Source organism: Cyprinus carpio, unplaced genomic scaffold (assembly GCF_018340385.1).
Source record: "Cyprinus carpio isolate SPL01 unplaced genomic scaffold, ASM1834038v1 S000006479, whole genome shotgun sequence".
In the NCBI taxonomy this organism is placed as follows: Eukaryota; Metazoa; Chordata; class Actinopteri; order Cypriniformes; family Cyprinidae; genus Cyprinus; species Cyprinus carpio.
This window is the reverse complement of record NW_024879154.1, coordinates 1-51,945: the sequence shown is the minus strand read 5'-3', so window position 1 is coordinate 51,945 and position 51,945 is coordinate 1. Positions and strand designations below refer to the sequence as shown.

General features: G+C 41.7%; 4 non-coding genes and 3 pseudogenes across 4 annotated transcripts; 2 read left to right on the top strand and 5 right to left on the bottom strand.

Moving 5' to 3' along the window:
- Positions 1–1,249: 1,249 nt before the first annotated feature.
- Positions 1,250–1,434, bottom strand: LOC122143657. The gene has a single exon (XR_006159304.1). It is a non-coding gene; the product is annotated as a U2 spliceosomal RNA (small nuclear RNA).
- Positions 1,435–9,787: 8,353 nt separating this feature from the next.
- On the bottom strand, positions 9,788–9,974 carry LOC122143661. Its single transcript, XR_006159306.1, has one exon. It is a non-coding gene; the product is annotated as a U2 spliceosomal RNA (small nuclear RNA).
- Positions 9,975–21,962: 11,988 nt separating this feature from the next.
- LOC122143659 lies at positions 21,963–22,110 on the bottom strand (annotated as a pseudogene).
- Positions 22,111–23,078: 968 nt separating this feature from the next.
- On the bottom strand, positions 23,079–23,182 carry LOC122143660 (annotated as a pseudogene).
- Positions 23,183–23,598: 416 nt separating this feature from the next.
- Positions 23,599–23,797, bottom strand: LOC122143658. Its single transcript, XR_006159305.1, has one exon. It is a non-coding gene; the product is annotated as a U2 spliceosomal RNA (small nuclear RNA).
- A 19,590-nt stretch (positions 23,798–43,387) lies between these two features.
- Positions 43,388–43,552, top strand: LOC122143656. Its single transcript, XR_006159303.1, has one exon. It is a non-coding gene; the product is annotated as a U1 spliceosomal RNA (small nuclear RNA).
- A 7,814-nt stretch (positions 43,553–51,366) lies between these two features.
- LOC122143662 lies at positions 51,367–51,570 on the top strand (annotated as a pseudogene).
- The last annotated feature ends 375 nt before the right edge of the window (positions 51,571–51,945 follow it).

Genomic DNA, 51,945 nt, shown 5'->3' with positions numbered 1-51,945 from the left:
ATTCAGCTCTATCCTGCAGTACAGGGGTCTGCTCTGATTTAGGGAAAGAAGGAAAAAGAGAAATCGTTTAGAGCTATGAGAACATAATTAGTAGAAGAAATATTGACATACTTTAGTAAACTACTTTTAGTAACTACCAATACCATATTGGGGAAAAACTACTACTCATATTTAAAACCTTTTAAACCCAGAAATATAAATTACAAACCTGGAGCAACTGAAGGGTGAGTAAATGATTACAGGATTTTGATTTTTAGTATTATCTTGCATACTCTAATATACTTAAGGTATTGAGAGTAAAAGTAAAGTGCAGTATTGTCCTGAAAAAAAGAATTTGTCAGGATGGTTTTACATTAATAATACTGCTGTACTTCTGTGTATGTTGCAGTTTACTTCTAAATATGTTCAAGGTTATTAAATTTAAAGTTGCTGGACATGTACTGGACATGCCTATTTTTTTTAAAAGACCGTTTTATTTTTTCTGGGTTAACTAACTGCCTAAAAAATCCGGGTTGCAAACCTGTCTACATAGGGTCAAGACAATAAACTACATAAAAGTGCACCCAACCCTTTGTAAGATCCATCAGCACATTTGACTGCAGTGTGTATTTTGTATTTTTTCGTATAGTAAGCTCAAGCCAGTACCTGCCCTTAAAAGTTGTAATTCGACAAAGATCGCAGCAAACCACTGTAACTTACCTTGGCCTCGGTCTTGGCTAGCCTGAGGGTTCTCACCGCAGTCGCCTCCATTATGAGTAAACATAAAAACAAAAATGAGCAGTTCTGGCTCCACCTGTCCCTGGCATGACTGTCCTCTCTGTCAGCGCTCTTCTCCCAAGCACCCGTTGCTATGCGACAGAGCGCTAATCGGGAAAAACCTGGTTGACGGATTAGGAAATCCTGCGAAGGCGGAGCAATCTCACGCACTTCGGAGGACCCTTTCATGCACTTCGGAGTCTGGTGTCATTCAGAAGTCCGTGGCCTTCGAAGTGTGCACACTCAACTTTGGGACACAGCTACAGGGTCTCCATCTGTTTTTAGATGGCTCCCTTTAACCAAACACTACCTGATTCGATGCATCAGCTCATTAGTGGAATACTCCAGACATCAGGTGGGTGCATCGAGGAGAATTCCTCAATAAAACCAGTACAACCATGGCACCTTCAAGGGCAGACTTCAGTGGATCCTGGACCAAGGCCCTCACTCCTTGCTCTGTTATTTGTCACAATAAGCCGGCAATCTCTGAAAATGGAAGCACACCATTCCTGGAGAATACACTGCAATACTAAGGCCGATGCGTGGGAGTGGACAGATCAAGCCCCGGGTCCAGCTCCATGAATCCAAAAATCAATTTAATATGTAAGTTCCCCGGATAGGGGACGTATCAGATTTTAAACTGATAACAGATTTTTTTTTCTCTTTCGGAAAAATTTTATTGTCACCATTTTAATTTTTTCCATTCTTGCCTTTATACTTTCGCACACAGACTTTTTCTTTTCATTAACAGTTACAAAAACAACCGGGAGGATCTCATGAGCCACATCCACGATCCCTGAACTGGACTCAACTCAAACCGGTTCCCGGTCCTGCACGGAGAAATTAGAAGACTTGTGAATTAGTTGTAATGGGACTCTTTGCTGTTCTAAAAAGATATTTCTTTAAAAACTTTTGATAAAACTATACTCTATAGGTTATGTTAAAAGACACCATGATCTTTTCCACATCCACGTTGTAAATCTTTAAGTCTTAAGGAAGCACCCCATCCAACATCATGTCCTAGGCTGGCGATCTTGATATCTTCCGAAGGGGTTCACGGCCTAGTTATTTTTATTTGGATGGGCGGTGAAGCGGCTGTTCCTAAAAACAGGTGGGGGTCAGGGAGGCCCCTTTTTTCCACACCCATTTTTGTGGTCACTTTTTGACCACCTCCCGCTTCAGTCGTTTCCCCCTTGGACCACCAAAGGAAATAAATTCCGCACTATCTAGGTCCCATCAGGAGCTTCTGGGTGGGGAAAAACAGAACAAACAAGGGGGGGGGGGGGGGGGGGGGGGGGTATAATCCCCCCAAACAAATGGACATTAGAGGTAAAAACAACAGCTGTAAAAAAATTAAAAACCTTGCCCTCCAACGTCCTCTTGTCTTTGTCGAACTTTCCCTAAATATTGTCATCCCCAGTTCCTCCCCGTTCATTCTCCCTCTTTGGGTCAAATTTTACTCCTAAAACGTTAAAATAATTGTCTTTCAAAGCCCAATTCAAAGTCCACCTGTGTCGTCGTCTCCCCACGGCCCAAAGTGCTGCGACCTCGGACTTGTTCCTATTGAGTTGGCGCCAGAGGCCCAACCTCCCATTCAGTCAAGCCCATTGCTCTTCAGTATAGTATAAAGACGGCAGTAGCTAAATAGAGTTACAATCCGTCCCATTTATACAGGATACAAGTAGCTGTCCAGTCCGCCGTCCGGGTAATTGTTCTAGGTCCTTTTGATCCATTTGTCCCTTCTCTCAATCTGTGCCAGTGGCGCGATGCAAGCCACGTACAGCAGCGGAGATAAAGGGACCCCCTGATTGAACACCACTGGCGATTATTGACTGCCTTGGATCACATGTCCCATTTACTAGAATTTTTGCTGACTAGGCCCTTGTACAGCCGTCCCCACCCAGGCTATAACCCTCTCTGGAAACCTCATTTTTTGCAGTACCCGAAAGAGATACTGGTGCTGAGACTCTATCACCTGCGTTTTCAAAATCTAAATTTAGGACTACTAGCCGAATATTTCTGTCGCTCGCGTTAACAGATTGCATCTCGAATCAGCCCACTAGGCTTGTCTGTTATTTTTTTTTTCTGATGCACCAGTCACAAGCTTGATACAAGGTAGGATCACGGTCTCTAAAACCAGTTCAGACATGCGTGTCGCTAAAAATCTTACAAAAAAGTTTCCCGTTGAAATTCTAACAGCGTGATTGGTCGCCAGTCTTCAAGTCAGTCTTGTCCTCCTTTTTTGTGTAATAATGAAACTATCCTTACTCTAAAGCCGTCCGGGATGTCTGTCAAAGAGTCTCAAATTCTTTAAAAACTGTCAGCAATTTGTGTGCTAAAACGTCCCATAAAGTCAGATAAAATTCAAGGGAAAGTCAGTCCATGCCAGGGGACTTCCCCTTTTAAAAACCTTTTAAAGCTTTTTGAATTTCGAAAACTGTAAAATCATGGGATAAAAGCACATCTGGACTTTTAACCTCTTTTATTTTAAAAGGTTAAAACTTCCTCTAAAAACCCCATTGTGAACCTCTTTTGAACTATATAAGTTATTATAAAAGTTTTCAGTCTCATTTAAGATATCTTCTGTACTGCTTGCTTCCCTCCCACTAAATGTCTTTAAAGCAGAGATTGACCCACCCTGTGTTATATATAAATATTTTTTTTTTAAGTATCTAGTACATTTCTCCCCTTCTTCTATTTCTTTTTCCTTACATCTTAAAATTACACCTCTACTCTGAACTTTGGATAAAACTGACATTTCTTTCTTGAAAATCCAATCCACTGTTTAAAAGGTTAAAATATCTCTGCAGTCTTTTCTGCAGCCCCATCATGCGTCTTCTTTCCTTTGTCTTTTTCCTTTTTCCTATTTTTTTTTTAAAAACCGTCCCATCCTTTGGTTAACCATTTCCCACCATTGTGCTCGTGAGTCATAAAAGTCCTGGAAGGTGTGCCATTGGCTGAACTGTTCCCTATAATCTCTAACCACTTATTCATCCTCTAATAGGGAGCAGTTCAGCTTCCCACAGCCCTCCTCCTACAGTTCACAACCCATGGAAAGTGAAAGGGTGCAAGACAGCATAATGTGATCAGAAAAAAGAGGGGGGTCAATGCTGCATCGGTTGGCGGGCAGTCCCCTTGTAAAAAAACAGTGAATTTTTGAGAGGCTCTGGCGCCATCACCACTGAACCAGGTGAAGCCCTCCCTCTCTCTTGATGCAGTTGTTTAAAAGATAACCTAAAATCCTTGACTAAATTTTGCAATAAAAAACCAATGTTTTATCACATTAAAATCACTATTGCCCTCTTTCTATCTTTTTTGGTTAAAAAACACAATTAAAAATCCCCTGCTACCACTAGGGCACCCTACCTAACATGTGGGCTGCAAATCCTTTAAAAGCTCATGTCTTGTCATTTTTTCTGTAAAACCATATACATTTAGAATATTTAGATCTTTACCTAAAAAAGTCAGATTCACTAAAATTGCACGTCCGCCCCTCACCACAGGGCTACCCTTCACCATGATGTTAGAATTGTTGATTAAAATAGCGACACCATCGTTTTTGTTGAAGTTGGAGCCACTCCATATTAAGGGCCCCACGGGTCCACATCTCCTCCCCACTTCCTGCAACAACTTAAAAAGGGCAGAGCACACTCTTGCAATAAAAAGATGTGCTGACTAAAAAAGTTTAAAATATGATACAAACATTCTGTGCTCTCAGGGTGGACCTCACACTTCTCACATTAATTGTAGAGATAGTGAGGGCCATGAGCACTATCGTTAAAGGCAAGCATTTAAAAGAGGGGAAAAAAAAAGATAAAAAGACTGCAGAGTTATATTAAAATCACATCAAACCTCATGTTGCATTTCCCTCCTCCCTTTCCCTAGAAATGCTGGGATCAGGGGAGCAAGTGCTCATCGCCTCAGGGTCCACAGAGGGAAAACACTCTTGCGGTTCCTTCGGCGACGATGTCTCAGCATAATGTGCAGAAAAGAGACTTCATTTAGGAGATTCGCTGGGCCACATACAGTCTAGAGGTTCCAAAGAGGGAACTATCTAGCCAATGTGACGCCCTCAGCTTTTTCTCCTTTATGGGAACTAGAGGAGATCTCGCAGACCTTTTTTTGCACTTGACCATACAGACTTTATTAAAAGAGTTTGCTGATTTTACATCCGAGTTAGTGCTGGCTGCAGATAAAGTTTTAATTGTTGGGTGATTTTAATATCCATGTTGGATAATATAAAAGATTGCATTGGGATCAGCATTTATAGACATTCTGACTCTATTGGGGTTAGACAACACTTCTCATGACCTACCCATTGTCGAAATCATACTCTAGACTTAATACTGTCACATGGAATTTGATGTGTATGGTGTTTGAAATTATGCAGTCAAGCGGATGAATAATCTCAGATCATTATTTTAGTTTTGTGCAAACTTCCATATAGCGAAAACTGTAAATTCCACTTCTTGTTACAAGTATGGTAGAACCATCACTTCTACCACAAAAGACTGCTTTGTAAAGTAATCTTACTGATGTAGCCCAATTCCTTAGCATATCCAAAACCTCAGAACAACTTGATGATGTAACAGGAACTATCGGCTCTCTCTTTTCTAGCATTTTAAATAAAGTTGCTCCTTTACGCTTAAGGAAGGTTAAAAGAAAACAGTCTGACACCGTGGTGTAATGAGCACACTCGCACCCTAAAGAGAGCAAGCCCGGAAAATGGAGCGCAGCTGGAGGAAAACAAAACTAGAAGTATTTCATATTGCCTGGAGGGAAAGTAACCTATCTTACAGAAAAAAGCATTAAAAAACTGCTAAATCTGATTACTTTTCGTCTCTTGTTTTAGAAGAAAACAAACTAACCCCAGGTATTATATTCAATACAGTGGCTAAATTAACGAAAAATAAAGCATCAAAACAAGTGTTGACATTTCTCAACATCACCAGCAGTAATGACTTTATGAACTACTTACTTCTAACGTCGATACTATTAGAGATAAAATTGGTAACCATGCAGCCATCAGCTACAGTATCACATCCGGACAGTGCACTATAGATCCCCTGAGGAACAGTTCCACTCATTCTCTACTATAGGAGAGGAAGAATTGTATAAACTTGTTAATCATCTAAACCAACAACATGTATATTAGACCCTATGCCATCTAAGCTCTTAAAAGAGGTGCTTCCCGAAGTCATAGATCCTCTTCTGACTATTATTAATTCCTCATTGTTATTAGGGTATGTCCCAAAATCCTTCAAACTGGCTGTTATTAAGCCTCTCATCAAAAAACCACAACTTGACCCCAAAGAATTAGTTAATTATAGACCGATCTCGAATCTCCCTTTTCTTTTCACAGATACTAGAAAAGGTAGTATCCTCACAATTATATCCTTCTTAGACAAAAAAATGGCATCTGTGAGGATTTCCAGTCAGGATTTAGACCGTGTATCATAGTACTGAGACTGCTCTCCTTAGAGTTACAAATGACCTGCTCTGATCATCATCTGATCGTGTTGTATCTCTCTATTAGTGCTATTAGATCTTAGTGCTGCGTTCGACACTATTGACCACACTATTCTTTTGCATAGACTAGAACACTTTGTTGGCATTAATGGAAGTGCATTAGCATGGTTTAGATCGTACTTATATGACCGCCATCAATTCGTAGCAGTAAATGAAGAGGTATCATATCGATCACAAAGTGCAATATGGAGTACCACAAGGCTCAGTACTAGGGCCGTTACTCTTCACGCTTTACATGTTACCCTTGGGAGATATCATCAGGAAACACGGTGTTAGCTTTCACTGCTATGCTGATGATACTCAGCTCTATATTTCATCGCGGCCTGGCGAAACATACCAATTTGAAAAACTAACTGAATGCATAGTCGATATAAAAAAAACTGGATGACGAGTAATTTCTTACTGCTAAATTCTGAAAAAACAGAGGTGTTAATATAGGACCTAAAAGCTCTGCATGAAATGACCTAGAACGCTGTCTAAGCCTTGATGGCTGCTCTGTCAATTCTTCGTCATCAGTTAGGAACCTAGGTGTGCTATTTGATTAGCAACCTTTCCTTAGAAAGCCACGTTTCTAGCATTTGTAAAACTGCATTTTTCCATCTCAAAAATATATCTAAATTACGCCCGATGCTCTCAATGTCAAATGCAGAAATGTTAATCCATGCGTTTATGACCTCAAGGTTAGACTATTGTAATGCTCTATTGGGTGGTTGTTCTGCATGCTTAGTAAACCAAACTCCAGTTAGTCCAAAATGCAGCAGCTAGAGTTCTTACTAGAACCAGGAAGTATGATCATATTAGCCCGGTCCTGTCAACACTGCACTGGCTCCCTATCAAACATCGTATAGATTTTAAAATGTTGCTTATTACTTATAAAGCCCTGAATGGTTTAGCACCTCAGTATTTGAACGAGCTCTTGTTACATTATAGTCCTCCACGTCCGCTCCGTTCTCAACACCCTGGCAATTTGATAATACCTAGAATATCAAAGTCAACTGCGGGTGGCAGATCCTTCTCCTATTTAGCGCCCAAACTCTGGAATAACCTACCTAACATTGTTCGGGAGGCAGACACACTCTTGCAGTTTAAATCTAGATTAAAGACCCCATCTCTTTAACCTGGCTTACACATAACATACTAATACACTTCTAATATCAAAAATCCGTTAAAGGATTTTTTAAGGCTGCATTAATTATGGTAAACCGGAACCGGGCACACTTCCCATAACACCCGATGTACTTGCTATATCGTTCGAAGAATGGCATTTACGCTCATATTAGTCTGTTTCTCTCTTTATTCCGAGGTCACCGTGGCCACCAGATCCAGTCTGTATCCAAGTCAGATGGTCACTGCAGTCACCCGGATCCAGTATGTATCCAGCCCAGATGGTGGATTAGCACCTAGAAAGGACCTCTACAGCCCTGAAAAGACAGCGGAGACCAGGACTAGAGCCCCAGAGACAGATCCCCTGTAAAGACCTTGTCTCAGACGGACCACCGGGACAAGACCACAGGAAACAGATGATTCTTCTGCACAACCTGACTTTGCTGCAGCCTGGAATTGAACTGCTGGTTTCGTCTGGTCAGAGGAGAACTGGCCTCCCAACTGAGCCTGGTTTCTCCCAAGGTTTTTTCCTCCATTCTGTCACCGATGGAGTTTCAGTTCCTTGCCGCTGTCGCCTCTGGCTTGCTTAGTTGGGGTCACTTCATCTACAAGCGATATCGTTGACTTAATTGCAAATTATTGCACAGATACCATTTAAACTGAACTGAGCTGCATGATGACATCACTGAATTCAATGATGAACTGCCTTTAACTGTCATTTTGTATTATTGACACACTGTTTTCCTAATTAATGTTGTTCAGTTGCTTTGACGCAATCTTTTTTGTTTAAAGCGCTATATAAATAAAGATGACTTGACTTGACTTGACCATTGGGGAGGGAACAAAGAGTTTCACTCCCACTGTCCACCACACTAATCTCTGACACAGTTTCTAGGGAGGAAGCCGTCTCATCCTCTTCATCCTCCATTTTGTTTCCATCTTGTTGGGGAGTGGCTTTCCTCCCTCTGTGCACAACACCAAACTTGACTCCGCCCCTGTGGCCGCCCCACTTTCTCTTCCTTGTCCAAGCTTTGAGACACTTTTTTCACTTTTTTTCACTTTAGAATGGCAGGATATTTGAATTTCCCGCCAAAACCTCAGGCTCCGCCTCCTCCCTTTCTTCCTCAGTTTGCTCATTTAGTGGGGTGGACATTTTGTTACTTTACAATTTGTTGGCAAAGCTTTTTGGGCAATCTCTGTAGAGATGGTCGGTTTCACCACATAAAATTACACCGTCTGCCATTGGTACATTCCTCAAAACTGTGACCACTTTCTTTACACTTGCCCACACACGATTTCCTGGCATGCTTCTGCAAGATGCCCTATTCTCCCACACTTCCTGCACAATTTGGGCATTCCTTGATAATGAATGTAGCCGCAGTTCTCTCCCAACACAATCATTGAAGGTATCTGACTTAGGCCCTGGAATCTTCCCATTGTTTTATGGGAAACTCCACCAAGCGCAATTCCAGATGCCATCTTCGTCTACTACCTTGACTGGTTGACTACGAACTGTGCAAAAATCTCCGCTAGCCATACAACAAAATCATCTCCCACTCACTGTTTCATTAAACATTCTAACAATCACAGTTTTCAGTGAATTGTCAGAAAGCTTTTCAACAGAAAACATGGAGAAATGGGTCTTACAAGCATCAAACCTTTGCCAGAAATCTTGCAACAAGGAAGCAGATCAAAAACTTAGATCAAAGCCTTTGTTCAGGGGCAGAGTCATTAAGCAGTTCAATTCTGTAGGTTTAAAATTAAGGGTTCCCTGGATTAGCTTCCTGGAGAAGTCAAGATGTGACATCCCCAGGAACTTACCATTCACCTCTTTAAAACGAAAACGCATGCTGTGGTGCCTCCGCATGGGCAGCCAACATGGTGGAGGCACCAACAGCCTAAAAACCTTAAAAACAACAATAAATACAACAATAAATAATCAAATAAATAATTAAAAGACCTCACCTTAAAACTTGTTGGAGCCTGAAACAGCAGATTTCAATGTACCTCTTAAAAGTTGTGTGACTCGAGATATAAAAGGATCTTGAGACAGGAAAACTCCAAGAGGCGATCGCAGTCTCAACTGTCCGACCAGACACGTGATCTTAGCCAAAAGGCCGAGAAGCGATCTCGAAGACTCAAAGATCTGAATTGGGTGTCTCAGACAAAGGAGACAAAGTGTCTCATCTGTTTTAGATGACTCCCTTCAACCAAACACACCTGATTTGATGCATGAAAGTTAGTGAAAGACTCCAAGACCTCAGGTGGGTGCATCAGAGGAGAATTTTCAATAAAACAGCAACCAGGGCATCTGCAAGGGCAGACCTCAGTGGGAGCCAGGACAAGGCCCTCATTCCTTGCTCTGTTATTCGTCACAATAAGCGGCAATCCCTGAAAAGGGAAGCACACCATTCCTGAAGACATTGCAATACCAGGCCGATTCGTGGAGTGGACCGAGCAAGCCCCGGCTCCAGCTCCAGCTCCAGCTCCGTGATCCAAAAATCAATGTAATATGTAGTCCCCGGATAGGGGAAGTATCAAATGTTAAACTGATAAGAACAGATATTTATTAACACCAAAACCATTCTTTACAACAAATTCACAGTACAAAGATACAAAGATAAATCCTCTTTCGGCATTCCATCATACTATTCAAAAGTCAAATGTACATCAAGTTTTAAAATCAAACACCTACATTATACAGAAGCAAAGTCCAAAAAAACAGTCATTCCCTCTACCCCACCCGAACCTTCTGCAGCCCTCTCCATACCCTTCTAGTCACCTCATCCCCAAAACACGTTCTGAACGCTTTAACCTCTGCCGACATTTTCCCCAGCAGTTTGGAATCTTTCAGGTTCCAAACGAGGAATCTGTTTTCTCAAACACATTGTTCTCCATTCCCACAGAACATGCTTCCCCTCTGAGATCGTACACCATATGACTCTCCTTCATTGTGCTTCGAAAACATCTAAACCCAGCCCGTACAACACTAAGTCCCTTGTAATAATTGGCCCCCTCCACCTCTCCCACCACAACATGACAGACCTCCAGAGCTCTGCAGCTCCCGGACACAACCACAAGGCATGCTCTATTGTCTCCTCTTTGCCGCAACCTGTCGGGCACATTGGAGACCTGCCAGAGCCATGTCTATACAACCTCTCTCTCACTGGTAACCGACCATGGCAGCTAACCAGTTGAGATCTTTGCAAAAGTCTGTTAAATTTGATTGCTGCACATTATCCAACTCACTTCATATGGCGATACCAGTTTTTTCTACACTTCCACTAATTCCTCACTCAGTCTGTGGTACAGTTTTTCTTTGCTCTAAAATCAGGGACTGCTCTAAACACCCAAGGCTTCTGAGCAATAAAGTCTGACACCCTGCGATAATGCTCTGGTCTAACTGCTCTGCACAAATACTATAACCCTCCTCTTGCCTCTACTCTTTCAGCCCACTGACCAAAGAACATGACTGATGACTTACCCACATTAACTCATGCCCCAGACACCTGGCAAAAACTCCTCCAGAATTTTACCAACCACCCCAAAGTGATGCTCTGAAGTCAAAAACACGGTTGTGTCATCTGCATAAGCAGCCACTTTGACACATATGCCTCCACCTCCAGGCAAGTGAACCCCCCTAAGAGAAGGTGATGCCCTCAAATTCCCCAACAAAGGTTCTAAAGACAAAACATAGAGAAGTGAGGACAAAGGACACCCCTGCCGTACTCCCCTTAACTGTTCCACCTTTTCTGTAAAATGTCCATTTATCCCTATTCTACTAAATACCTCTCTGTAAAGCAATCTAACCCACGGCCTGAACACTGGACCAAACCCCATATGCCTCAAGGTTGCCTCCAGATAGGAATGGCTGATCCTGTCAAAGGCCTTCTCCTGAACCAAGCTCAAGATGGCTAAAGGAAGCAGCCTTTGCTCTGCCCAGTTGATTACATCTCTAACTAGAGACAAGTTCATAGACACTGACCTACCCGGCGCGCCACATGTCTGGTCTGACTAGACAACTGCTCCAATGACCTTCTTAAGTCTCTCTGTCAAGACTTTTGCCAACACCTGGTAATCTGTGGTCAGCAAAGTAATGGCCTCTAATTCCCTAACTTCCTTCGCCCCTTTCTTATGCAGGCAATGTTACCAACCCTGTTCTCATTGTCTCTACCAACTCCCCCCTTATAAAGCACTCCTTGTATACTCCCACCTGTTCCCTTCCTACGCACAGCAAAAAAACCACCACAATAAAAGGCAGATGGAAGACCATCACATCCTGGAGCCGTGCCTTTTTTCCAAGGAAGCCACTGCAGAGACCAACCTCTTGCAAGGTCAAGGGCCCTTCCTAGTGCTCTCCTTTCCTCCTCCTCTAACCCCCCTTCCAGATTCTCCAAAAACTTCCCATATGCTGTAACTGAAGGAGTTCTTTCATTGAATAACTCTCTATAAAACCCTTCAGCCACCTTCAGCATCCACTTCCCCGATGTCTGAACCCACCCTTCACCCCTCAACCCCTCTATATAACTTTTCCTTTGCCTACCCCGCACTGTTGCAAAGAAAAAGCTGGTTGGCTTTTCATCATAGAGCCGCTTTTGGACGCTTGAACCTTGCAAAAAAGACTTAGCTTCCTCCCAATAATAATCCTTCACTGCGTCCTGCAGATATCTAGCCCTAGACCATCCCTCAGCAGTCCCCAAGGCACCACCTGCCCATAGAGCCTGCAGCTCCTCTGACCACTTACCAACTTTTTCCTGCTTACTTCTTGTCTTCTTCCTGCCTCAATTACGGCAGAAAACCGCAACCCTCTCCTTGAATCCCTCCCACCGTTCCCTTTGTGACTGAAACAAACCTCACAGATTTTTCCAACCGGCTACCAAATTAAAGAGCGCTATACAAAATGCACTGCACTGGCTCCCTATCAAACATCGTATAGATTTTAAAATCTTGCTTATTACTTATAAAGCCCTGAATGGTTTAGCACCTCAGTATTTGAACGAGCTCTTGTTACATTATAGTCCTCCACGTCCGCTGCGTTCTCAAAACTCTGGCAATTTGATAATACCTAATAGAATATCTAAGTCAACTGCGGGCGGCAGATCCTTCTCCTATTTAGCGCCCAAACTCTGGAATAACCTACCTAACATTGTTCAGGAGGCAGACACACTCTTGCAGTTTAAATCTAGATTAAAGACCCATCTCTTTAACCTGGCTTTACACATAACATACTAATACACTTCTAATATCCAAATCCGTTAAAGGATTTTTAGGCTGCATTAATTAGGTAAACCGGAACCGGGAAACACTTCCCATAACACCCGATGTACTTGTTACATCGTTAGAAGAATGGCATCTACGCTCATATTAGTCTGTTTCTCTCTTATTCCGAGGTCACCGTAGCTACCAGATCCAGTCTGTATCCAAGTCAGAGGGCCAGTGCAGTCACCCGGATCCAGTATATATCCAGCCCAGATGGTGGATTAGCACCTAGAAAGCACTCAGACCTCTACAGCCCTGAAAGACAGCGGAGACCAGGACAACTAGAGCCCCAGATACAGATCCCCTGTAAAGACTTTGTCTCAAACGACCACCGGGACAAGACCATAGGACTTTGCTGCAGCCTGGAATTGAACTGCTGGTTTCGTCTGGTCAGAGGAGAACTGGCCCCCCGACTGAGCCTGGTTTCTCCCAAGGTTTTTTCTCCATTCTGTCACCGATGGAGTTTTGGTTCCTTGCCCCTGTCGCCTCTGGCTTGCTTATTTGGGAACACTTCATTTACAGCGATATCGTTGACTTGATTGCAAATTATTGCACAGATACTATTTAAACTGAACTGAGCTGCATGATGACATCACTGAATTCAGTGATGAACTGCCTTTAACTGTCCTTTTGCATTATTGACACACTGTTTTCCTAATTAATGTTGTTCAGTTGTTTTGGCACAATCTTTTTTGTTTAAAGCGCTATATAAATAAAGGTGACTTGACTTGACAAAATACCTTGTCCTTCAGAAAAGAAGTATTGAACCTCCACACCCCTCTACCCGGTCTCTCACCTCCCACTTCCACCCATACCTCCACCAGACAGTGGTCTGAACAGCACATAGGAACCTGAGTATAATTAACCACCTTCACATGTGACGGCAAAAAAAAAGATAGTCCAAACGCGCTGCCTCCTGCCTACAGTTTTGCCAAGTGAAAGTGGGCACCCTCCCTCCCGCCCCCCGAAAGGAATCACAGAGCAAGAACCCTGTCACTAATTGAGCTAACGCACTACCAGAAGCATTGTCCAAAGACACATTAAAATCCCCTCCCAGCACTAGCAGTCTATTTGTGTATAAAACTGCATTCAAACGTTCCAAAAACCCCTCCCTATCACCCAATTTACTCTGAGCATAAACATTTACAAAGCGAAAACCTATCCTCCTCCACCTCACATCCACAAACCACTAGTCTCCCTGGGATAATAACAATAGCAGACTCAATAACAAAGTCCCATGAATAAAATAAGCATTAACATTCATTTTTACCATTCCCCACCCCGCAGAAAAAACAGAGACATAATTTTTATCCTTCAAATGGCATTCTTGTAAAAATCAAACATCAAAAGGCGACATATTTAAAGAAAGATAAATTGAAGCCCTCCTCTGTAACATTTTAAGTCCCCTTGCATTTAATGTTCCCACACTTAAACAACCCATAAAAAATTAGCAAAAGGAAGAAACTTGATTCACCCTTCCAAACTTCACATACTCCCCTTACCCAAGCTCTTCTTCCCTCTACCTTTCCCAACTGATACTGCAATCCATTCCTCCCCTTCCGCCCCTCCCCCTTCCTCTTCATCCCCTTTGCCCCCTTCCCCCATACTCTTACTCAAAATAGTTTTAACCTTTCTCAAGACACCTTTGTTTTCCTTTTTCCCCTTTGCTCCTTCATCCTCTAAACACTTCATCTCCATCTCACCTCCCTCTTCTCAGTCTTGTCTGGATCCACGTTCTTTAGTCTGGAATTTGCTGCATTTCCGCTCTCTTTCCCCAGTCCCATCCTCAAAAGGCCTCCGTCACCTTATACCTTGACCCATGTCAACCTTCAGCACCTCTTCTTGCTGCTGGACCCCGCTGCTTGACGGCTCTGCTATCTCCTGCTCTGTCTCCTCATAGATACCACAAAGTACCTCTGCCCACGTCTATTACAGACCACACTTGTGATGGTGCCATCTGATGCGCCTCTTCCTCACCTCCTCTTTGTTCTGACCCATCTCCTGTTTCCTTAGCTTGCTCCCTCGAGTCTTTTCTGGGGTTTAAACCTGAGGGCCCCACCTTCTGGCCATCTCCTTCCTCTGATACATTCATCAGCAGACTTTCAAAATCCATTTGCAAATCCTGCCCTTCTTTAAAGAGGCTGGCATAAGATCTCTGCCTACTAGGGCACACTCGGTACAAATGATCTTTTCCCCCACATAGGCTGCAGGTCTTTGGCTCTGGACAGTTTGTGGCCACGTTGTCCATCGATCCCGGCACCATACGGCACCGCTGGCCTGCACAATCTGCCTTTACATGCCTCCGAGCACCACACCTTCTGCAATACACTGGCTGACCCGGATAGTGAAGAAATCCTCTGTTTGAACCTATGAAAAAGGATCCTGGAGGGTGCACAAGTCCCCCTGGCAATGCTGGATCTGCCCGAAGTTTCACCAGATATCTCTGTTTACCTGTCCGGATGCAAAACCGATCTTTCAGGCACTCTCCCCCTTTCACTGTCTCGCAGTATGTGGCCAGAAAGGTTAAAAATATCTCCGTACTCCACAAAAGGGTTATAAAGGTGAATTATCAAGGGCAAAAAGTCTTGTGCAAAGGCTGGATTCAGCTGGAGGCCCTTTAAACGCTTATGAGCTTTCTTCTTTTCCCAAGTCTCAAAAAACGCAACACAATCTCTCAGTTGAAAAAAGGTTAAATCCATAAATCCAGAAGACGATAAATCTTGCAGACAAAAAGCTAAAGAAGCTGGAACTCCAAAGATTTCCCTTAACAGTTCAGTCACCACAAAGTCACGTCCAAATCTCCTTTTCACCTCCTCATTCGAATCATGCGAATCTGCTTTGACTTGTAGCCTGACAGTGATCTTCAGCCGCACCATCATGGTTGGCCACATTGTCTCTTTTCTCAGAGCATCCATCTGAATAGAATGTACACTTGATCTTAGCCAAAAGGCCGAGAAAGCGATGCTGTTCTCTTCTTCTTCTTCTTCGCGGGTCATATCTTTACGATATATACCGCCACCTACTGGACTACTACACAGGAGTGTGTGTAAAAGGACGTTGGTAGCTGACACATTTAAATCAGTAAAATCATTAAAAAAAAAAACAGAAAAAAACCCCCACACCCCCCTCAAAAAAAAAAAAAAAAAAAATTAATGGTTTATACTACATATATAATTAAACCCAGCTAAATTATTCGACTTAAACCAGTATCATTAAGATACGTAATAAAATACTTGCTTCTTTGTCCCTGCATACCTTGGTCATGTAAAATATTAGGAATGTCATTTTCTGCATCTGAGTCTTTCCACTTCTGTCTTAGTTGATCAAATTTCTTACATCTAAATAAAACATGGGTGACATCCTCCAAGACTTTACATTCAGAGCATATTCCATTACTTTTACCTATTAATGATAAAGTGGAATTCAGGCCTGTTGTGGCCCAACCTCAATCTGGTTATAATACCTTCTTCATGCCTATTAAGACCCAATTAGGTGATTCTTTTCCCTCCAACACAGTTATGGTTCCTATAATAGTGTCTGGCATTACTCTCTGAATCCCATTCATCTTGCCATCTTAGTATAATCTGTGATTTAATTAAAGCTTTAGCATCTCCTTTACCCAATGGAATGTGAATTTCTACTTGATCTAATTCCAGAGCTTTTTTAGCTAACTTATCAGCAATTTCATTGCCATCAATTCCATAGTTGCCTGGAATCCAACAGAACTGCACCGCTAGTCCAAGGCTTATAATATTTAAAAGAAGATGCTTTACTTCTAATACCAAATCTTCACGTATAGCATTATCTGTTATAAAACTTTGTAATACTGCCATAGAGCCAGTACATATAACTGATCTAAGAGGTTTAGTCTCTTCAACCCACCTAAGGGCAGTTATTATTGCAGTCATCTCTACTGAATATACTGATAAATGGTCACTCACTCTATACCTATATCTTTTTTCAAATTCTGGTATATATATACCAATACCACAATGACCTTTGGGTTCTTTAGAGCCATCTGTAAATATTTTCAAATATCCATAATATGAAGTAATCAAATAACTTAAGCAGGCTTCAGTAAAACTTTGCTTAGTGTGATGTTCACCCTTTTCCGCTAATAAATCAATATTTACCTCTGGAACTGGAAGCAGCCATGGAGTAGTAACACTACTTAAAGCTAATGCTGGGCCATACTTCAACTCTTTTAATCCATAATGATTCACTATATTGTCAATATTCCAACCAAATCCACTGGACTTTTTAGAATATTCCCAACAATCACTACTGACAGAGCTGGGTTGTTGAAACTCCCTTTTAACCTTACCCAATAAGTTAGTGACAATTTCTCATACCTTAAATTAATAGGTGTTTCCTTAGATTCAACTAATAAAGCACTTGTATGAGTTGTTTTAAAAGCGCCCAGGGCAATCCTCAAAGCCTTAAACTGCATTCTTTCAATTTTCTTAAGGGATGTCTTACATGCTGAGCTATACATTATACAACCATAATCAATAGTTGATCTTATCAATGCTTTATATATGTTAATCAGAGACAACCTGTCAGCTCCAAAACTATGCCCAGTGACCATTCTCATAAGGTTAATTACCCTTTTTGCACTTTGTTTCAATATATTCAATGTGATATTTCCATGTAAGTTTGGTATCTAACCATATTCCTAGGTACTTAAATTTTTCACTTCTTTCAAGTTGCTGATTATAAAGCATAATTTTATAAGTTTCAGGCACTTTTTTCCTAGTAAAATACACCACCTGTGACTTTGAAATAGAAAATTTAAAATCCCCAAACAATTCCCCACTGTTCCAGTACATGAATGTCCTTTGAAATTTTATCATTAACATATGAGATATTACGTCCTCTTCTCCAAATGACAGCATCATCTGCATATAATAGACCTTCGTTACTATCTCCCAGTTTTTCATATATATCATTAATCATTATGTTGAACAAGATAGGACTGATAACACTCCCCTGAGGAATCCCATTTTCAACAATAAACAAACAATACACTGCATCTCCCACTTCGACCCTGATGGAACATTGAGAGAGAAAGTCAAGTATGTAATTATACATTTTCCCATTAATTCCCAATTTTCCTAATTTAATCAATAAACATTCTCTCCACATTATGTCATAGGCTTTCTCAATATCCAGGAAAACTGCCACCATTACTTCTTTCATTATTAACGACTTTTCAATTTCATTGCATACTTTGACCAGAGCATCTGTTGTTGACTTGCATCTCCGAAATCCAGTTTGATACCCTTTAAGTGGATTTATGTATTCTAGAAAATAATTCAAACACCCAACTATAATTTTTTCCATTAATTTTCCAAAATGTGAAGTGAGTGCAGTAGGCCTATAATTTCCTGGGTCACTTGAGTCTTTACCTGGTTTAGTAAATGGAAGGATTCTTGCTCATTTCCACATGTTTGGTAATTTACCTTCATTCCATACTTTGTTAAACAGCTTAAGAACTTTCTCCAATATATTATCAGGCAATTTTCTAAACATAGCATAACACAGGTTGTCCGTCCCTGGTGCAGAGTATGCAGTATTGCTCAATGCCCTTTTAAGTTCTGACATATTAATTTCAGAATCCATAATAGACATATTAGACACTTTGGTATTTAAGATATTCCTATTTATTTTTCATTACCTCTCTCTTTCCTTTTCTTATACCTCTCCTCCAGGTGGCTACCCTTGTGTATGTCTGCAAAAGCTCTAGCAAGCATATTGGCTTTTTCCATATCTGAGATTGCATGCGTGCCATCTTTAATTAAGACAGGACACCTGTGGAGGCTTAAAATTTGCCTATCATCTTCTAATCATCATCCATACTTATTTAAAGTGATCTCTCTTCCTATTGTTGAGCAAAACTGTCTCCATGAATCTTTCTTAGCTTCTTTAATAACCCTTCCTGGCTAATGCCTTCTTCCTTTGGTAATTAACAAGATTGTCCATTGTTAATGTTCTACGCAGATTCTTAAAACTGCTCTATTCCTGTCCTTGATAGCCCTCAGAACACTTATCATTTCACCATGGAACATTGGTTTTGCTTCTTTTGGTTTTGACTAACAGGAAGGCTTGGCCGCAGCATCCAATATAAAATAACTGTACACTGCTTATTTATTTCATCAACTGTTTGATCACTTATTAATTGCATATACTTTCCCCATTCCCACATCTTTCTACAAATTTCTCCCAGTCTGCTTTTTAAAATTCCATCTTGTGGGCCACCATAACTCTGTTCAATCTAAAATTCAATATCACTGCACATGTAATTGGGAAAGTGATCACACACCCATGCTTGTGCTTTGATCTATTTCCCATTCACATCTACTGGCAATTTTCCTATCGACTAGAGTTAAGTCTACTACAAGAAATTTCATTTTTATAAATATTAATTCTAGTACCATAACCATTATTTAAACACAACTACATTCTATCATTCATCATTTCTCTCACGGCCTCACCATTCAAATCTGTCTGTTACTACCCCATAAACTGTTGTGAGCATTGAAGTCCACACACCAAATCTCTCTGTGGCTTCTCTTAACTATACTTTTTAATAACTCACTATTTAATACTTTACATGGATTATAATAGTTAATGATAGTACAATTACCACTATCTTTATTAAATATTTCCTCAATTACCACACATTCAATGGTCCTTGGTATTGATATAAACCTATACGGTATTCCTAATTTAATAAATGTCATACACCCTCCTCCTCTGCCTTGTTTTCTATCATCACAATCTAATGTCATTATATCCTTTCATACAAAATCAAGATGTGGTGTTTAACCATGTTTCTTGAATGCATATGACCTCAGGTTTTTCTTTCAGATTATGTATATATATCTCTTAAATTCTTGACCATTTGCAATTACACTTCTGGCATTCCATTGAAGACATGAAAAGTACCATAAGGCTTTTAATCACTATTTTGACCCTCATATTTACTATTCAGTATCTCTTGAATCTTACTAGCTTGTGACCTAAATCCTAAGAAGTCATTTGCAATATCCACAATTGCTTTTACCTTATTACTTCCCTGAGGAAGTTCTGTTGCTTTACTGATCACTACACAAAATGAATGCAAGGAAGTCATTTTTCTTGACCAACAATGTTTCTTCTGACATTTTTCTTTTTTAATTCACAGCACTCTGGATGGTTGAGAATTAAGTCTCTGGGCCTACTGACCTGTTGGCACTCTCTCGTTTGGATGGATCCTTTAGTTTACTCTACTTATTGGGTTGCTCGTATTTGTTTCCCGAGATTGCTCTAGTGTATAGGGGGGGTACAATTAGGCTACTACCTTTCTTTTTTTTTTTTCCATTTCAATTTTCTTAACCGCCTCAGCATAGGAAACTTATAAATAATTTTGCATGTCTGGACATCGTTTGCCTCTTTGTGCTTCTCACAACCTCCATAAGCTGCACTATGATTGCCACCACAATTACAACATTTGAATACAGCATCTTGTTCACATTTACCATATACATGTTCTCCTCCACATTTTGCACATCTAGTTTTTCCTCGAAATTGGCTAGCAGCGTGACCATAAATGGGACCGTTGGCAATTAAAAAACATCATCTTAACGGCGGTGGGATATATTCTCTCACGGAGTATGAATGTACTCCCATTTGAACCCTGTTGGGTAGTTCTTTTTCTGAATGCCTAATATAATAGACAGGCTTTTTCTATTTTATCTTACTACCTTTTGTCAATCGCTTAGCTTCAACTAATCATAATCTTTTCCATGATCTCCTCTATTGTAACTGCAGTTTGTATTCCAGATATTACTACTCTCTGACCTAAGCGTGCTGCGCCTGGAATATGTGACGTCATCTTGAGGTTGTTGAGTGTCTTTTTTTTTGGGAGAATGTTACTTTGTTGTTCTTTGGAATTTGCAAAGATCAGCATCCTCCCATTCCCCATGAAACGGGCGTGATTAATCTTGCCTATTTCCTTCTCTATTGCTTTCGTGATATGTATTTGGATGCAAATCTGGCCCTCCCTTTTGATCAAACACCAAAATAACTTTCCAAACATCAACCTGAGGCCCCAAAGCCCTGTTACCACCTGTTTTGGTCTTTTTTCCACGACAACTACTGATTCTATGGAATACCCCTTCACTCTCTGATCTTTGTCGTACATTCTGCTTGTTGCTATTAACAACCTCATCCCAAAACATTTTACCTTCATCAAGCATATTATCTAGGCTTAACGATGTAAAAGATCCACCAGATGTCTCAGCCATTGTCCAATTTACATTCACTGTGAGAAGTTTTATTTGAATTTTAAGTGATGAATCCAGCGTATTAGCGACGTGACAGATAGACGTCATCAATCCATGATTGAATGGCTGTTCACAACGCCTGTTCCAGTGAACTCCCACCGCGATGCTGTTATGACGCAGCGGGAGGAAACCGGGAAAACGGCGACCGTCCATCTCGTCTTTGGTAAGTCAGGGAGACCTGAAACGCTGGGGGATTGTAGTAACCTGCCCCCGGCTTGCAACCTCATCGAGCCTCACCCTGAATCGGCCAAATGGTGGTCACTGCGGCAACAGAAGGTACCCCAACGCTCGTAACTCCCAAACAGGTCTCGAATTGGCTCCTGGTGTTCATGACGAAATTTTCGGCTATTTTGATTTTTGTCGAAAACCTTCTTTTGCAAACTAGCACCAGGTATTTGGCCCAGTCAGAACCAAATCAGCACAGAAAGATTCTCTGGAGTCTGACTGTCAATAATCATCCAAAAAAGTCGAAATTTCCATTCACCTTGGTGAGGGGCCCTCAAAACATTTGAAGGTTGTGTGCCCAGGTTGCTAAAATGGCTATAACTCCAGAAAGAAATGCGATCACTTCACCCAAACCGGCATGCCTATGCATGGGCTCAGTCTGTGGTCAGGAGAAAAAAGGTGAAGGGCTGCGACTGGCCACTTGGTGGCGCTCTAGGTGTGAAAAAAAGGAAATGAAAAAAAAAAAACATCCAACATCATGAAAAACAGCTACAGCTAGGCAACAGTCAGTCCGAATCGACTTGAAAAGTGAGGTCTAATGAAGAAATTTGAACTAAAAAGCCGCCCACCAGGGGCCAATTTTTTCAAGAGCGCAAGTGACTTTTTTTTCCACACACACACAACACATACCAAGCATATGACAGAACTCCTCATTCTGAACATCTCTCTGGCTCATTGAGAACCCAAAAAGAAAAACAGAACAAATGTTTTGTATAAAAGAATAGGAGAGAAAACCCATCTGCTTTGTTTAACCAGCACTTTCAGGGGAGAGCGCAAACGCAGTCCCCCACTACCATAAATTATGCAATCGAGATTCCCACATTTGGGGAATTCGCAGAGGTCAGCACTAGGGCTGCACGATATTGGGAAAAAATTACATTGCGATATTTTATTTTTCTGCAATATATATTGAGATATGAAATCTAATCTAATTTTTCTTACAAACAAAAAGTGGGGTGAGCACCACTTACATTCTCATTTTAAATGATTTAAACATCAGAGTATTATTTTACAATTAGAAGTAAATTATTTGTTTGTAACTTTAGTATATGTTTGAATTAACATATTAACTAACATGAACTTCCCACAAGCAATACTTTTGTTACTGATATTTATTAGAATCTTTGTTTACTTAGTTTATAAAAACACAGCTGTTCATTGTTTGATAATGTTACTTTCACAGTGCATTAACTATGTTAACAAACGACTCTACAACTTTTTTGAATTCACCAATGAAGGCTATAGCCTAAATGTTGAAATTAACAATGTTGTAGAAGTGCAGTTTAGTAATAGTAAAGGTTAAAAAAATGTAGTTAAATAGTTTTAATAAATAGAACATTATTGTAAAGTGTTTACAGATTTGTTTTTAATACACCAATTCAGACGTCTCGAGAGTTCAGTGCTGGACAGGTCAGTTGTTTAAACCATGCATTAATGGAATCGGTTCAAAGAATCATTAGTTCGCGAATCAGACGTGTACGGCACACGTTTGTGTAATTATCTCGGAAGTTTAGGGATATCGCACAAGATTTGACAACACAGAAAACATTTCATCACTGGATATTTTTTTTTTTTTTTTCGACACCATCGTGTCAATTGATTTTGATTAATATGCGCGAGGGAGAGAGAGCAAGACAGCGCTCGTGTTGTCTGAAGATGGTGAAGGTGAAGGTGAGTGCTGCTCATTCTTATATGCGCCCTGTTAAACTGACAGAACTTAAAAACACATGCAAATGATAAACTTTCACTCTATGATGGTTAAGCTGTGCAATTAATCCACAAATCACATTTCGTCAAGGGCCGGGGAGCAGCTGGCCCATACGGTTAATGAATAACGGACCAACTACGACAGCCTGCAATGTGACTATCGTGGGATTCGTACATCGTGCAGCCTAGTCAGTACGGCCGGACTGCAATGGACGAGCCTCACCCTGGGTGAACCTCCTTCTTGATCATGGTATCTCCCCTGCCAAGGTAAATATGAAGGCTTAGTTGGGCCAGTCAGAGATACCATTTCTGTCTCTAACCAGTCCTCATCAAAAATATGGTGAACACGGTGGATGCCGCCCCTAGCAAAGGAGGACGTGGGTGCCTTCCTTTACTGGCCCTGCAAACTGCCAAGCATTGGCATGAGCCGGCACTTCCCAACCCTGGTTTTAGATGACTCCCTTTTAACCAAACACACCTGATTCGATGGCATCAGCTTGTTAGACCTCAGGTGGGTGCAAATCTTTAGTGGAAGACTCCAAGCTCTCAGGTTGGGTGCATCAGAGGAGAATTCTCAATAAAACAGCAACCACAGCATCTGCAAGGGCAGACCTCAGTGGGAGCCAGGACAAGGCCCTCAGTTCTTTGCTCTTACGCTATTCATCACAATAAGTTGGCAATCCCTGAAAAGGGAAGCACACCTGTTCCTGGAGACACTGCAATACCAGGCCGATGGCATGGAGTGGCAAGCAAGGCCCACTAGGCCCCAGCTCCCGTGATCCAAAAATCAATTTAATATGTAGGACATATTAGGATAGGGGGACGTATCAGAATTAAACTGATAAGAACAGATTTTTTGAAACTTAATTAATTTATTTTATTAAATCCATATACTCATACAAATTTAACACATTTATTCACATGTAACAAAAGCATACAAATTTTCCAGTTTGAACATAAAAGTCACAAGCCTACAGATGTTCTATCCAAACACAAAAATACTTTGGATATAAAGTGAAAATGCCACCACATTACAATCAGCACATCATAACCAAAAGTAGACCTTTAACCCCCCAAAGACTTTAATCCCACCCCTACCCGAGGGAGTCCCCCCCATACAGCCCTCCCATCCCCTCCTCCCCATAAACAACCCTTATACCCCATTACCTCTTTCACTAACTTGCCAAAAGTGCTGAAAATAACTTTTAAGGCTTCTAAACCAAGCAACTGCTTCCTCAGACACCTTAGTTGCCAATCCCATAAGGTACGCTTCCCTTCTGAGATGGTAACATACCATACCACTCTTCTCTGCGCCTTCTCAATATTTCCCAAACCCACTCCATACAACAATAAGGTCCCGGGTAATCAGTGGACCTCCCCACATCCCTCCACCACCCAGTGACTGCTTCCCATAAGGCCACTGCTCCTGGGGTCTCATTTATAAAACGCTCTGTAGATTTCATCCTAAAAGTGGTACGTACACAGCAAAATCCCCAGTGTTAATTTAACACTCTGAGTGTGGACTCATATAAACACCGAAGTAGTGTTAAAAGTAACACTGAAGCAGTTTTGAAGTTAAGGGAGATAATTAGGTGTTTGATTGAGTGAATGATTGAACTTTTATTGAAGACACCTGATTTTTAACAAGCAGAATCACCAAAGAATACAATCACAATTTGTGTGTCACCATTATAGTGGTCAGTATTAGCTTTAGTTGGGATCTTGACCCTTAACCCTCTAGGTGCCACGGTGAGTTTACTCGACAAGATGCGGCACTGAATAAAAACGGCTGATTTTGTCAAAATAGGATGTCAAATTTCGTTCGACCTCCCCTCCACTAGATAGCAGACATGTCATACTTCATCTCTTACTCAAAAAAACGGCATGCTTCTATACAAAATCTTAGAGCTAGAGCGCATTGAATCAGTGCGAACAAAAGCGGAGCTAGTGTGAGAGTGAGCCCTTTTATCAGAGCAATATTGTCAACGTCAGCGAGTATTTGAATAACACTATTAATATAATTATTACAAAAGAAAAGCTCTATTATTAGCTAATGGCATCAATAAAGCTTACCCGCAATGAAATGTTCGGATTATTCTATTCGTGGACCCTGATTCTGAAGGGGAATATCTGCCTTCAGAAGGTGACGGTGATTATGAAAGTGAAAGTAAAGCCCTAACGTTACACCAAGCACAAACGGTGAATCCTTTTCCCTAATGTAGATGGTCCTTTGCCCAATGTCAGTGCTGGGAACAATGTTTCCCGGGGTCGGAGTGTTCATCGCGAAGTTAGCAGGCGTGTTAGAGTTGTGGGAGGAACGAGGCGGGAGATTTTTTACCGCGCTAGCTTTGGTCTTCTGACCGGGTGTGCCTCACCGAAATCGCGGCGACAGTCTCCGACAGACTAATGCCACTGGGTATGTTAAACGAGGTATTCATAGGATAGTTAGGGGACAACGTGGAGGTAGGGGGGAGTCGCAATGACAATGACAGTAGTCCGAGCTGTCTTGTCTCGTCATCTCACTCATAACTAAACAGGTCTTGTCTACTTGGCCAGGAAGTGATGACTTTGGTCTTACGTGTTGCGTGTCATATGAATAATATATATGTGCCCCATACATGGAATCAGAGTGCCTACTGTATGTAGAAAAATGGAAAATCTCTACAGCAAAAGGCTAACCGCTACGTATGCATTCGGTTTGTTTCTACCATTTATTAGTAATGATTTACACAGTTTATTTACTGCTTACTATTTACCTGAGCATTCAGTATCGTGCAATATAGCATAGAGAAGGTTAGGGACATTTTGGGGGGGAATAAGTGCTGGCATTTTATCATTTAAACATGAGACTTTTCATGAAAAAATCTATAATCCAAGATGTCCACCACCATGTGACGTCATAATATGCAAATTAGATGGGAAAATGTAATCCCTAAATAAACTTTGGGTCATCCTTAATATTTCTATAATTTACAGACAAGTCTCTATCTTTTATCTCTTTTAAGATATAGCCTTTTGAAATTAAGATGTCAAAATCGAACATTTTAGGAAAAAAACCTCTGGCGCCTAAAGGGTTAAGTGGTTAACTTCAGGTTTTGTGTGGCTGGGGTAATACTGAGTTATAACAGACAAACAAACCAGAGGAAATGTGGTCATGTGTTGTTGGGTTGTGTTTTGGGTCTGAATACTTGAGTTTGATTGTCTTTATTTATTACATAAGTTAAATGAAAAACTACATGACCTTGCATTTTGGCCTAATCAGACAAATGTTTTTAAAAGTTACAGCTACATAATAAATAAGTTTTTATTTAGACACACAGACATCAAGAATCAGCTTGAGCATCACAACAATGGTGACCATCAAAAAAGCATGTTATAGCCAATAAAAACTCATCATTTTTTTGCCGTTTTTATGTGACTTTTTAGTATTTAAGTCAAGATCCCAACTAAAGCAAACACTGACCACTATAATGGTGACACACAAACTTGTGATTTTCTCATTTAGTGATTCTGCTTGTTAACATCAGGTGTCTTCAATAATGGTCAATCATCACTCAATTAATCACCTAATTATCTCATTAACTTCAACACATACCAATTATAACAATAAAAAATACCTCGTCCCAAATACCACCACAAAATCAGAATGAATAAATTAATAACACAATTTAATATCTAATAGTGGCATGAATAAATTATGAACTGAATTGTCTTTGTAACTTCTTTTATTCTTACTATATTCTTTTATTTTTGCTTTTTTATGTGACACTTTAATAGCTTGTTTTGTGATGTTCAAAGTTGATGTGTTTATCTGAATATGCTGTTTGTCACCGTTATTGAGATTCATACGCTGATTCTTGATGTGTGTGTGCCTAACATAGAAACCCTCAAAATAATAAAATTGAGAACAGTTTGCATGAGACCTATACCAAATGTATAGAAACTACACTTTCACTGTGGAATCAAAGGTGTTGTAATCAATAAAAATAACATGACTCAAAGAAAAGACTCTAAATTAGTTCAATGATTCAGGTCAAATAATGATTACATTAAAACAATCTTCATCTCTCAATGTCTTTTGTTCTTGGCTTGTCTGTCTGTTATAACTCCATTACATAAGCCAAACAAAATTTAATATTATGAAGTCAAGTGTCAAGTTCGCAACTAAAGCAAACACTGACCACTATAATGGAGACAAACAAATTGTGATTTTCTTCTTTGGTGATTGTGCTTGTTAACATCAGGTTTCTTCAATAACGGTCAATCATCACTCAATTAATCACCTAATTATCTCATTAACTTCAACCACTGCTTCAGTGTTACTTTTAACACTACTTCAGAGTTTATATGAGTCCACACTCAGAGTGTTAAATTAACACTGGGGATTTTGCTGTGTATGCATGATGGGTTTTCATTGGCTACAACATGCTCTTTTGATGGTCACCATTGTTGTGATGCTCACGCTGATTCTTGATGTCTGTGTGTCTAAGTTGAAGAGCGCTTTATTGAGTCGGTCAGATGTCTGACTATCCAAAAATTCCAGATATTGTATTTTTTCACCTAGTTTATGTAATCAATAAAGCAAAAACCCAAATTAGGTGTTCAGGTCACTACATGACAATTAGTTCAAAACATAATCAACACCACATGTCATATCACAGCCACACAAAGTATAAAGTTATCAACTTAAGGGTCAGGATCACAACTAAAGCAAACACTGACCACTATAATGGTGACACACAAATTGTGATTTTCTCGTTTGGTGATTGTGCTTGTTATTATCAGGTGTCTTCAATAACGGTCAATCATCACTCAATTAATCACCTAATTATCTCATTAACTTCAACACTGCTTCAGTGTTACTTTTAACACTGCTTCGGTGTTTATACGAGTCCACACTCAGAGTGTTAAATTAACACTGGGGATTTTGCTGTGTAGTGGCATGAATAAATTATGAACTGAATTGTCTTTGTAACTTCTTTTATTCTTACTATATTCTTTTATTTTTGCTTTTTTATGTGACACTTTAATAGCTTGTTTTTTGTGATGTTCAGAGTTGATCTGTTTATCTGAATATGCTGTTTGTCACCGTTATTGAGATTCATACGCTGATTCTTGATGTGTGTGTGCCTAACATAGAAACCCTCAAAATAATAAAATTGAGAACAGCTTGCATGAGACCTGTACCAAATGCATAGAAATTACACTTTCACTGTGGAATCAAAAGTGTTGTAATCAATAAAAAATAACATGACTCAAAGAAAAGACTCTAAATGAGTTCAGTGATTCAGGTCAAATAATGATTACATTAAAACAATCTTCATCTCTCAATGTCTTTTGTCCTTGGCTTGTCTGTTTAATAAGGCAGTACATCGTTCTTCAAACAAAATTTTAATATTATGAAGTCAAGTGTCAGATCCCAACTAAAGCAAACACTGACCACTATAATGGTGACAAACAAATTGTGATTTTCTTCTTTGGTGATTGTGCTTGTTAACATCAGGTTTCTTCAATAACGGTCAATCATCACTCAATTAATCACCTAATTATCTCATTAACTTCAACACTGCTTCAGTGTTTACTTTTAAACACTACTTCAGAGTTTATATGAGTCCACACTCAGAGTGTTAAATTAACAACTGGGGATTTTGCTGTGTATGCATGATGGGTTTTTATTGGCTACAACATGCTCTTTTGATGGTCACCATTGTTGTGATGCTCACGCTGATTCTTGATGTCTGTGTGTCTAAATTAAAGAGCCCTTTATTGATTTTTTGTGTCTGTCAGATGTCTGACTATCCCAAAAATTCCAGATATTGTATGTTTTCACCTAGTTTATGTAATCAATAATGCAAACCCAAATTAGGTGTTCAGATCACTACATGACAATTAGTTCAAAACATAATCAAATACAACATGTCATATCATAGCCACACAAAGTATAAAGTTATCAACTTAAGGGTCAGGATCACAACTAAAGCAAACACTGACCACTATAATGGTAACACACAAATGGTGATTTTCTCGTTTGGTGATTGTGCTTGTTAGTTATCAGGTGTCTTCAATAACGGTCAATCATCACTCAATTAATCACCTAATTATCTCATTAACTTCAACACTGCTTCAGTGTTATTAAATTAACACAAACACAATATTTAAAAATCCACAAGAACTCTAAAAAATGAACACATTTGAGACTACTCCAAAGCCTGTGAATTCAATTCAATTCAATTCAAGTTTATTTGTATAGCGCTTTTTACGATACAAATCATTGCAAAGCAACTTTACAGAAAATACGGAAAGTTTCTACAATATTTAGTAGTAGCTTATCAGTGGTGACTGTCAAGTTTATGTGTATACGGCAGAAATGTTCAGAAAAATCAATAAAAAGACGTAAGACAAACAGACGATTAACACTATTAACAGCAATTATGCAATCAAACTTAGAGCAAAATGTGGTAGTTCTGTACGTTGTCTCTGGGTTAGCATCATCTGAGGTCCTCTGAGGGGGTTGGCAATCATCTCTTCTCAGGTGTTCTGGATCCAGACTGGAGCTTGTGTAAATCCTAGTTACCAAGGGATGTAAATCATTACATTACATTTACATTTTACATTTACATTAATCATTTAGCAGACGCTTTTATCCAAAGCGACTTACAAATGAGAACAGTAGAAAACAATCAGATCAACGAGATAACAACAACGGTATACAAGTGCTATGACAAGCGCGTCTCAGTTAGTCTAGTACAGAACACGTAGCCAGGGTTTTTTTTTTTTTTTTTTTTTTTTTTTTCTCTTTCCCGTGGCAAAACAGAGAAACAAATAGAGACATAATTAGCTTAGCTGCTGTTCCAGCCAAATAAAATTAATTAGTTTAACCCAAGTTAATAGAATAATAATGCGCATTTGTTGATCAGATATAACTGCAGTCCAAAATTATGAGATATGCATTATTTGAATGCTTGGCCAAAGAGGTGTGTGTTGTTTTAATCTTGATTTAAACAGAGGGAAGTGTGTCTGAACCCCGAACATTATCAGGAAGGCTATTCCAGAGTTTGGGAGCCACAATGTGAAAAAGCTCTACCTCCTTTAGTGGACTTTGCTATCCTATGGTACTATCAAAAGTCCAAGCGTTTTGTGACCTTAGGGAGCGTGATGGGTTGTATCGTGGTAGAAGCCTAGTTAGGGTACGCAGGCGCTAAACCATTAAGGGCCTCCTTATAAGTAAGTAATAATATTTTTGTAACTGAATAAATTGTAACTGAATAAATAATAAAATGCATACTTTTCAGTGAAAGAACACTGAGAGTGTAGGTTGCGTCTGGTGTTTGGATTTGTACTTCAATATAATGAGCTCCAAGTTTAAGAATAGCCTACTCTAGGTTTTTTTTTTTTTTTTTTTTTTTTACTCTCTATTTAACAGCATTAACATTAACTTACAATGAAATACGTTTTTCTTCAGGCATCATCAGCTGATTTGGCGTGGACGTGCGCATGGTTTGATGGACTGGTGCAGGTAACCAGCTGAGTGGGGAGGAGCAGGGGGCAGAGATAAGAGATGTGGCAGTCTCGGTTTAAGCTTCTGGTCTGTGCCAAAGATGCAGTGGCCTGATACTCCACTGTAGGAGTCGGCTGGTGTGTGGTCTTTCATCAGGAAGCTCAATCACTGGGGGCTGGCTGGTGCTAAAAACACTCTGATGATGACGGAGGACACCCAAACCTTGATCCGTCACATTTGTGGCTGACAAGGCCTCCTGCCTCCTGATGAACTCGCTAACACACTTTGAATTAATTTTTAGGATTGGAATGCCAAGTTTGCTGAGTTCAGCATCATCCACAGTCACTCTCTGCTGCACACGCTGGTACATTGTTTGTGATGTGATGCTTCAGTGGCGACCCTTGAGCCTTTCCTCCAGAACCAGGATGAAGCCACAGCTGTTTAATAAGGCAGTACATCGTTCTTTCTGGAGTCAACCAAGTGGGTGGCCGAGTAATGCTTGCTGAACTTCAGCTTTTGCATCAAAGATGCCTCTCCACTTGTTCGGCCGAACAGAGCATTGCCCCAGCATGCTGGGTAAAGGCTGTCGAACTGCTGGATGCTGCAATCGTGGGAGTTCAAGGTTGTTCCAGGCACTGATGACCCTCTGTCTGATCGAGTCACTCATTGCAAGCTTTCCCTCCTCTAAATCAAACCTCAACAGGATTTTGCACAGATCCTCTACGTGTTGGTACCCAAGGAGATGATTCGTACCACACACATTCTCCCACACAGGGATCAAACTCTGCAGCCACTACCTGGTCAGTGAGGCACAGACTGTTCTCAGAGGAGTCAAACGTTCACCCCTCACTGTCGGAGTTGTATCCCACATCCTCCTCCTCTTCCCCTCCTCTGCCACGGCAGCAGAAACCTCATCATCTTCATCCTTACCTGTGACATTCAGCCAAGTATGGTGACCCATACTCAGAATTCGTGCTCTGCATTTAACCCATCAAGTGAAGTGAAGTGAAGTGAAGTGACGTGACATTCAGCCAAGTATGGTGACCCATACTCAGAATTCGTGCTCTGCATTTAACCCATCCGAAGTGCACACACACAGAGCAGTGAACACACACACGGAGCAGTGGGCAGCCATTTTATGCTGCGGCGCCCGGGGAGCAGTTGGGGGGTCGATGCCTTGCTCAAGGGCACCTAAGTCATGGTATTGAAGGTGGAGAGAGAACTGTACATGCACTCCCCCCACACAACAATTCCTGCCGGCCCGAGACTCGAACTCACAACCCTTCGATTGGGAGTCCGACTCTCTAACCATTAGGCCACGACTTCCCACAACAGTGAACTGAGTGAACTGATGACTGAGTGAACAGATACTCCAAACCTATCCACTCATCCCCAGCAGGAACAGGAGGCCTGTAGTTTGCCACCTCCACCTCCTCAAACAGTTCCTGACACCTTTGATTCAGCCGATGTACCAGAGGGGAGACGTACACCCATGTGCTTTCTCCCTTTTTGGCCTTTGTTACTCGCTGACTCCCTGTCAGAGTTCCAGCATGCAATGCCAGGCCAGGAGATACACCTGGAAGGAGGCAGCAGCACAGTGGGCCCAGGGATCATGTTGGGCAGAAAAGAATGAAAGCCTTCCAGGCTGTTGCTCCCTCTCACCATGCTGTATCGTGGAAGACGCACACTGTTACGGGTCACGTACTTTGTGATGGTGTACTTGTTTCTCCCCGGCAGATCCTGGATGCATTCAAGGTGCTTCTGTTGGTTCTCCCTGACGTGGTCGATGGCCGCAGCGTCCTTGAACAGATGCACCTGGTTCTTATCCATCCCAGCTGCTCCCTTCAAGATGCCAATGTCACTCTGGACATGTGCACAGGTTTCCTGGGCACCAACTGTGATCCTCCTGACATGATGGATGAGGTATGACTTGCTGAAATGCAGTTCAATGATCTGGCTGTCAGTCAGGGAAGCATAGCTCTTGGGTGACCGGCACGTAACGCCTGTACCAGGAGAGCCACATCGTCCTTGTTGTAGGCAAAGACCGCAGCGGATAGGGCGGACTTAACAGGGGATACTTTGGATGGTGATCCGTCCGTAGGGCCACATCAAATCGTCAATGAAAGATGATGAGCCATACCAGCATACCCCTGTCTGTCCACTCGCTGAAGAGGTGCTCCACAGAAGACACACCGTGGATGTGACAGCAGCCCACAATCCAGTACATGAGCTCGGGAGGTGCCTCGTCAACTCTCAACTGTACCTCTCTCATGAGGCCTTCAGCCATCGGCCGTGATTTTGTCCAGGGACTACTCACAGGTCAGGACTGACGTGAGTATCTTGGCCCAGCTCGTTGGCCAACGTTGGTGCACCATTTTTTTGTTTTTTTTTTTCGCCGTTGCCCTTTTCCATCCCAGAAAATGTCTTGCAGATATCGATAACGAATACAAAACAAAGAGATTCCAAACATTTATATTAGCATTTTTTCGTTCATTCATTATTTTTTCACAGTGTTGCTTATTAGTTTTCATCAGGGGCCATGTTGTTCAAAAGTAATCTGGTCGGATTTTTGGCCATCGGATTGGAACAAATCTTGAAAATGGTTTGCTGAAAAGAAAAAAGAGATTCTGAATTCGGATTAGATCACAAAATCCAATCTTGTTTTTTGATCTGGATTAAATCCTCAGTTTGATTTGTTCAAAAAGTTTTCGTAAGATTTGGATACTTTTGATCCAAAAAATGGATTATTCTGATCCCAGCACAGAAGGGTAGATTTCAGGACCAAAAGTGTGATAAAACTTTAAAACTGTTCTAAAAAATTCATCCTATGTATAATGTAATATATCCCCAATCAGCTGTCAATATCAAACAAAAATATTATATTTAATTTTAATGTTTTTTTGTTCTTGTTTTTTTTTTATATCCCCATCTAATTAGTCTTTTTTTCTCCATCACAGACTCTCTAAGGGCTCTGTAGACCACAAGTAATCCATATTTGGAATTCTGAAAAAGGGTGTATCTGGATCAGGTCATCCAATTTTGCTTTGAAACAACCTGCACAAATGTAAGAATGGGTTACTTGATCCTGGATAGCAAAACATGGGATTTCCAATCCAGATCATTTTTATCCAGCTTCAACTTTTTGAATGACTGGCCCCAGGTGTTGTTTCTGTTTATTACATAATAGTTTATTACTACTATTTATTAATGAATGAAAATCCCCCATGATGACAAATCTGAACAATACTCCTGTAATGTTCTACAATCAGATTTTTGTTTGTTTGTTTGTTTGTTTTGTCCTTCTTGCATTTGTAAGACTGTTAATTTACCTTTTTGGTGGAGTCGTACTTGAGGACTTAAACAAAAGTGGAACATAATCTGTGTGCGGTGGTCCTCAATGTTTATCTGCTTCTGCAATGAGAAAGCACTTTCCAACAGCTTTGGAAATGGCTGCTCTCTCCTCGCTCGTGGTCGCTGGAATTGTTGGCAAAATTTCCCTAAAAGCAGAGAAAAAGACACCACAGACACAGACTTCATGATGCTGGTGAAAAACAAGAAAAAACCTTTGAGAGTGGATGGAGGGGAGATTTGTTCCTATACAGTGAGGTCTCCTGCTGTGCTTAAGTCAGATGGAAATCTGCATCATCATATGCGACTTAAGAAAACAATTAACTCTGACTTACGTGTGATCTTCCCATGTTTTTTGTACTGGCTCAGGAGGGTGGTGTACAAGTCCCTTTCGTTGCAAGTACTCCTCGCAGTGGCTCTCCAGGACCTGCCTCCACACCTTGGCCATGGTGTTGCCCTCGGTGCGATCCCTCATCAAGGCGGTAACCTGCTTGTCCACACCATGCCTGAAATTAAAGCACAATCATTGGATGGCTGTAAATCTTAGATTTCTTTTTTTTTTTTTCAGAATCTATCAGAAACCAAATCATTGTGAAATTATTGCAGAGAAACTCACTGTAATATCAGGACAGCAGGGAACACAGCTCTGTTAGCTGGACTGAGCTGGTTAAGGATGCACACAGCAAAATCCCCAGTGTTAATTTAACACTGAGTGTGGACTCATATCAACACCGACGTAGTGTTAAAAGTAACACTGAAGCAGTGTTGAAGTTAATGAGATAATTAGGTGTTTGATTGAGTGATGATTGACTATTATTGAATGACACCTGATTTTAAACAAGCAGAATCACCAAAGAATAAAATCACAATTTGTGGTCACCATTATAGTGGTCAGTATTAGCTTTAGTTTTGTGATCTTGACCCTTAAGTGGTTAACTTTAGGTTTTGTGTGGCTGTGGTAATTGAGTTATAACAGACAAACAAAACCAGAGAAATTTGGTCATGTGTTGTTGGTTGTTTTTTGGGTCTGAATACTTGAGTTGGATTGTCTTTATTTATTACCATAAGTTAAATGAACAATACAAGACCTTGCATTTTGGCCTAATCAGACGAGATGTTTTTTAAAAGTTACAGCTACATAATAAATAAGTTTTTACCTTTAGACACACAGACATCAAGAATCAAGCGTGAGCATCACAACAATGGTGACCATCAAAAAAGCATGTTATAGCCAATAAAAACTCATCATTTTTGCCGTGTTTTATGTGAGTTTTTTAGTATTTAGTTTTTGTGATGTTCAGAGTTGATCTGTTTTATCTGAATATGCTGTTTGTCACACCGTTGTTGAGATTCATACACTGATTCTTGATGTCTGTGTGTGCACTAAAATAATAAATCTCTCGAAAAAAAGAAAATCAGAACAGTTTGGCAAGGGACCCCTTACAAAAATGTATAGCAGATACAGATTTTTTTTTTTCAACTGTGGCATCAAACGTTGTTATATTCAATCAAGGAAATATAACTCAAAGAAAAGACTCTGAAATGAGTTCAATGATTCAAGGCACATAATGATTACATTAAAACATAATCATCACAACCTGATGACTTTTACTCCTCAGCTTATCTGTCTGTTATAACGCAGTTATCTTAGCCAAACAAATTTAATGTTAAAAAGTCAAGGGTCAAGATCCCAACTAAAGCAACACTGACCACTATAATGGTGACACACAAATTGTGTTTTTCCCTCGTTTAGTGATTCTGCTTGTTAACATCAAGGTGACTTCAATAATGGTCAATCATCACTCAATTAATCACCTAATTATCTCATTAACTTTAACACTGCTTCAGTGTTACTATTTAACACTACTTCGGTGTTTTATATGAGTCCACACTCAGAGTGTTAAATTAACACTGGGGATTTTGCTGTGGCATGCATCCCATTGAGAGGACCCGACCGATGGTGTGTTCCTCTGACTCCTTTGCAGCCTTTCTGCAAGTGTTGCGGCAGTGGGTCATCTGGTTCATGTAAGGTTGTCTACAAACCAGAATGTTGGTGGTTCAATCCCCCGGCTCCACCTGAACCAAGTGTCGAGGTGTCCTTGAGCAGACAACCTAACCCCAGCTGCTCCCCCCTCCCGACGAGCTGGATGGCGCCTTGCATGGCTGACACCACTGCCGTCGGTGTATGAATGAGTGAGTGAATGGGTGAATGTGAGGCAACTTGTAAAGCGCTTTGGATGGCCTGGGGTCTGTTGAAAGCGCTATATAAATGCAGGTCCATTGTACCATTTACCATGTTGCATGCCAGGACTTCTGTCAGCATGGAGTACCAGCCAGACATGTGGCAGATCTGCTGACAGTTTCAATACCCACAATGGTATAGGAAGGCCTTCTGACTGTAACGAGCTGGGCAGTCGACCTTGGGCACCCGAAGACTGTAATGCTACACTCCGACTGGTCTCTAGAAAAAAACAGAGCTATGAAAAAAGGCTTCTGTTGAGTGGACTTTCCCTTCCACCACTTCAGAAAATTCATGAGGGTGAAACACATTCTGTGTCCTTCAGGACTTTCCTCTCCACCTCGTGCTGCCGTGCTTGTCTTTATAAGACATTGCCCTCTGAAAAAGTCCCCGTTTCAGCTCCTCCTCCTTTAGCCACGTTATGTCTGCGCTGGTGAGCCCATTAGGACCAGACTCCCACATTTTGTGCCAACCCTCAAGTGTCACCTGGTGGTTATAACAGAGACAAAATCAGTATGTAACAACACACATAAACATTTCCTGTCTAACAGCCACTGACTATACTTAGACAGTTACCTCAGTATGTGCTGTGTCTGCTGCTGACGTCGCAGTTCCCAGGCATGGCTGAGGTGGCTGCAGGCAGTCACATCAGATGTCCCTCCCAGGTTGCGACGATCAGGAGCTGATGCAGGAGCCTTAAACATGGATAAGTGTGTATTAAGTGAAAACCTTTTTTTTCATTTACCCTATACTTTTTTGCATTGCCCCTACCCGAACCTTTTTAACCTAATGCCCTACCCTTTATTGCCACCATTTCTGGTGTTATGCCCCGTTATGGTGCCCACCTGGAATCGGACTTGTAAACAGGTACTTGTGGATGTACAAACTAGGGACGGGTGAACTAGTCTGAGTCTGTGGCTGGCTTCTGTGGAGGAATCTGGATGTCTCTCTTTTTCTGGAGACTTGTTTTTCTTACCCCCGCCCCAAGCTTCCCCAGCTGCTAAATGAGGACAGATGTCCTTTCATCAGCAGACACAGAGTTTGGTTTGTGTTTTGGCTTTATTTGAGACCAGACTATGCATTAATACACGGTTCATGGCATGATAACATGAATAAGTCAAGCCATTAATAAAGTGAACTAAACCTTGTCTTTCAAAGGAGGTTGAGAGCGTCCACCAGCAGAGTGTCATCCCACACAGCCACCATCACTTTTGGGGACCCTGATGAGTTCAATCTACGTCGCCAGTTTGTCACAATTTAATGCGACGGCGAGGTTAGCCCTAGACACACGAGGACACAGGAAAGCAACACTTAAAAACTTGACTAGATCTGAAGAACAGCGATGGAGCGAATCAATGGAGGGGATAGTGCGGTGTTAGACTCACTTAGTAGAGTGGGGATATACTTCAATTCAAGCTAAACTAGACTGATCCTACCGTAACAGCTAAAACTGGTTGGTGGAAAACAAAAAAAAAAAAAAAAAAAATCGCACACGGAAATGGCAGAACAAATGGGGACACAGAAGGAACGTGGCTTCAGTGCCAAAGGAAGGTGAAGAGTCTTAAAGGTTAAAATTTAAAGAGACGGCAAAATGATGTCTAACAAATGAAGTGGTTCGTGGTCGCATCACCTGCCCATGTTATAACGAGATTAGCCGTGTTTTTGAGGGGCGGATAATCCCCGCTGTCAACCGTTGGAGCTGACTGGAATAGCTATGAAGCAGGGTGAAGAGTATCCTGAAAACTCAGAGGAGTTCGGCAGGACCACCTGCGATATAGGAGGCGCTACAGGTACGTTTTCCAGTCTTGAACATACCATCGCCTACGCATATACTGTCGAAAGCGACTAGAAAGTTGGACGTGTTTGTTTATAGGAAAAGTAGGTTCATGGCAATGAAACAATCCAGTCAGCTGCTCGCTACCCAGGATTCTTGGCACAAACTCGGAAACGCCACCATAGAAGCAGACAGATTCGTACCATTTAACGTGACTGGCGGTCCAAACAATCATGAAAGGGCGTATCGATTAGGGATTTGCGTGATGACTAATCTTTACTGTCGTTTAACCGAAAAGTTTGTATCTGACTATTCGACTTGTGTCTAAAAGCATGAAACCCCCAAAAGAGGGTAAGAAGAAAAAAAAAACGTTGTGTGTGCCGTGTAGTATATAGCCTAAATTTGAAATACTTAATCAAGCAATCTCAACTGACACATCCCTCAATGACTTCCTCTAATCCCTGTCATAGATACACACTTTCAGAGATTGGTAACATGAACCAGCTCATACTTTTGGCATTGATACAGCACATTATATACCATTACATGTATGTTTGCTTGCACCAGATAACCAAGCACAGAGTCCCCTGCCCAGTCTGCATCTTCTGGGTCTTCTGCACCAGCTAACCTCTGGAGCTTTCGAGAAAAGTCATCAGCTGCAAGGCATTACAGAGACCACTGGAAGAAGCATACAGACACCAAAGTCCTCTGGAAGTAAAGAATCATCAATGTTTTTATCAGGCGGTGCTTACTCATGAGTAAAGTATTCGCTTAGCACATAACACAGGCCATTACTACTTTTTGTAATTGCTGGTCGTACTGTAGCTGTACTTTACTGTATTACTGCCTAAGTTTGTACTTATATTCCAATGTCTACACTCCAAGCATACCTGTTTTTTTTTTTTTTTTATTGTGATTACATTGGCCAACCAGCTTCTCCTCTGTCTTACAGGTACATCTGCCAAGAAGCAGGAAAAAGGCAAGACCAAGCATGGAAGCCACACTGGCAATCTTCGCTGAAAAGACAGCACTTGCCCTCAAAATCACCGACGACACGGAGATCCAATTGAAAATGCACGCAGAATCAGCTATGAGCTCAAAATGCTATCAATGTTCACACAGGTTTCTTGCAAGAGCAATTTCCCCATTTCCACCGAGCTACCAAAGCACTCAGTCCATAGATGTATAGAATATGTTTCTCTAAAATATTTTAACTAATTTATACTAAGGAGGTACGTTCAAATAGGAGTTGTGTGTGTGTAATGTGGCATGGACTGTAATCGAACAACTTACTGGTGGAAAAAGCCCCCTCTCTCTACCATTGCAAAAGACACAGAATTCCTAGAACCCTGGCTCATGGACACTTAAAGGCCCATCACGTGTAGATGTGGTGAAACGTTATGGGGACAGGTGATGTTCTTTTATAAGTTGTCCATGTAAACAATTATGAAAAGAAAAAACAAATCACCGTTTATTACATGCACTGTGAAAAACATTTAAATATAGGCTAATTTTGAAATGATAGGTAGGGATTGCAAAAACCAAACAAACAGATGGTTACTGTAAACACAGAGGGGCGGTCATATTTTAATATCAGTAGGGCTACTGACAAGCTATACTATGGCAAAACCGTTTTAGCATTTAATCATTTAAACCTACAAGTCTAAATTTTCATGCTACTAGTACTTATTTTTTTAGATACTAGTATATATTCCGTTAAGTACTAGTACATATCTATTGCGCTAATGAATAAGTACTAGTACTTAATGGAATAGATACTAGTTTCTAAAAAATAAGTGCAAGCATGAAAATAGAGATTAGTAGGTTTAAAAGATTAAATATTAAAGTGGCTTGCCATAGCCATACCATAATAATTGTATCACAAAGCAGCATTATTTAACTATTTTATAAACCTAAATCAGACTTTTCACTCACTGACGGTAAGCACTAAGTAAAGTTAAAAAAAAAAAATTCCAGGAGAGATTATTTCATTATTGTGTAGCAGGCTTACCAGAAACTGATGATCTACAACTCCCTGCAAAAGGACAGAATGCCGTCCTTTGCGATTGAAGTAGTCAGCGTGATTTTCTTCTGGGGCAATGATGGGGTTTTGACTCCCGTCAATTGCTCCAGCGCACTGTGGAAAACCACACCTCATTTGGAAGCCTTGTAGGACCTCCCGGAGGGGCATCTCCTTCGGGCAGTTTTATGAACTCGAGCATGAGGACTTGGCGACTTGTGTAACGGCTTCCGTTACACAAACATTTTGAAATAAAAGCGAAAATGCTTACTTCCTCCATAACCTCCCGAACTTTAGTGCAACAGCGTGCTGCGTCTGATGTCATTGTTACTGTTCTTTTGCACATGCAGGTTAGTTTGAAACCTCAAACAGTTCACACTGGAATCAGATATAGGCCACATTTTAAAAGGTAATGTGAACAGCCAAACAAAAAATCGAATCTGATCAAAAAATCAGAATTGAGCATTAAGACTTGTGGTGTGAACGGGGCCTTGTATTAATGCTGACTGCGCCACCCCTTTAAATTGAGGGGAACTAACCACTTAACAGATTTTAGACACGCAGGTTTGTTACCAGGAAAGGCAGAGACAAAAAGGTATTAATGTACACAAATATTTATTAGGTTTACAATAATCAGAACACTTAAGACCAAAAATATAGTTCAATTGAGCTAAACAACCATGATTCAATACAACACACACAAAACAAAATACACATAATAGCAAGCAAAACAATGCAACAAAACAGCAGCGCCGTCTTAATCCCGTTCCATGTAGGAAAGGATCGTCCCAACCCCCACAAGACGGAGCACTCCCAACAAAAAAATGTTTGTCCTGCTAAAAAACAAACTATTAAATTTACTTGATCGAATCACTTATTTGTAAAATATATGAATCATACATACTGACAGTTAGTCAGCGAAAAAAATCCAAACATCTAAAAAACAAACAATTAAAGCAGATTACTCAATGACTTGACAATTATATTCAGATGAATAAACCAGGTGGAGGATAATGAAAGCCTAGACACCATCGCGAAGTCGCGAACAAGATCCGAGCTACAGTACAATAAGTTAAATAACATCAATTGATATGCACAAGTTCACAGTCACATTAGCCAAACAGCTAAAAACATCTTTTTAGACGGAAGCCCACACGCCCCAAGGGCGGAGCTAGCAATGACGCATCCTTGGTGGCCTACTCGAAGCCTTTATATTGCATATCTGGTTCTGATTGGCTGTCATTTTAAATGCAATGGAGGGAACTTACATACATATATGTGGCAGATTGGGTATGTATAAATATATATGTATGTACACTGTAAAACCTGACACAAGTCCCAGTAACTCAAAACCGTTTGAGTAAACAGATTGCCTTTACTTAAACCATGTAAGTTTTAAAACTTTGCAATAATGTCATCAAGTGATTAATTAAGTGCTGATTGCGCTTTAGTGATGAACAGCTGCTGTTAACAAACAGCATCACCAGCTCCACTTATTAGTAACCAGACTGACTTTATTTCTGTCAGACGTCTACAGAAGTTCTTATTGAGAATTAACTAAGGTTTAGATGTTGATTTATTGTTTCATTTGAAGTAACCATGTTAGAGATCAGTGTTTGCTTAGTTGGGCTCTTGACCCTTGATTTCTGTCTTAGATTTTTTTTTTTTTTTTTGGGGCGTTGTCACCATGTGTTTTTGAAACATGTTTGTTATAACTCAAAAAACCCAGAGAAAATATGATCAGGTATTGGTTGTTATACAGCTTATTGGTGATGATACATCATCAATTATGGAGCTGTTCAGAGTTCAAAAATCTTATTAAATAGGATATGAATAGTTAGTTCAGTTGATTGCAATGAAAGCCATTCAAAAAGTCAGTGGTTCATTCATAATCAGTTAATATAAAAACTTTCCAAACAGTTTGGTTTTCTATGGTGTCAATTAGTCACACACAGACATCAATAATCAGAATATGAACCTCAACAATGGTTACGAAAAGAAAAAAAAAAACATGCTGCAATGCATGCTGGGTACTATTGTAGTACAAAACTCATCCATGGCTCCCCAGCTGCTCTGCTGCATTGTTTTTTTTTATGGTCACCATTGTTGAGGTTCATATGCTGGATTATTGATGTCTGTGTGTAACTACGTGACACCATAGAAAACCAAACTGTTTGGAAAGTTCTTTATATCAAACTGATTATCACAGAACCCACTGGCTCTTAGAATCTCTTTTACTGTAATCAATCCAACTAATTAAACAACACCTATTTCATAAGAGATTAGAATCCAAACAGTTCAATAATCAATGATTATAATCACCAATATACAGTATTACAACCAACATCAAGGTACAGGTTAGATAAAAAAAAAAATGCCTATCCTGAATGGCATTGTAAGTTGCTTTGGACAAAAGCAGCTTCTCAAGAGTGTGAGTGTGTGTGTTGTGTGTGTGTGTGTGTTATAACACCTGATTGATATTTTCTCTGGGCTTTTGAGTTACAACAAATGGTTACAACAGCCAGAAAAAAAACACTAGAACAGAAATCAAGGGTCAAGAGCCTAACTAACTAAAGCAAACACTGATCTCTAAACATGGTTACTTTAAATGGAAACATAAATCAACATCTAAACCTTAGTTAATTCTCAATCAGATCTTCTGTAGATGTCTGACAGAAATAAACTCAGTCTGGTTATTAATAAGTGGAGCTGGTGATGCTGTTTGTGGGGTTGTTTAATCAGATCTTGAGAGATTTAATGTATTTTATTTCAGTTTATTTTATCTAAGGCTGTGTCTGAAGTCAGTTGTAGTTCTTGTTTCTCTTTTCTTCAGTAATTCTGTTTGTGAACAGCAGCTGTTCATCACTTATTCACAATTATCACTCAATTAATCACTTAATTATTTAATTGCAATGTATATCTTCTTTCAGTGAACTCAACTGAATTAAGTCAGAGTACTCACAGCTATAGTTTTAAAACTTAAATGGTTTTAAGGCAATCGCGGTTTCTAACTTGTCAGGTTTTTTTCCAAGGATATCTGTTTACTCAAACGGTTTGAGTTAAGTACTTGTCGGGTTTTTACAGTGTTATTGTGAACGAATAACAGAAAAAAGGAATGAGGGCTTTGTCCTAGCTCCCCCTGAGGTCTGCCCTTGCAGATGCCGTGGTTGCTGTTTTATTGAGAATTCTACTCTGATGCATCACTCACCTGAGGTCTTGGAGTCGTTCACTAACGAGCTGATGCATCGAATCAGGTGTGTTTGGTTAAAGGGAGTCATCTAAAAACATATGAGACCCTTTGTCTGAGACACCCGATTCAGATCTTCGAGTCTCTACTAATGAGCTGATGAACTGAATCAGGTTGTGTTTGATTAAGGTGACGTAGAGGCAGATTCATGCAGTGTTGGGGGGCCTCCAGGAACGCGGTTGGGAAACACTGATCAAAAGCCAGGGTTGGGAAGCGCCGGCTCGTGCCAACGCTTGGCAGTTTGCAGGCCAGTAACAGAAGGCAGCCGTCCTTCCTTTGCTAGGGGCGGGGGGTCACCGTTGATGAGGAAGGTAGAGATGGAAATGGTACCTCTGACTGGCCGCTTGGGCCTTCATACGTACCTGGTAGGGGCGATACCTGATCAAGAAGGCGGTTCACCCAGGGCGAGGCTCGTCCATTGCACTCCGGCCGTGCTGATCCCTGCGAATATCCCCAAATGTGGGAATCTTGACTGACATAATTTATGGTAGTGGGGGACTGCGTTCACGCTCTCCCCTGAAAGTCCTGGTTGAAAAAAGCAGATGGGTTTTTTCTCCTGATCCTTCTTTATACAAAGCGTTTGTTTGGCTTACTTTTCGGGTTCTCAATGATCCAGAGAAGCTGGTCAGAATGAGCGACTTCCGTCATATGCTTGGTATTGGTTGTGCTGGTGTGGAAAGAAAAAAAAAAAAAAGTCACTTGCGCTCTTGAAAAATCGGCCCGTGGTGGGCGGTTTAGTTCAAATTTCTCACAGACCTCACTTTTCAAAGTCGATCGACTGACTGTTGCCGGAGCTGTAGCTGTTTTCAGATTGGTTTGTTGTCCTTTTGCATTTCCTTTTCCTTTTTTTCACCTTACAGTTGCCACCAAGTGGCCAGAGCCAGCGCCTTTCTCTCCTGACCACATACTTAGGCCAGTGTAGGGCGTGGCCGATTTGGGTGAAGTGATCTCATTCCTATCTGGAGTTCTAGCCATTTTGCAAACCGGGGCAACACGACCTGTGAACGTTTTGAGGCCCCTCGCCAAAGGGGGATGGAAATTTCCACTTGTTTTGGATGGATTATTGACCGATCAGACTCCAGAGAAATTCTTTCTGTGCTGCCTTGTTCGGACTGGGCCACATACCTGGTGCTGGTTTGAAAAAAAGTTTACGACCAAATCCAAAATAGCCGAAAATTTGCCTGCCTATAGTGTTCGGCTTAGAGCCAAGGAGTCCGATGACATGAGGCAAGTGGCTCTGCGACAAAAACGTTTGGGAGTTACGAGCGGCGTACTCTCCGCCGCAGCAGAGTCCACCGTCGGGCCGATCGGGGCGAGGCTCAGTGATGTTGCAGACGGGGGAGGGTCTTACCACCCCCCAGCGTTTCAGGTCTCCTGACTTACCAAAGCCGAGATGGGCGTTGGCCATGTCCCGCTTCCCTCCCCACTGCCCCATAGCAGCATCGCTTCTCGGCGTTTTGGCTAAGATCACGTGTCTGGTCGGACGGTTGAGACGGCGATCGCCTCTTGGAGGTTTCTTGTCTCAGGATCTTTTGATATCCTGAGTTACACAACTTTTAAGAGGTACATTGAACTCTGCTGCTTCGGGCTCCAACAAGTTTTAAGGTAAGGTGTTTTAGCTATTTATTCTGCTATTTATTGTTGTATTTATTGTAGTTTTAAAGTTTTTAGGCTGTTGGTGCCTCCATCATGTCGGCTGCCCGTGCCGGCGTGCGGAGGCACCACAGCGTGCGTTTTTTATTCAGGCAGGTTGAGGGGAAGCTCCTGGAAATGTCCCGCATGGACTTTTCCAGGAAGCTGACCAAAAGACCTTAGCTTTTAGATTGATGACCTGCATTGTTTAGACTCTGGCCTTGAACAAGGATTTTTGATGTAAGTTCTTATAAACTGCTTCTGCTTAGGCTTGGCAAGGTTTGATTCAGTTTAAAGGCACAGTTTCCACTTCATTGGGGGATTCTGAGGGCATCATCGCCAAAAGGAACGGCAAGAAGAAGGAGCTTTTCTTTAGTACTGAGGCGTTCGAGCACTTGTTCCCCGGACCGCAGTTTTTACGGGGGGAAGGGGAAAGAAAACAAGTGCAACAAGATCTGTAACATGATGTAAACCACTTGGTCTTTGGACTCGTGTAAATGTTTGTTTTCTTTTAAATGTTATCATTCCTTTTTTTATACATAACGGCTCATGCGCCCCTCACCATCTGTACTATCAATGGTAGAAGTGGAAGGTTCTGGGAGGTCCCACCATTAGAAAGCACAGAGTTAATTTTTTCCTTTAAAAATTCTTTTAATTCAGTGGTTTTGTTATTATTGCCCAAGGAGTTGTCTACTGCCCTTTTAAAACAGGTACAATTAAAAATGGAGGAGCTATTGTCCCTGCAGGAGCCTCCATTATGGAGAGGATCTGATCCACCCAAAAATTTTAACCAACACACTGATGGAGTTTGCGGTTTTTAATTACTAATTCTAATATCTTGGTGGGAAGGGCAGCACTGTGGTGAGGGCAAGGCCCGGGCCACTTTTAGTGAATCTGACCTGTTAGGGACAGGGATTTTTAATGGGGTCTTAATTGTCTATGGAGTTTTTTTACGGAAAACGATTGGAAAGATATGAGATTTTAGAAGATTTGCAAAACCCACATAGTAGGTAGGGGCTACAATAAGTTAAGCAGGGGATTTTTAATTGTGTGTTATCCGAAAACAGACAGGGAAAAGGGTTTAGGCGGAGGGGGATTTTACAGTGGACACAAAAACGTCGGGTTTTATTGTGGTTCGGACCTTGGGCCAAATTAAATGGTGCTGGTTTGCAAAAAGCAGGTTTGCGACCAAAATCCCAAACTAGGCACGAAAATGCCTGCCTTCTCCGTCGGCTTCGAGGCTAACGGATGTCCGAGGAAATGAGGCACGTGGGCTCTGCGGACAAACCGTTTTGGGAGTTTACGAGCGATTGCCGTACTCGCCGCCGCCAGCAAGAGCTCACCGTTTCGGGTTCGATCTGATTACGAGGCTAGGGGACGTTGCAGAAGGGGGAGGGGTCCTACCAATCACCACCAGCGTTTTCAGGTTATCCCTGACCTTTACAAAAAGCCCGAAGATGGGGAGTTAACCGCGCATGCCAGCTTTCAGCCCAGTGCACAAATGCAGCATCGATTCTCTGCCGTTTGGCTAAGAATCAAGGTGTAGCGGATGTGATGGCGTATGTCGAGAGGAGATGGTACTTTGACGCCCATGATGGCGGGTTTGGGTTGAAGAATATTGTACGGATTCAAGTGCCTTCAGAAATGCTGTCGGGTCTGTACAAGGAAACATTAGGAGAGGATTTGTGGGTCGTGGACGTCTTGAAAGGACCGTCTTAATGTAGACAGCTCATCAGTGTTCTGTCTCCCGGATCTTACAGCAGAGGAATTTATTGATCTGACCTTCTTCAATCTAACGGACTGTGTGAGTTTTTTTGAGTCTTGGGGGAAGAAAAAGCACAAGCTGTTGGAAGGATTGTGTTTGCACCCATTGTTTGCACAGGATTAACTTACCTCTCACAATCCATCTGTATAATCCTTTTTGAGTTGAGGATGCGGAGGTAATGACATTCCTTGAGAGGCACTGTGAGGCTGTGAAAGGAGGTGAGCGTGTGAGGGATCGGTTTGGGGATCTGGACTGGGAAGAGGCGTTTTTTTTGTGAAGCTCCGGGTGGATTCAGCAGTCCCTGGAAGCCTGGTTCACCTACCGGGGTCCATTTCCATTGGGCCTAACAGGGGCTTTCTCTACTACCCTGGGCAGCCCGTGTATTTGCAGGAGATGTGGAGGAGAAGGACACGTTAAAACAGACTGTGGAAGGACAGCGTTGTCGGTTTTGTGGGGGAAGGCAGACCACGTTGCTTCGGCCTGCCCCGCACCAAAGCTCTGTAGCCTTTGCGGCAAGGCCGATCATCTTTACCGTACCTGTCCATCAAGAGAAACAGGTCATATGCGAGCATATTAAAGGAAGGTGATGATCTGCAGGCAGACCTGGATGCCATTCTAGCAGTCTACCAGCAGAAAGGGACGGGGGCATCTGCAACAGCGACAGGTGCGAATGATCAGAGAAGTATGAGTGCATCAAGTCAGGAGTGTGCTGCGTATGAAGGAACAAGCGGATGGAGCCGAGGGTGGATTCTGATATCTTTGTCCCTGGATGGAAAGGATGTAAAAGGAGGTCGGTATCGGAGCAGCAGCTTAATCCGTCTGCGGGATGGGCAGATCTGGACTTCACAGAGGTGCTTTCTGATGGTGTTGAGAGGTGGATAAGGAGCAGCCCCTTTTTGGAGCCTGACAACTGGATCAACCACACCAACGAGAGACAGCTTCATAGTGGCGATCAAAGATGGTAGATTGCCGCGGACTCAGCATCTGGGGACTGGCCGTCGCAGGAGCCTGGGGGGGCGGGCTTAGTGACCCTGATAATGGGGAAAATATGTGCCAATACAGCAAATGGAGAACTCTTGTAAGTCAGGACTCTGTTGGGTCAAGATTGTAATGTGGAGGTATGAAGGTAAGAGAATGAGGAGGGGGGACAAGCAACTGGGTGGGGGGATAGTATTGAAGAGGAAGGGTATGGGAAGAAAGATAGCGGAATCTGTGGGTATTGTCTGAATGGTTTCAAGGAAGGAATGGGAAGAAGAGACATTGGGAAAATGGGGAGGAAAAGGGGAATGGATGGAAAGTATTGTGGGCGATAGGGGGCTTTTGGAGGGTGTCCTAGGGTTTTTCAATGGGTGCCGTTAAGTGGCAACTTTTTAATGTAATTGGACGAAAATGCAGAACGCCGGACGCAGTTTATCTTTTCTGTTAAAGATTATATTATGATGTTTGTTTTTACAAGAATGCCCTTGAGAATGAAAGGGATGATATGAGAGGTTTTTTCAAAGGACTGGACTTTGGGGACCATCCTTTGGGGGAGTGGGAATGTGAGGGCGTGGATGCGTGGGGGATTTTATTCTTTTCCTGGGAGGGGTGAAGTTGAAACATCGGGGGTGATTGTTTCCAGGGAGGGTGATGTTTGTGGATGCAAGATGGAGGGGGGTGGCCCATGTTCAGTAAATACTGTGTATGCGCCCAGTAAGCGGGAGAAGGAGAGAAGAAGAGAAGGTTTTTGGTGAAAATTTTTCCGTTATTATATACTTTACCGGCTGGTGGGTGTCTGCAGGGGATTTTAATATGTCCCTTAGAGAAAGTTTCTTGGGGGGAATTGGTCAGGGGTTACTTAAAGTTTTGGATTACAAGATTTCAGGTCAGACAGCTGTAGGGGAGGGTGTTAGGTTATACATGGTGGAACCATAGGCATGAGGCAATCGCGGTTGGATTAATATAATTTTTTTCAAGTCTGTTAAAGTTAGTAGCTACAACAAGGCAGCCAAGGTGGTGTTCAGACTCATTGTTAGTTGGAGCTTGGGCAGAGGTTGAAGCAGGTGCAAGGGTCGGGCGAAGTTGGCAGATGACTGTAACATACCTCCAGACCGACACCTTTTTGTAAGGGGTTCCCCGGGGTATTATATGCTGGGTGGTGCAATTTAAAGGATTCTACCAGGGCACATTCTGACTGGGTGGGAAGGGGTGAAGGAGAGGATTATGTGTTTTTTGCAGGGCATGGGTTTAGTTTTTTGGGGAAGGCTAAGCGGAATCAAGTGCGTCAATGGAACTAAAGAATTGCAAATTTTATGATCTCCCAGGTCTAATTGAGCACTGTGCAAGGGTGGAAGAAAGCCAAACTCTTGCAGGATTCTTTGAATGAACATATATAGAGGGGAAGCACAGCAGTGTTTGTTTATGCAGTCCGGTATAGTTTCAGCGTGTGTTTAGAATTGAAAGGACTACAAAGTTTGTTCTTTTCTCTACTGTGAAGGGCAGGCAGAGCGTAGCAGGTATGGAATGTTTTTAATACAGAGAGAGGGTAATGTTTACTCAGTTTCAGTAATGCTGAAGGCTTCATTTGCTTTTGATAAGCAGCTGTTTTGCGGATATAGAAAGAAGAGCTTCCAGCGGCTGAGGGTTTTTCTAGAGGATCTGGACCGGACCTTGGAGGAATGGAGCAGGCAGGTTAGAGAAGAGGTCACCTTGAAGGAAGTAATGTAGCAGTTTAAGTCCTTGAAGAGGAGGCACTCTCCAGGTGTTGATGGCCTACCTGGCTGAATTTTATCAAGTTCTTTTTGCCTTTAGTAGGCCCTGAACTGATTAAAGTTTATCAGGAAAGTCTGGATAGTGTGGATTGCCTTTTGTCTTGAGGAGGGGTTGGTGACCCTCGCATGAAATATAAAAGGATTGTGGCAATTGGCGTCCATAACTTTACCTTACCTAACTACCGATTAGACGATTCTGGCGAAAGGTCTTGTTAACCTTAACGGCTTAAGGGGGTATTAGATTTGGGTGGTTCTCAAGATCAAACTTGTGGGTCCCAGGAAGATCGCAGCCTCAATTTATGTTGATCCGGGATGTGATCAGTTTGGCTGGCAACGTCAGCTTCCTTTGGGCAATCCTGAGCCTTGACCAGGCAAAGGCCTTTGATAGGGTAGCCATGTGGGGTCTTTTTTGTGTGTCCATGTTGGAGAGCTTGGTTTGGCCCAGGTTTCGAAGCTGGTCCATCTTTTGTATAGCGAGGCTTTCATGTCAGATTAGGATACTGATTCTATTCTGACCAGTGACCGGTGTGTGGTGTAAGGCAAGGTTGTCCTTTGTCACCCTTATCTATATAACTGGGCTTTAGAGCCTCTGATTATCGGCTACACGATTACAGCGGCGTTGACTGGGTATAATTGCCAGGTGGAGGAGGATAAGGTCAAAAGTGTGTTTGCTTGACGCAGCTGATAATGACAGTCTTTTTGACCACCTGAAAAAGATTTTGTATTGACAGGAGAGAGATTCTGCATAGGTTTTTTTCTGACAGCCCCACTGGTGCCAAGATAAACAGCAGTAAATCTTCGAAGTGATGTTTGTAGGACGATTGGAGTAAGAGGACTGTGAATTTCCAGGAGGGTAAAGTACCTTGTCCCAGAGGCCTGGTCTTATTAAAATTTTTGGGTGTGTCTTTTTTTTCAAGGTGAATGGTGCCCAACCAAAAATTAGGAGGGGTTGTTGGACTCTTTACAATCTAAAGTAAACCGGTGGAGTTAAGGGATCTGTCATTAATGGTAGAGTACAGTAATGAAGGCAGATGTGTTGCCTAGTATAATCATCTGGCTTACGTTTTTTCCCAGCCTTTTTGGCAGGGAGGAGAATTTAGAAGTTGATTTTTTCTTTTATTTGGAGAGGAGGAGCTGAGTTAGTATCAAGGGCGCGATGGGTTTCGTCCTCCTTGTGATGGAGGCAGAGGGGTGGCCGTGCCTCCTTTGGAAGGTTACGGCTTTGTTTTAGCATTTGCAGCTCGCCTAGTGGTACGGCTCTGGAGCAAGCACATGTGTTGGTCACTTTTAATAGCTGGCCTTGAGGTAATTTAATAGGCAAGTAATAGGTGCCTGGTCACCGGATAGGCCTGGCCATTATAAAGTGGCGGCAGACACTGGCTGAAGGGAACTAAGGCTTGGTGAGAGTCACTGCTGTTAAACTCATAGGAAGCCTAGAGAGACAGGCAGCCCAGTTAAGGAAGCCAGAGGGCAGCTCCCACTGAAGAGTCTGGCTGTCTGCACCAGATTATTTGGTAGGAGGTAGGGATGAACGGTTGGTGGAGGTGATGAGGAGAGGCCTCCCAGCACGTGGGAGCCAGCTTATATAGGCACAGGTCAGGGCAGATCTCCTTTGTGCCCAGTGGCTGGAGAGAAGAGACAATTGAGCACGCCTTGTGGTCATGTCCAGGAAGAAAGGCTTTAAAGCAGTCACTTCGGGTGGTGGAAGGGGAGACCACTGATTACCCGTGACTTAGTGTTGTATGGAGCAGGGTTGGGAAATATAGAGAAGGATCAGAGAAGAGTAGTATGGTTGGCCCTGTAGGGCAGGCTGACACCCAGCGGGACTGGCGCATCAGTGCCTGAGGAAGCAGTTGCCTGGAATAGGTTCCTCAAAGTTATTTCCAACACTTATGGCAAGTTTGGTGAAGAGGTAATGGTTCAGGTCGTTTATGGGGAGGAGAGGATGAGGGCTGTATGGGGGGGACTCCCTCGGGTAGGGGCAACATAAAGTCTAGTTGTTAAAAATCTAGTACTGGTTAGAGTGCGCTGATTGTAATGTTTTGTATCTTCACTTTTTGATGTAATGATTTTTGAGTTCGGACACTGATTTTTGAGTTCTGTAGGCTTGACATGTATGTTTCACACTGAAAATTTTGTTATTTGCCTTTGTTACAAGATGTTAATTTGTAAATTGTATGGAGTGTATGGATTTAATAAAAAAAAAAAAAAAAAAAAAAAAAAAAAAAAAAAAAATCTGTTCTTATCAGTTTAATATCTGATACGTCCCCACCCGGGGACACAATATTAAATTGAATTTTGGATCACGGAGCTGGACCGGGGGCTTGCTCGCCACTCCACGCTCGGCCTGCGTATTGCAGTGTCCTCCCCCAGGAAACCGTGTGCTTCCCTTTTTTCAGGATTGAACTGCCTTATTGTGATGAATAACAGAAAAAAAGGAACGAGGGCTTTGTCCTTGGCTCCCCCTGAGTCCTGCTCTGTCCACCGTTGATGAGGCCGGTAGAACGGAAAATGGTAACCTCTGAGCTGGCAAGCCTGGTCCTTCATACTTACCTGGCAATGGATGGATTATTGGCGAACGACACTGGACTGGCTGGAGAGACACGCACGGCAAACGACACTGGAATGGCTGGAGAAACACGCACGGCAAACGACACTGGACTGGCTGGAGGAACACGGCGGCAAATGGCAAACGGACTGGAAAAAACTCAACGAGAAAATGATGGCCCTGAAAGGAGATATAAAAGAACCTACACCAAAGACAG